The 72,089-nt window shown below is 39.0% G+C and overlaps 1 protein-coding gene across 2 annotated transcripts; it reads left to right on the top strand.

Moving 5' to 3' along the window:
• Positions 1–14,074: 14,074 nt before the first annotated feature.
• NUP160 (nucleoporin 160) lies at positions 14,075–70,305 on the top strand. 2 transcript variants are annotated; one of them, XM_077114655.1, is made up of 36 exons: positions 14,075–14,217; positions 14,471–14,582; positions 22,436–22,646; positions 23,185–23,407; positions 24,653–24,731; positions 25,199–25,313; positions 27,522–27,680; positions 28,243–28,320; positions 28,576–28,673; positions 29,419–29,503; positions 31,049–31,117; positions 33,439–33,522; positions 33,812–33,982; positions 34,707–34,806; positions 35,084–35,249; positions 35,808–35,935; positions 36,017–36,177; positions 43,229–43,362; positions 44,241–44,311; positions 45,029–45,188; positions 45,807–45,876; positions 46,434–46,532; positions 47,276–47,395; positions 57,156–57,251; positions 57,356–57,450; positions 57,542–57,638; positions 57,732–57,837; positions 61,540–61,700; positions 62,502–62,562; positions 63,212–63,322; positions 63,501–63,624; positions 64,261–64,362; positions 65,338–65,479; positions 66,822–66,947; positions 68,185–68,289; positions 69,289–70,305. In XM_077114655.1, exons 1-36 carry the CDS (start codon positions 14,118–14,120, stop codon positions 69,376–69,378), a joined length of 4,209 nt encoding a protein of 1,402 aa, XP_076970770.1. In that variant the 5' UTR covers positions 14,075–14,117; the 3' UTR covers positions 69,379–70,305. The 2 variants fall into 2 exon arrangements, with proteins under 2 accessions (XP_076970770.1, XP_076970771.1); XM_077114656.1 differs by lacking the exon at positions 14,075–14,217 and adding an exon at positions 20,931–21,164 and having other exon boundaries at positions 14,478–14,582; positions 69,289–70,302.
• The last annotated feature ends 1,784 nt before the right edge of the window (positions 70,306–72,089 follow it).

The raw sequence follows: 72,089 nt of genomic DNA, 5'->3' as shown, positions 1-72,089 counted from the left end.
ACCAGCTCTGCAAGAAATACTAAAGGGAGCACTAGAGTCAGATACGAAAAGACAGAAGAGAGAGGTATGGAGTAAAGTGTAGAAAGAAGGAAAATCAGATATGATATATATAATACAAAAGCCAAAATGGTAGAGGAAAATATTATCCAAACAGTAATAACACTAAAAGTTAATGGACTGAATTTCCCAATCAAAAGACATAGAATGGCAGAATGGATTACGACCCAGCAATACCACTGCTAGGTATCTACTCAAAGGTCTTAAGGGCAAAGACACAGACGGACATTTGCACACCAGTGTTTAGAGCAGCATTATCTACAATTGCAAAGAGATGGAAACAGCCAAAATGTCCATCAACAGACGAGAGGCTAAACAAACTGTGGCGTATACCTACAATGGAATATTATGCAGCTTTAAGACAGACTAAACTTATGAAGCATGTAATAACATGGATGGACCTAGAGAACATTATGCTGAGTGAGTCTAGCCCAAAACTAAAGGACAAATACTGTATGGTCCCACTGATGTGAACCGACATTCGAGAATCAGCTTGGAATATATCATTGGTAACAGAGACCAGCAGGAGTTAGAAACAGGGTAAGATATGGGTAATTGGAGCTGAAGGGATACAGACTGTGCAACAGGACTAGATACAAAAACTCAAAAATGGACAGCACAATAATACCTAAGTGTAATGTAACTAGGTTGGAACACTGAATGAAGCTGCACCTGAAATATGGTTTTTTGTTTGTTTGTTTGTGTGTTTGTATCTTTTGTTTTTGTTTTTTTCTTTTTCCTTTATATATATATATATATATTTTATTAGTATTATTATTTTAATTCTCTTCTCTATATTAACATTCTATATCTTTTTCTGCTGTTTTGCTAGTTCTTTTCCTAAATCGATGCAAATGTACTAAGAAATGATGATCATACATCTATGTGATGATACTAAGAATTACTGAGTGCATGTGTAGAATGGAATGATTTCTAAATGTTGTGTTAATTTCTTTTCTTTTTTTGATTAATAAAAAAAAATTTAAAAAAAAAACCTATTTTGTGCCCCTGCATATGATGATCATACATCTATGTGATGATACTAAGAATTACTGAGTGCATGTGTAGAATGGAATGATTTCTAAATGTTGTGTTAATTTCTTTTCTTTTTTTGATTAATAAAAAAAATTTTAAAAAAAACCCTATTTTGTGCCCCTGCATATGATTTATCCTTATTTATCATGAGCACTAGAGAAAAATGTGTAACCTTCTGCTTTGGGGTGCAATGACCTATATATGTCTGTTAGGTCTAATTCATTTATCAAGTTATTTAACTTCTCTATTTCCTTGTTGACCTTCTGTCTTGTTGTTCTATCTATAGAGGAGAGTGGTGTATTGAAGTCTACTATTACTGTTGAAACACCTATTGCTACCTTCAATTTTACCAGTGTTTGTCTCACATACTTTGGAACTCCTTGATTAGGAGCATACACATTTATGATTGTTATATCTTCTTGGTGAATTGACCCTTTAATTAGTATATAGTGTCCTTCTTTGTCTTTTATGATGCCTTTACATTTAAGTCTATTTTGTCCGACATTTGTATAGCTACTCCTGCTTTCTTTTGGTTGCAACTTGCGTGGAAAATCTTTTTCCATCCTTCCACTTTCAACCAATTGGTATCCTTGTGTCTAAGATGAGTCTCTTGTAAGCAGCAAATAGCTGGATTATGTTTCTTAATCCCTTCTGCCAATCTGTAGCTTTTAATTGGTAAGTTTACTCCATTAACATTAAAAATTATTACTGAAAAAGCATTTCTTGATTCCACCATCTTATCTTTTTTATTTTATTTGTCAGATCTATTTATTCTCTTCCCTCTTTCTCTTTGTATTATTTAAATTACCCTTAGTGGTACTCTTCAATTCTGTGCCCTCCTCTAGACCTCCATCTCCTGTCTTTTTCTTTCTGCTGGCAGAACTCCTATTTAGTATTTCTTGTAGGGCCAGTCTCTTGTTGACAAATTCTTTCAGAACTTCTTTGTCTCTGAAAACTTTAATCTCTCCCTCAATTTTGAAGGACAATTTGGCTGGGTACAGAATTCTTGGCTGAAAGTCTTTCTCTTTCAGGATCTTGAATATATCATACCACTGCCTTCTCGCCTCCAGCGTGCCAGTTGAGTAGTCTGAACTCAGTCTTATTTGATTTCCCTTGTATGTAGTAGATCGTTTTTCTCTTGCTGCTTTCAGGATTTTCTTCTTCTTTTCAACATTTGACAGACTGATTAGTATGTGCCTTGGGGAAGGCCTATTTGGATTTATTCTGTTTAGAGTTCTTTGGGCTTCTTCGACTTGTATATTTATGTCCTTTATGAGGGTTGGGAAGTTTTCCCCTATTATATCCTCAACTACTCTTCCTAGCCCTTTACTCCTCTCTTCTCCTTCTGGAACACCAATGATTCTTATATTTGTATGCTTTGTTTTGTCTTTCATTTCCCTGAGCTCCCATTCAATTTTTCATGTCTTTTTTTGTGTGTGTCATTTGCTGTTTTGAGTCCTCAAAGTCAATTATCCTGTCCTCTGTATCACTTATTCTTTCTTCTGTCTCTTAAGATCTGGTATTGTGTGCCTCCAGTATGTTTTTGTTGTTGTTGTTTTTGTTTTTAGTTGTTTTTTGTTTTGTTTTGTTTTTTTGGTCAACAGAGTCTTTAATCTCAGTGACTTCTGCTATTTTTCTATTTATTCTTTCAAATTCCTCTTTGTGCTCTTCTACTGTCTTCTTGATCTCCTTTATGTCATTTGCTAGCCTCCTTATTTTATGAAGTATAGTTGTATGAACATCTTTGATTAGTTGTTCCAATGTCTGCGTCTCCCCTGGTGTTTTAATTTGGTCATTAGGCAGGGCTGTATCTGTTTGCATTTTGATATGCTTAGTGACATTCTGCTGTCTTTATGTCATAAATATCTTGATTGATTTACTTTGGGGAGTTGATTTATTTCAGTAGTCTAAGGCCTTGTGTTAGCATGATGGTTGTACAGCAGGGAGCAGGGTATGAGGTGGGTCACTCAGTGCAGTGACTTGTTTCTGAGCAGGTGTGGGTGCAGGTTAGGGATGTTACACTGATGCTTGTGATTGTGGGTGCCCAGTGGCCAGGCAGGATGTAACTGTGCAGGTGTACCAGTCTGGGGGGTGTAACCCTTGTGTGTGCTGGTCTAAGGCATGGGGCCCTTTGTGTACATGCATACAGCTGCGACTACAGGTCGGCGTTATGCCTTCATGGGTTGGGGGCAGATGTGACCCAGCTGCATAGGTCGGCACTTTCTCAGAGCTGGGAAGTAAGGCTCAGGGCTGTGCGCATGTGCAGACTTGGACTGCTATAAAGTGCAGTTCCCAGAGTAGAATGACGTGATTTGGGGCCCGTGCACATGTGTGGGCCTGGGAGTGCTGCATACTGACGTGTAGAGCTCAAGTGGGGCAGGATGAGGCTGTGCAACACTATGGGCAGGGGGTGGGGGTAGCCTAGGTATGGAGGTTAGTGCCCACAACTTTTATGTGCTGGCAACAGCCTGCAGGGAACATGGAGGGGGAGGCAGTGCTCACGAGGGGTGCAGGAGTGGTGGGTTGGGCTGCACTTGGGGTGGGGAGGCAGGTATATGGACTGGGAGCTGGTGGGGTGGGGGTGCCTGGAGCTCAGAGAATGGGAGCAGGTGCTGGTGTTCAGGTATGTGGGGTGTAGGGTGAGTTGCAGGTCATAGGGCTGCACTGGTGAGGGTAGCACATCCAAGGAATTCCGCCTGGCTTACTTCCTAGTCCCGTGCACTCCCATGGGCTCTGCAGCTCCATGCCAGGCTCAGCTTTCTGCCTCTCAGTTCCTCAGCCTCTGCAACCAGGACTGCCCTATGTGGTGCAGAAGGCTCTCTCAGTTTAGCCGCACTCTCAAATCGCCACCTCAGTCAGCCTCCTGTCCCTTCTCTAACTTTTCAATGATGAAGGGCTAATCTCGAACTACTCTAGTGCGCCCTCTTCCCAGAAGTCCCTGTAAGGTTTATTTCTAAGTTCTGAAATGTTGTGTTATATGTGTATAACCTGGTAGTTTCCTGGAACTTTGGTTACCTATGTGACACCTAAGACTCAGAGTTAGAGTTCTACAGCTTTGAAAGTTAGTGTTGCTCCATACAGCAACTGTTAAAGAAGCCAAAAAAGAGATCAGACATCAATTAGAGATATGAATGAAGCTGATCTGTTTGGGACTAAGGTAAATCAGAATATAGGGTAAAGGATGATTGTATTAGTTAGGGTTCTCTAGAGAAACAGAATCAACAGGGAACACTTACAAATATAAAATTTATGAAAGTGTCTCACATGACCGTAGGAATGCAGAGTCCAAAATCCACAGGGCAGGCTGCGAAGCCGATGACTCCAATGGATGGCCTGGATGAACTCCACAGGAGAGGCTCACCAGCCAAAGCAGGAATGCCACCTGTCTCCTCTGAGTCCTCCTTAAAAGGCTTCCCATGATTGGATTTAGCATCACTAATTGCAGAAGACACTCCCCTTTGGCTGATTACAAATGGAATCAGCTGTGGATGTAGCTGACGTGATCATGACCTAATCCCATGAAATGTCCTCATTGCAACAGACAGGCCAGCGCTTGCCCAATCAGATGAACAGGTACCACAACTTGGCCAAGTTGACACCTGTCCCTAACCATGACAGTCCACCCCTTGTCAACTTGGCACATATATATATATATCACCTTAGACCGTACTTAATTTCCAAATGAAAACAAATAAGCACACATTTTTTCTTTTACCTGACAATACTCAACTGTCCTGCATATAACTGGAAACACATTAAATCTCTCCAGAATAGCGTGCAAATCCTTGGGCAACATTCATTCTTAAACTTGATATCTTACAACTTAAATAGTATAACACAAACAAAACAGCATTACAGTCCTCGTTTCTGTAACTGATCACGTGGTCGAAGTTCATATTTATCACTACCTTCTTCCACTACCCATTCCATGTTCCCTTTCCCCTCAGCAAGCACTTCAGCTGGCCGTGGTTCTTTGCCTAGTGGGGTGACCCAAACCTTCATTCCTGAAGTCTCAGAGCCATTAGTGGTCCTTCCTGGATTGTGTTGTTGCAGTTTTCCATTGATTTTAATCACAGGGCATGGTAGTACTAATAGACGCCCCAGGGGATCTCCTATATTCCAAGAAAACTCTTCTTTACCTCCATTATGTAGTTGCAGTCCTACTTCCTTCTGATAGTCAGGGTCAATTACCCCAGACAATAATGTAATCCCCTTCTTGGTGTGTTGATCCAGAGGCATAAGTAGCCCAAAGTGGCCAGGTGGCAATCTTAACTTCCAGTTCAGTGGTATCACTGTTGTTTCTCCTGGAGAAAGCACACCCTGTTTTGGAACTAAAACCTGTAGACCAGCAGAACTCAGGGTAGCAGGGGCAGGAAGCAAAAATTTTCCTAGTGGATCACTAGGAGTAATAGTGAGTGGCACCACACCCATTTCCACCCCTTGGTTCCTGGACCCATGGATCCTGGCTATGGGAGAAACAGCACCATACAGTGGACGCTGATTCAGAGCATACACACCTTCCTGGAGAACATTACCCCAGCCTTTCAAGTTTTTGCCACCTAGTTGGCACCGTAATTGAGTTTTCAAAAGGCCATTCCACCGTTCTATCAATCCAGCTGCTTCTGGATGATGGGGAACATGGTAAGACCAGAGAATTCCATGAGCATGTGCCCATTCCCGCACTTCATTTGCTGTGAAGTGTGTTCCTTGATCCTAAGCAATGCTATGTGGAATAGCATGACGATGGATAAGGCATTCTGTAAGCCCACTGATAGTAGTTTTTGCAGAAGCATTGCGTGCAGGGAAAGCAAACCCATATCCAGAGTATGTGTCTATTCCAGTTAGAACAAATCGCTGCCCCTTCCATGAAGGGAGTGGTCCAATCTAATCAACCTGCCACCATGTAGCTGGCTGGTCACCTCGGGGAATGGTGCCATATCGGGGGCTGAGTGTGGGTCTCTGCTGCTGGCAGATTGGGCACTCAGCAGTGGCTGTAGCCAGGTCAGCCTTGGTGAGTGGAAGTCCGTGTTGCTGAGCCCATGCATAATCTCCATCCCTACCACCATGACCACTTTGTTCATGAGCCCATTGGGCAATAACAGGAGTTGCTGGGGAAAGAGGCTGGCTGGTATCCATAGAACGGGTCATCTTATCCACTTGATTATTAAAATCTTCCTCTGCTGAAGTCACCCTCTGGTGTGCATTCACATGGGACACAAATATCTTCATGTTTTTAGCCCACTCAGAAAGGTCTATCCACATACTTCTTCCCCAGACCTCTTTGTCACCAATTTTCCATGGTCTTTCCAAGTCCCTGACCATCCAGCCAAACCATTAGCAACAGCCCATGAGTCAGTATACAAACGCACCTCTGGCCAGTTTTCCTTCCAAGCAAAATGAACAACCAGGTGCACTGCTCGAAGTTCTGCCCACTGGGAGGATTTCCCCTCACCACTGTCCTTCAAGGACACCCCAGAAAGGGGTTGTAATGCTGCAGCTGTCCACTTTCGGGTGGTACCTGCATATCATGCTGAACCGTCTGTAAACCAGGCCCGAGTTTTCTCTTCCTCAGTCAATTCACTGTAAGGAACTCCCCAAGAGGCCATAGCTCTGGTCTGGGAAAGAGAAGGTAATGTGGCAGCAGGAGTGGAAACCATGGGCATTTGTGCCACTTCTTCATGTAACTTACTTGTGCCTTCAGGACCTGCTCTGGCTCTATCTCGTATATACCATTTCCACTTTACAATAGAGTGATGCTGTGCACGCCCAACTTTATGGCTTGGTGGGTCAGACAACACCCAACTCATGATAGGCAACTCAGGTCTCATGGTAACTTGGTGGCCCATGGTTAAGCGTTCAGTCTCTACTAAGGCCCAATAGCAGGCCAAAAGCTGTTTCTCAAAAGGAGAGTAGTTATCTGCAGCAGATGGTAAGGTTTGCTCCAAAATCCTAAGGGTCTGCGTTGTGATTCTCCTATAGGGGCCTGCCAAAGGCTCCAGACAGCATCTCTATTTGCCACTGACACTTCCAGCACCATTGGATCTGCTGGATCATACGGCCCAAGTGGCAGAGCAGCTTGCACAGCAGCCTGGACCTGTCGCAGAGCCTCCTCTTGTTCAGGTCCCCACTCAAAATTAGCAGCTTTTCTGGTCACTCGATAAATGGGCCGGAGTAGCACACCCAAATGAGGAATGTGTTGTCGCCAAAATCCAACTAGGCGTTGTGCCTCTTTTTTGGATGTGGGAGGGGCCAGATGCAGCAATTTATCCTTCACCTTAGAAGGGATATCTCGACATGCCCCACACCACTGGACACCTAAAAATTTTACTGAGGTGGAAGGCCCCTGTATTTTTGTTGGATTTATCTCCCATCCTCTGACACGCAAATGCCTTACCAGTGAATCTAGAGTAGTTGCTACTTCTTGCTCACTAGGTCCAATCAACATGATATCATCAATATAATGGACCAGTGTGATGTCTTGTGGGAGGGAGAAACGATCAAGGTCTCTGCGAACAAGATTATGACATAGGGCTGGAGAGTTGATATACCCCTGAGGTAGGACAGTGAAAGTATATTGCTGACCTTGCCAGCTGAAAGCAAACTGTTTTTGGTGGTCCTTACTAATAGCTATTGAGAAAAAAGCATTTGCCAGATCAATAGCTGCATACCAGGTACCAGGGGATGTACTGATTTGCTCAAGCAATGATACTACATCTGGAACAGCAGCTGCAATTGGAGTTACCACCTGGTTGAGTTTACGATAATCCACTGTCATTCTCCAAGACCCATCTGTTTTCTGCACAGGCCAAATAGGAGAGTTGAATGGGGATGTGGTGGGAATCACCACCCCTGCATCTTTCAAGTCCTTAAGAGTGGCAGTAATCTCTGCAATCCCTCCAGGAATACGGTATTGCTTTTATTTACTATTTTGCTTGGTAGGGGCAGTTCTAGTGGCTTCCACTTGGCCTTTCCCACCATAATAGCCCTCACTGCACGAGTTAGAGAACCAACGTGGGGATTCTGCCAGTTGCTCAGTATGTCTATGCCAATTATACATTCTGGAACTGGGGAAATAACTACAGGATGGGTCCGGGGGCCCACTGGACCCACTGTGAGACGGACCTGAGCTAAAACTCCATTGATCACCTGGCCTCCATAAGCCCCCACTCTGACTGGTGGTCCAGAGTGACGTTTTGGGTCCCCTGGAATTAATGTCACTTCTGAACCAGTGTCTAATAATCCTCGAAATATCTGATCATTTCCTTTTCCCCAATGCACAGTTACCCTGGTAAAAGGCCGTCGGTCTCCTTGGGGAAGACTTAGAGGAAGGTTAACAGTATAAATTTGTGGCAGTGTAACAGGTTTCTCCCCCATAGGGACCTGGCCTCCCCTTCATTCAAGGGGCTCAGGGTCTGTAAACTGTTTCAAGTCTGGAAATTGGTTAAGGGGCCGTGACTCTGTGTTTTTGTAATTCAGGTTAGACTTCTGTTCCCTTGACCTAGAACTCTTTTGTTTATACAGCTCCAACAAGAATTTAGTAGACTGCCCTTCTATTGTATTTCTAGGCACCCCATGATTTACTAGCCAATGCCACAAATCTCTGCGTGTCATATAATTTTGATGCCTCCTTTGAGTTTGTTGTCTATTATAATACCCACGTCTACCCTGTCTTTGGTGATTAAGTGCTGCCACCTGGCTTCTGCCAACTCGGGATCCTGTCATCCCCATTGTGTTTAAGGATTCCAGCTCAGTGACAGCAGTTCCTACAGTAATATCTGACCTACAGAGAAGTGCAACCACAGAGCTCTTGAGGGATGATGGTGCTAGTCTCACAAATTTATTTCTCACTGTTCTGGTAAAAGGTGCATCCTCTGGACATTCCTGGGGTGTAAGAGCAGGCTTTGCATGATAAATCCACTCTAACATCCCAATCTCTCTAAGCCTCTGGATCCCCTCATCTACATTATACCAGGGCAGTTCTGGCATTTCAACCTCAGGTAATGTTGGCCACCTTTTGATCCATGTTTCAACCAACCACCCAAACAAGCTGTTAACACCTTTTCTAACTGCTCTAGCTATAACATTGAATGCAGAATCTCTGCTTAGTGGGCCCATATCAATAAATTCAGCCTGATCCAGCCTTATATTCCTCCCACCATTATCCCACACTCTTAAAATCCATTGCCACACATATTCCCCTGATTTCTGTCTATATAAATTGGAAAACTCACACAGTTCTTTTGGAGTATAATGTACCTCCTCATGTGTGATACTTTGTACCTCACCTTTAGGTGCCTGTTGGGACTTTAGTCTAGTTATAGGTCTAGAAGAAATGAGGGGTGGTGGGGGTGGGTCATGAAAAGAATTAGAAATATCTTCCAAGCCATTTGCTTCAGGGCTTTCATTTGCAGTTTCATCTGGTGAAACAGGATTAATAACTCTAGGGCTAATCCCTTCAGGAGGAGGTTGGGTAGCCAATTCCTCAAGGCAGGCTGGAGGTGGGGCGGCTATGTCCTCAGCGCAGACTATTACAGGGTTATCTAAAGAAGGCTCAGCATGGTCTAGGGTTTCAACCTCACCCCCAACATCATTATCAATCCATATGTCACCATCCCATTTTTCAGGGTCCCACTCCTTTCCAATCAGTGCCCTCACTTTAACAGCAGACACCATGCAAGACTGAGATTTCAGTTTACGTTGTAAAGTTGCTACTCTAACAATAAGATTCTGAGTCTGATTTTCAGAGATCTCAAGTCTACGGCTACAGGAAATAAAATTTTCCTTCAGGATACTCATAGAAACCTCTAAATCTTTCAGACGGCACTTAAGCTTCTTGTTTGAAGCCTTAAGCCCATCCCTTTCTTCCTTTAATGTAGACAGTGTATCTAACAACAACCAACCAACATCTCTATAACTCTTATTTCTACAAAACTCTGTAAAGGTGTCAAAAACATTATCCCCCAGAGTCTGGCTTCGTACAAGCGAAGCATTAGGAGAATCGAATGATGATATTTTGACTATCTCCTTTGCCAACTCAGTCCATGGATTGGGTGTGTCATTCTGATTACGGGAATCAGAGTCCTTAGTGTCTCTGAGCCCAGTCAGAGTAGAAAACCATTCATAAAAACCCATTTTTAAGATTCTGTTCCTTAAGAACCACTCCTGGTACCAAGATGTATTAGTTAGGGTTCTCTAGAGAAACAGAATCAACAGGGAACACTTGCAAATATAAAATTTATGAAAGTGTCTCACGTGACCGTAGGAATGCAGAGTCCAAAATCCACAGGGCAGGCTGCGAAGCCGATGACTCCAATGGATGGCCTGGATGAACTCCACAGGAGAGGCTCACCAGCCAAAGCAGGAATGCCACCTGTCTCCTCTGAGTCCTCCTTAAAAGGCTTCCCATGATTGGATTTAGCATCACTAATTGCAGAAGACACTCCCCTTTGGCTGATTACAAATGGAATCAGCTGTGGATGTAGCTGACGTGATCATGACCTAATCCTATGAAATGTCCTCATTGCAACAGGCAGGCCAGTGCTTGCCCAATCAGATGAACCACAACTTGGCCAAGTTGACACCTGTCCCTAACCATGACAATGATATTGCTATATTTTAAAACTCCACCTACTGTATCTGACCAAAGGAAGAGATGCTTATTTTGTCCACAACTTAAATTTTATGTAGCACACAATCTAACTTAACCTGTTTGGCCAGTTCATTTAAACAACCTAAACATATGGACCCTAGAAGTGGCAATGCAATCTTGTAATTCTGTATAGCTTAAAGTAGTACCCTAATACATTCCAGAGTATGTTGGGTAAATAGCCGAAAAGTAGTGGCAAAATCCCTAGAGGGACTGGAGAAAAAATATGGAACTGTTAAACTTCCTTATCTGGGAAACACCTGATACTATCTCAAATATTAGGGACTCCCAAGTCATAGGTCAAGCCCTTGATCTTGAGGCTTTTTCTTATGAAACTTTTATCTGTAATGAGAGGCTAAGCCTACCTATAAATATGCCTAAGAGTTTGTTCTAGATTGCTAAAGCTGCCGGAATGCAATATACCAGAAATAGACTGACTTCTAAGGGGATTTATTAAGTTACAAGTTCACAGTTCTAAGGCCTTAAAAATGTCCAACCTAAGGCATCCAGAGAAAGATACCTCAACTCTGAAGAAAGGTTGATATCTGTCCTGCATCAGTGGGAATGCATGTGGCAGGCATCCAAGGTCCTTGCTCTTGTTTCATTGCTTCCATCTTCTGATTCCAGCGGCTTTCTCTCCAAGCATCTGTGTGTCCCTCACTTAGCTTCTCTGGGGCAAAACTATGGGTTTCATGTCATAATTTAGTATCGTCTGGGGCCAAAGATTTCTTTTCTTCAAGTGTCTGAGTCCTGGTTTCATACGGCTTCTCTACACATCTCTGTTGGCACTTTTTCTAGTTTGCTAGCTGCCAGAATGCAATATACCAAAAACAGAATGGCTTTTAAAAAGGGGAATTTAATAAGCTGCTAGTTTACAGTTCTAAGTCCATGAAAATGTCCCAATTAAAGCAAGTCTATAAAAATGTGCAAATAATGGTACCAACAAGTGGTTACCTTCACTCAAGAAAGGCTGGTGAAGTTCAGGGTTTCTCTGTCAACTGGAAAGGCACGTGGCAAACATGGTGCCCTCTGCTAGCTTTCTCTTCAGCCTTCTTGTTTCATGAAGCTCCCCCCAGGGATATATTCCTTCTTCATCTCCAAATGGCAGCGTGAACTCTGGCTCTCATTATTTTCGTTGCTCTAAAAGGGAGTCTCTCCAAAATGTTTCCTCTTTTAAAAGATTTCAGTCAAGGCCCACCTGGAATGGGTGGAGTCACATCTCTCTCTAACCAAAAAATTAATACCCACAATTGGGTGAGTCACATCTCCATGAGAACAATAAAAAAGCTCCCAGCCAGCAATATTGAATGAGGATTAAAGGCTTTTCTGGGGTACACCACAGATTCAAACCAGCACATCTCTCTTCAATGCAAAGTAGTTAGAAACAGTCCTTGCCCAAATATCCCTGAAGATTGGGAAAAGGATCAAATGAGAGGGAGGATTTGTAACAGAGAAGATAGTATCTGCAAATCACTGTGACTACTGAATCACTATACTGATGTTTCTTGTTAGTTTCTAGTGTATTAGAAAAGCTAGAAGGGGATATCTGAAATTGTGGAACTGTAACCCACACCACACTTTGAAACTTACTCTAAACTTTGAAATTTATCACTTTTCTGTATATGTTATACTTCACAATAAAAAAAATGCAAGAAAAAAAAAAAAAACAGAGTTCTGGGTACTCCAAAATTAAGAGGTTAGGAGAAGAGGAGAAACTAGCAAAAAAAAAAGTCTAAAAAAGAAAAGTTGGTGAAGCAGGAGGAAACCAAGATAATGGGGTGTCCTAAAAGCCAAGTGAAGAAAGTATTTCCAGGAGGAAGGAGCAGTCAATTGGTCAAATACTGCAGGTGGTCAAGTAAAGTTTAGAAATGAGAATTCCATTATAGATATATAACGTGAATGTCTCTGATGATCTTCCAAAATGCAGTTTCAGAGAGCAGTAACAGCCAAAGCCTTAAAAAAGCAGGTTTAAGCGAGAACAGGAAGACAGGAATTGGATAGAACGCTCTTGAACTTTGCTGTAAATGCAGGGAGCAGCGGAGATGTGCAGTCGAAGCTGAAAAGAATGAGACGAATAAGGGCTTTCTTTATGGGGGGGGGGGGGGGAATAACGGCAAGTTTGCATGCATAAAGGACCAATCCAGTGAAAAGGGAAAAACCAAGCGGTAGGAGAGAGGAAGGACCGCAGGCACGTGGCGATGCAGTGAAAGGCAGCGAGAGTGTCTCACCAGATTCCACCTGCAGCAGCAGGACGGGCAAGGCAGCCCCACGAGCGCAGGTGCGGCCCGGTGGGGAGATGCGGCAGCGGGGAAGAACCCTCCGGGAATTCCCGTTTGCGTCCACCTTCTAAGCGAGGCCAGGGAAGAGGTGCTGGGGTTAGAGAGCTATGAAATACTCCTCCAGGACGCTGAGGAAATAGCGGACACGGAACACGAGGCGCCTCACGCAGTCAGAGCGAGGCACGTCCTAAGGGCGTCTACTTTTTCTCCAGCCCTGGTCAAAGGCAGATTTGGATTTCATCGAAGTTGTAGGTTTTCAACTAAAGCATCGTGAACAGAGCGAGCCAGGGGGTAACCTAATGGAATTTAAGCAGGCGCAAGAAACTTTCAGGGAAACGCAGGACGGTGAAAAGGAGGAGGCAGCCACGGAGGGCAGGCGGTTCAGGGGCTGCCTCGCTGAGTGATGGCGGATGCCACACAGAACGGCAGGCGAGGGTCGCGGAAACCTTAGCAAAGCCCGGCTTCGTGAAGAAAGAAACTCCCGCCTTGAAAACGCGCATGGTCCTCGGCACCCAGACGGCGCTCTGCCCAGAATCGGGCCCACGGCTTCGACAGCCGGGACGAGAGCCCGGCTCCTCTTTTGGGGGTTCCGTAACGAAACTTGAGCAGGTCGCGGCACCAACTTCTCATTTAACACATCGAGTGTCATTATTCAAGAAAAAACGAACACAGTCGCGTGAGAAAATCCAATACAACACAGAAGGTCCCTTGTCACCTCCAATACCGCCCTGACAGGCGAAGGGAGACTGACAGACCTACGGAGGCGGCGGCCGCCCGACCGGCTGAGGGCGCTAGACCCGCAGAGGGCGCCAGACCACGCACAGGACCGCGCCCGCGAGGCCCCGCCTCGCAGCGCGCTAAGGCCGCCGGGAAAAGGGCGAAGCCCGCCTGAGGCACCTTAGCCGGCCACTCGTTGGTTCCTGCAGACAGAGGCGCTTCCTCTCTGCCCACCTTGCAGTCTCCTGGCAACTCTGTGGAAGCCTTCAAGGAAGCGGCGGGCGGCCCTCGCCTCTGCCGGCAGCCCCGCTAGCCCCACCCCGGAAGTACGCAGACCACCTGGCCCTGCCGTGTCCCGTCGGGCCTCGCGGCGGCGCGGGAAGATGGCGGCGGCGGGAGCCCTGGAACGGAGCTTCGTGGAGATAGTGGGAGCTGAGCGCGAGAGGCAGAGGCATTTTCGGGAATTTACGGTCTGCAGCGTTGGTACGGAAGCGGTCCCAGAGAGCGCGCGGCCTTCCGACGGTTCCCCGGGTCTCTGTCCACCTCGCCGGGTTCATCTTCTCAGTCCACATTCTGCTGGCCCTTGGATCGGATCTTCCCCAGTGTCCGGCTTCTTCCTCCTTTTCCCTTCCCTTTGTGTGGATTGTCAGCCCGTCACTCTGTGCTCCCTCGGCGCACTTAGCCCCTGTCATCCCCCGAGAACCTCGTGTGCGCACTGACCACCCTCCTTTTCCAGGGACCGTAAATGCCGTGGCGGGAGCGGTGAAATTCAGCGAGAGCGCGGGAGGTTTCTACTATGTGGAAAGCGGCAAGTTATTCTCCATCACTAGAAACAGATTCATTCATTGGTAAGTGTTGTCTCGTCCACCCTTCTAGAAGGTACGGTTATTCGGAGTTTGGATTTTCCTGGCTCTTCCGTCATTCTGCGAAGCAGTAATCGACATCTGGCAAAGTAGAAAGACTGTTTGCAATTCATTTCCGAATCAGGAGAAAAATTAGAGTGGCCCAGAATTCTAGGCGTGAAATCCCATCCCCACCCCAGTCTAAAGCAGAGGGAATGGAGCTTAGGGATAAATCCCTGAAGACCAGGATTTAAGCATGAACTTACTGTGGTGGTGTTTTATTTCTTTTTATAATCGAGCAACGCTTTATTTTTTTTAATTTAGCTAACTATGTTTCTGTGCCTTCCACACTTTCACAAGGACTTTCTGCTTCTCAATAAGGAAAGCTTACTTGTTCCATTGTTTTCATAGCACTTGACAGCTTCCTTCATTTTTCGAACACTTGTTGAACTTCTATATGTCAGGCCATTCTAAGGATTTTGGATTTTATCCTAAGTACATCGAGCAGTCATTAAAAAAGTGTTTTTAAAGAGTTTTTAACACAATCAGATTTGCATTTTTAAGCAGTTGGTCTCAATGTCTGGAAAATGAACTTGGATTGAGTGGGACTGTTACACAAGAACACTTTCCTTTTACAATGGTCCAAGGAAGAGATGCTGTGGTTCAGATTGTGGTAGTGGCTAGAAAACAGAATAAATGGATTCCAGATACATTTAGAAGTTAGATTTACTCAGACTTGGTGACAAATTGAATATGGAGTTGGGAGGGGTAAGGGAAAAGGAGGGAACAGAGACAAAAACCCAGGTGTTCTGATGTGACTAACAGGAAGTGAGGGGTGGGAGTGTCATTTACTGAGATACAGAGACTTGTTTGGAGAGAAATTCTTTTGGACATACTAAAGTTGAGGTACCAGTGCTGCAGCCCTTGGAAATATCTGGTAGGTATTGGAATTTACAGACTTGAGACTCAGAAGAGAGACCTGTATTAGAAATATGAATTCGTTTATTTAAGAAATATTTTTGCGTGCCTGCTATGTTCCAGTCTACAGTTAGGAACTGGGAATATAGGGGTAACAGAACAGACAAAAATTCTCCACACTCATGGAGGGAGACAGGTAAAAAAACAACAACAACAAAAAAAGTAAATGAACTTGTCAGGTGACAGTAAATGGAATAGAGAACAAGGAAGCAAGTCAAGAGGAAAGGGAAATGCTTACAGGAATTACTGTTTTACATAGAATGGTAAGGCAGAACTCAGAAGTCGGTAGACTATTTGAGCAGAGAAAGTGAGGATACCAAGGGAGGAGCATTTCAGGTAGAGTATTCTCAGAAGAAACAAAAAAATGCAAAGAACTGTGAGAAGGGAGCTTGTCGTGTTCAGAAGAATAGCAGGGTGTCAGGAGTCTGAATGAATAGTAGAACAATGAGAGAGATATCCCAGGGCCAGATCAGAGCTTTGTCACTTATTTAAGTCTTAGGCTTTTTACTCTGGATGAGATGGGAAGAAGCCATTAGAGCATTTTAAGTAAAGAATGACATGATCTAAGTTGTGTTTTAAAACCTTGATCACTGTGGCCACTGTATTAGCAATAGAATGTAGTGGGGAAAGGATGGAAGTAGTGAGAAATGGTCTGATTGTGGATATGCTTTCCAGGTGAATTTATTACAATTTACTAATGAATCAGATGTAGAGTATATGGAAAGAGAAGAGTTAAGGGTGACCCCAAGATTTTTGGCTTGAACATTTGGAAGTTGTGAGATGCCATTAACTCAGATGGGAAATAGTGCAGAAAAACAGATATTTTTGGTTTTTTGAGCTTGATATGCAGGAATTCGGTTTTGGGTGAGTTTAGTTTGCTATGTCTTTCCAAGTGGAGATCTTCAGACAGTAGTCAGGCGCTCAGTGGACAGGATGGGTGGAAGATACAGTTTGGGGGATCGTTGGCATGAAATGGCATCTAAGCTTGTTGTATATTGAATGAGATCACCTGAGGTTTCTCATCCCAGCACGGTCAGCACTTGGGGCCAGGTCATTCCTTGTCAGAGGGGATGCCGCAGGATACTGAGCAGCCTCCCCAGCCTTTGACCGCTGCGGGCCGCCAAGCTTCTTCCTGCTTTCGCCCCCGGTGTAGCAGCATTGTCCCCAGATATTGCTAAATGTCCTTGGTGGGGAGGGAAGGGAGGAAAATTATCCCAGCTGAGTGTCACTTGTGTAGATGAGGGAAGAGAAGTATGAGGACTGAGCCCCAGGGCACTCCAGCATTCAGGAATGGGGAACTAGTGAAGAAGACTGAGGAGGAATAGCCAGTGAGGTGAAAGAGTGTTGTCTCATAATCTTAAGGAAAGTGTTTCAAGGAGGAGAGCAAAAAAATTGTCAAACACCACATTTGATTTGGGTAGGATGAGAAATGAAAATTGACCTTTGCCTTGTGGAAGTCATTGGTAGCCTTGGCAGAAACTGCTCCAGTAGACTGGTGGGGCAGATGCCTGAGCGGAGTGGGTTCAGAAGAGAAGTAGAGAAGAGGGTCGTGACTATTTGAATGAGTATTGCTCTAAAGAAAATGGAAAAATCCAATGGTAGCTGGAGGATGATGGGGGATTATAGAGAAAGTATAATAATTTATTTATATGCAGTGGGAATGATCTGGTAGATGCGGTCAAGGGCCACCATTGAAGAAGAGGAATTCAGGAAACTGCTTAAAAAATCATTAAGAATTATGGCAAGAGTAAGGTAGGAGAGAGTTACAGTAAATTAAGAGCAAAGTATTCAAGGAATAAAAGGGATCTGTAGATAACTGCAATGAGCAGAGGCAGTGGGAGGAATCTGATGGCATGAATGAGTTGTTTGGTCATGGAGGAAGGAACAGTTGTCTAGGAGTGGCAGTGGGGAACAAGCGAAATGTCTGTACCCTACTCTGAGGCCCCACTAGAAGGAGCATGTTAGAGAAGGCTGCTGCCATTAGAGAGGGCTGCAGAGGACAATGCCCACAGGGAAGTTCAAAACCCACCTTTAAACTTAAAGCAGAAAAGTGAGCAGAGAAGAGGTTCGGGATACAGGAAATTGTGCTAATGGTGTAATATGAGCAACCAGAGCAGAACAGCTCTGGGAAATCGTCTGAGCACAGGTGGTGCCCACAGCCTTGGGACAGTAAATGGTGAACAGAAAAGGTGACCCAGGCCGAAGGTTTGAATAGGGGTCAGGTCAAGGAAAGACGTGAGAATGGGTGGGGAGGTGGGAGGAAAACGGAGAGGGTAGTATCATGGGACTTCAAGACAAGAGTTTTTTAAGAAGGAAGGGATGGCAAGTTTGGAATGTTGCTAAGAGGTAAATAAGAGAAGGACTGAGAAGGCTTCATTGAAATTGGCGTAGGACCTAGGTAAGAAGCAGGTATGATGGGGGCAAAAGCCAGATTTAGTTGTGTGTGTATGTGTGTGTGTGAAAAAATTTTAGTTTTGCACCACCATCTTTGGGCAGCTGGCACCCACTGCCTTGCCTCTCTTCCCCCCTCCTTTTCCACCCTGAGGCCACCATGCCACCTGGGAGGGGCTCAGCCGCAGGGCTGAGAAGGCACGCGTGGTTCTCAAATATAGGCCTTCTGATGAATGTCTGTGTATTAAAGTAACAGATAATGTAGTTTGTTTGGTGTATAGTACAGACCAAACTCAAGATGTAAAGAAGATTGAGAAATTCCAGTCAAGACTTACGGTAGCCCAAGGAATCCTGCAGTGTTGTCATGGAAACCGACTGACTTTTGAAATGAAGACTGTCATATCTTAGAAAGTAAATAAATATGTTTTGAATTTGAGAAAGTTTTGGGACAGAAAATACTTTATGTAACTAAATGGGGTATTAAAAAAAAGATCTTTTTTTTTTTTACTTCGTTTTTCATGTTTACTTTAGAGAGCTAAGAATGTAAGTGCTTTCATTTAGGAAGCCTTTATTTTTTGAAATTGAACATGGAATGCATCTATTTTAAAAATTGTTTGCAGATTATTTGATGTTAGGCAAAACATAAATTATACAAACATACAATTATAGATACAAATTTATCAAAGAAATAATTATATGTTTTGCCTAACATCAAATAATCTGCAAACAATTTTTAAGGTAGATGCATTTCATGTTCAATTTCAAAAACTATTTCTTTGATAAATTTGTATCTATAATTTGAAAAAGATAGCAAGAGAAGTCAGTCTTCCTTCAATTAAGTTCATCTGTCTTTGAAAGAAAATTAAATTTAGCCATTTTACTGGATCGATAATTCTTTTGGCACATAAAAATTTGTGCTGTTGATGACCAATAAATAGATAATATGGTAACTGGAATTAACTATGCATAATAGTATACCTAATTAAATATAGTAGTCTCAATTATAGCTAAAGATAATTATGAAGTAGAAGTATTTCTTTACCTTAAACTTTTCAAATTTAAACTGTATTTTTTAATGTAAGGTGTTTACAATTTCCTTAGCTCATTGAGTTGTAATTTATTTGAATCCTGTTTTCAGTGATAAAAAATAACTGCAATTACTGTAAATGCATGAACTGAATGATAGTCACTAGTGACTGAAGTCACCATATTACAGAAATATTTACTACATTGTATCTTACTGGAGTTTCTCAGAAGGACTAAAGATTGTTTGAACTGTTAAATCTTTGCATACCTCTGTGACAACCCTGCCTATTTTCTCTTTACTTAACCAAGGTGTTAAGCATGACTGTCAAAAATTTTTTCTATTTTCCAGTAAACCAGAAATATTATATTAGTTGGTATTTGTCTTGTATTTGTAACCTGAGTTTTACCATCTAAATATGATTTTCACATGTTGATTCCTCAAGAGTAAAATGAAGCCACTATACTTTAAAATATATATATTTTTTAGAAATTTGTCATGTTGGGTAGCATTTTAGCTTGGAAGGTTCCATTAGCCGTTATGAATTTTGGAATGTTTCAAAGAGGTCAGCAAGTAAAATATTACATAGAATAAAAGAGAAATATTAGTTTTATTTAATCAGTTTTCACAGCTAAATATGTAATTCTATAAAATCTTTATAGATTGTACAGTTTATATGTAGTTCAAACTACTGAACAAAAAAGTAGGTCCCACAATTGCAAAAATATTGTATCAATGATCCAAGGTAGAGGCGAATTTATACACTGTCCAGTTCTCTGCATGGCCAAGGAGGTGGACAGTTCTAAGCATAAACTTCAAAACTGTACAAAAATAAGATTTTTGTTTTATTTCATTCTTCATACATTGAATATGATTGCAAGCTCGGAAGCCTAACACATAATCAGCGTCCAGAGTCAAGAATGAGATAAATAAGTAAGTTTGACTATGAAGGAGGATGGCGAGAATGTGATGGCTAGATAGGGGAGTACAGGGTTATAGAAGGCGGGAAGCCAGGCCAGAGCACATGTAAGTGTTCATGGAAGGCTCTGGAAGAAGGAAAGATGGATTCAGGAAATGGGATGGATGTAAGAAGATGTATTTTGAAAGTCAGTGACTGGTCTTTAATTGCTGGATGAAGACTTTGATATAAGTATGCAGGGACATTAGCAGTTAGGACGTTCCCAGTATATGATGCTTTCGGTGGTTCCAAAGCTACCACATGGCAGAGTTAAACCTGAAGAGCCTGCCCTGTATCTAGGACATTTACTTTTTTTTCTGAGTACATTATGTACTGTCTTTCCTTCTTTTTTTTTTTTTTTGTCCTCCATATACATGACAAAACCGTGAGTTACTCTGTCCACTTTTAAGGTCATTTTGTTAGAATTGATGGGCTTTTAAAATATCAACAGAGAATGCTTTTATTTTTTCATGTCACTGATTTCAGCTCTGTTGTATCAAATCTTCCTCTTCCAGTGCATGCCCCTTAATAAGGATTGATAAGTTTTTAGAACCCTTTTAGTGCTATGAAAAGGAAAACCCTGGATTAATTCATAGCATAGATGTTTTTATTTTCTCATTGTGGATTAGATAAAACTCAATCAGCTGAGTCAAAAAACACCCAAAAATTTTACATTAAACCAAAGATGGAGTAAGGGTTGAATTTTAGTAGAAGAAGAATTCATAGTGAGCTTACTTTTAAGGTAAGATATCTTGTATCATTACTTAAGCATTCACAGGAAGGGAAAGGGAAAATAAAAACTAGAGAGCTAGTTGAAAAAAGGAAGTTAATTAAATACAGAATGGAGGGAATTTGAAATGATGAGACTTTATGGTCAGAGCAATCTTAATAAAAGAGTGCATTTACTTGAGAGAAACGGCAGGGGATAAACTGGGAGCTAGAAATTAAGGAAAATAAGTTAGTTAATTAAAATTTTAACCTTGATTTTTGCTGCAACAACAAGTCCATTTCAGCATTCTGGAGTAAATGTGACCACAGCAAGAGGCAGAGAAGCCTCCTTTGACAGTCACTAAGTGTCATCTGGTGCTGCTGAGAAGAGGGCACAAGAGTAAAGCTGCAGTGGTCCGAGAAGGAATGACCAGTTAGACTGCAGAGATGGAAGGGAAGGAGCAGTGTCAGGATGAAGAGAGCATCAGGAGATGGCAGACCACAAATGCTGAGTGAAGGACATAGACAAGTAAATACGTGCCTGTGATTTTTGTAAGATAACAAATACTTGTAAGTCACAAATAAGAAATTTCTTATTAGAGTAACTGTACTAAGTAAAAACTAGAGGAGGTAGGACTGCTAAGGGTTTTAATTCTTCATTTTAATTCTTAAATCTGAATTCAGATGTCAGATTTAGTAGCCTTAGGCAAAAATGTTTTATTTCCTATAGGAAACATGTTGCAACTTAAGTTTGAGTAAAGCTTTTCTTTTTCACGTTTTCATGAATTTTATCGAAAAGCATTTATTGATATTTCAGCCATATCCCAGGCACTTTGCTGGGTCTGGGGATACTTAGTGCACCTAAAGATATGGCTATACTCATGGAGCTTTTTTTTCTTTTTTTTTTTTTTTGACATGACCAGGCACTGGGAATTGAACCCAGGTCTCCGGCATGGCAGGCGAGAACTCTGCCTACTGAGCCACAGTGGCCCACTCACTCATAGAACTTTACAGTCATTTATTAATGATTAGCTCCTTTTGAGAACTGAGTAATAGTAAAAGTCAGAATAGCTTCTCAGTATAGAAGTTAACTTTGATATGTTTAATGTGCAATGTTATTTATAGATTTTTAAAATATTTCTTTAAAAAGAATTACTGCTCCCCTAAATACAAAAATGTGCAAGAGGAAAAACATACCATTGCTGTTCTTTTATGCCTTTCAGGTTAAGAAGTAATAGGAAGGGGACATACCCACATTTATTAAGGTCAATTATGATTGACCATCTAATAATGTGGAGAATGTGTGGTGTGAATTTTCATTAGAGGAGAGTAATTGCATTGGATATTCTGAATAAATAGACTATCAAGTTTGGAGTTATCTTCATTTAACAGAACCATATATAAGATTTGAATTTTATGTTATGTTGTGTTTTATAAATCCAAATGTGATTTGGAATGTAAAAGTTGTTCTGAATTTGTTTATTCACATTTTTCAGATTGGAAGAGATCACTTGGAATCTGTTCTGCAAAATATATTTTTTATTTTAATGAGATTTTTATGGTATGTTTTATACATTCACATACCATGTAATCATCCAGAGTGTACAGTCAGTGGTTCACAGTATCACATAGCTGTGCATCCATCATCACAATCGACTTTTTATCTTTTTTTGTGAAAAATGACATATATAGCAAAAAAGCAAATGTCAAATGTTCTGCTGTATTTTAATTCAGTGTCAGAGAAAAGCATAAACTTTTTAAGCCTTTTTAAAGTATAAAAAATTTTCTCTTTTTTAATAGGAAGACCTCAGGAGATACTTTGGAGCTGATAGAGGAATCACTGGACATAAATCTGTTGAATAATGCAGTTCGACTCAAATTCCTAAATTGTAATGTCTTACCTGGAGGAGTGCATGTCTCTGAGACGCAGAATCATGTGATAATTTTGATATTGACCAATCAAACAGTGCACAGGTTACTTTTACTGCACCCTTCCCGGATGTATCGGAGTGTAAGTTGATTAAGTGTAATATCCTTTATTTCCCAGATTACTCTTGACTGTCACAAATTTAGTGCTGGGGCAGTAGCTTTTGGAATCAAAGGAAATTTGGATTCCTTGTAAGACCTCAGCAAGCACACTGTATTAGTCTCTATTTAAAATAATCAGACACACATTTTAAGTTGAAGAAAATAGGTTGGTTGTTATTTTTTTTGTATGCTGTATGGCGGGATCACATTTCATTCTTTTTCCATGTGAGTATCCATTATTGCAGCACCATTTGTTGAATTTTTTGTTTGTTTATTTTTGTTCATTTCTTTGTTTGGGAAGTACATGGGCCAGGAATCGAACCTGGGTCTCCCGCATGGCAAGTGAGAATTCTCCCACTGAACTACCCTTATATCCCCCAAAATAGTTTTTGTTAAAAAGAATAATGTTCTTTTTAAACTCAGTAATGATTTTTATTTGAAAAAGTTTTGTCGCAATTAAGAGGAATAAGCAAAACTTGGGTTGTTTTGGTTAACATACTTTTTTTTTAATGACTCCACAGGAATTGGTCATTGAAAGTCAGATGCAGTCAATATTTACTGATATTGGAAAAGTTGATTTCAGGGATCCTTGCAACTATCAGTTAATTCCAGCAGTTTCTGGACTATCACCTACTTCTACTGCCTCGGCAGCCTGGCTTAGCAGTGATGGGGAGGCTCTATTTGCTCTGCCGTCTGCTTCCGGGGGAATCTTCGTTCTTAAACTCCCTCCTCATGACGTACCTGGTAAGAATGAGAACTGAACGTGAGTTTAATTTTAATCGGTATTAAAGCAGCCCACAGTGTCCAACCCCATCATCCAATGCTGGGGTTGTTTATGTACCACCCCTGAAATGGTCATTCATTATGGCTTGCCTAATAAGAGGAAAAGATTTTATACAGTAGGTAAGGAACAGTAAAGCGTATTAGAATAAGGGGAAACAGTTAACTGTAAGACAACCTATTCTAAGTCCTGTAATAGAGATGAATTGACAGGTTGTCTACCCTCAGATTAAGGGACTGTAAAGTAATCAAAGCAAAGAAGCTCGATTGCTGGTACCCAGCTCCAGGTCACCACTGTCTCTTGTCTGGATGTCAGTCACTACCCGAGTGTCTCCCCAGACCTGCCCTTCCCCTTCTTAAGGAACTTGTCAGCCAGATGATGCATCATAACATACGCTGGGTCCTGCTAGTCCACTGCTCAGAGCCTGCCAGTGACGTCTCACCTCTCTCAGAGGAAAACCTAAGTCCTTACATTGCCATCCCGTACCCCCTGCTGCCTCTCTGACCTCATCTTCTCATTGTTTCTCCCTCTCCTACACTGTACCAGCCACATGGCCTTGCGATTCCTTGGACATGCCAGACCTACTTCTACCTCAGAGCCTTTGCCAGGGTTGGCCTTTCCCCAGCTACCTGCTTGGCTCATTCCCTTGACTCTTTAAGTCTGTACCCAATGTCACCTCGAGGAGACCTTTTCTCATCACCCTTTTCTCAGTCGCAGCCACCACCCTCCCCTGCCCCAAAGGCATTTTTTGTACTCCTTTCCTGTCTTATTATCTCTACTTGTTATTTAATCTGTTAACTCTCTCTCTTTCCTCCCTCTCCTCATCTCTGCTCACTGGAATGTGAGTTCCATAACGGGGGGGGGGTATTTGCTTTTTTTTTTCACTGCTGTATGTATCTCTAGCACCTAGGATAGTGCCTGGCTCATGAAAGGTACAAGGAGATTCATTTTAAAAGAATTAAGTGATTCTGCTGAGCAGCGATGTGGGTTATTGTCTGTTAATGGCAAGAAAGTCCCCTCACATATAAAAAGTTTTTATCAATCCGTGATAATTCAGAATATTTTAGGCTTGATATATGCAGGAAAGATATGTCCTAAAAGAAGTATAATATAGAAATGTAAGCGCCTGTCACCTGTTGGTTGCATCATTCTTGCCTAAGTGTGATCAAGAGATGTTTTGTATCACTGACCTCATTTTAATCTTGTAGGGATGGTGTCAGTTGTGGAACTGAAACAGAGTTCAGTAATGCAACGATTGTTTATAGGCTGGATGCCAACAGCCATCAGGTGAGTGGTGTCTGGCAGGTAAAACAATGTGCTGTAAAGAAGAAGAGTCTGTATAGCATCACATTCCATCTGAGGAAGGCCAGACTCTAGAGCTATTTCATTTGTGATTGGACACCCTGACAGCAGAAACTGGCTTACTGTTTATACTCTTTTAATATCCATTTCAATGCTCTGACCTGATTTATCACATCCAATTCTGAATAAAATTAATAAAGTAGAATGTTGTTGATGATTAGAATAAAATAGTACAAAAGGAAACTATTCCATTATTAGAACATTTTAAAACTTATTATTGTAATTCTTCACAAATAAAATTAGAATGTCATTATTTTATAGCAACATATAAGCTGTTGCTCCTTTGTTGATTGAGATGTGCTTTTATAGTTTTATTACATCCCTTGAATTGGAAATTCTAATCAGATTTTTTGCAACTTTAAAATTCTAAAACTTTGGCCTTGTGTTTCTAGGGGCGATCAGGGGCCTTCAGACCGTCCTCTCAGTCTTGCTGTTCATTGTGTTGAGCATGAAGCCTTCATCTTTGCACTGTGTGAGGATCACAAACTCCGGATGTGGTCTTACAAGGTAAATGCTGCATCCATAGTTACTGTATGTTAAAATTAGGTAGTGAATTGTGAGACCATTGAAACAAACCTCACTTCTCTGAAAGATACCAGATCTGTAGGTGTTCCAGTTTGCTAGCTGCCGGAACGCAGTCTACCAGAAGTGGAATGGCTTTTAAAAAGGGGGTTTATTAAGTTGCAAGTTTACAGTTCTAAGGCCAAGAAAATGTCTCAATTAGAACAAGTCCATAGAAATGTCCAATCAAAGGCATCCTGGGGAAAACAGCTTGGTTCAAGAAGGCCGATGAAGTTCAGGGTTTCTCTCTTATCTGGAAGGGCGCATCGCGAACACGGCGTCATCTGCTAGCTTTTCTCTCCTGGCTTCCTGTTTCATGAAGCTCCCCAGGAGGCATTTTCCTTCTTTATCTCCAAAGGTTGCTGGCTGGTAGACTCTGCTTCTCGTGGCTATATCGTTCTCTGTTCTCTCAGAATCACCTTCATTCTCCAAAATGTTTCCTTTTTTATAGGATTCCAGTAAACTAATCAAGACCCACCCGAATGGGTGGAAACACGTCTCCCTTAATCCAGTTAACAACTACTCTTGATTGAGTCACATCTCCAGGGGGGTGATCTAATTACAGTTTCAAGCATACATTACTGCATAGGGATTAGAAGAAGCAGCTGGCTTTACAAAATGGGGTTAGAATTAAAACATGGCTTTTCTAGGGTACATATATCCTTTCAAACTGGCACAGGAGGTTAGGAAATTATGGGTTATTTCCAGATTTAGATAGTTTCAGTTAGCTTTCTTTTTCATATGTTTCCCCCCTAACTTTTTGGCTTTTTATTTTGAAGGTTGGGAAACTGTATAAAAGTTGAGAGAGCAGTACAGTGAGTACAGCCTTTACTCAGGAAGAGCAGAAGTGTTGCTTTTTTCTTTTCTTTTTTTTTTAAGTGTGCTACAGAAAATTTAAATTTTGGACCAAATAAACATCTCTTCCTTTGGTCTCACAAGGAAGAGATAAAAATGACATATATAGCAAAAGAACAATATATATAAACTTCAAGATAAAGTTTTAAAATACAGTATCATCCTTTACCCTGTGTTCTGATTTATCTTAGTATTAACCAGGTCCATTTCATTTATATCTATTTGGAATCTGATCTTTTTTTCAGCTTCTTTTAAACAGTAGCTTTTGGGAGTAATGCTGACTTTCAGGGCTGCAGAACTCTAACTGTGAGTCTCAGGTGTCACACGGATATCCAGAGTTCTAGAGAATGACCAGGATATGTATAAATTGCTCAGCAACTCAGAATTTAGAAATAACAGTTACAACTCAGCAATAGATGTGACTGCTGTTAAGAGCTTACAATCTAGGAACCTTTACAGTGAGCTTTATTGAACATTCTGTACTCCTTAAAATTGATTACCCAATCTCTGCCCACTTCCTATCCCCTGATAACCTGTGCACTTGAATTCAGTTCTCAGCATTTGCTCATTATAGTTAGTTTATATTAGTGAGACCATCCATTATTTGTCCTTTTGTTTCGTTCAACGCTGTATCCGCAAGGTTCATTCACCTAATTGCATGCCACATGACTTCGTTCCCTCCCGCAGCTGCACGGTACTCCATAGTGTACACACCACAGCCCACCTTCCACTCATCAGTTCATGGACTTTTAGGCCGCCTCCATCCATTGTATCCATAGGAGCTGAGTGGAGCTGGAGGAGCACTTAACCAAAGGGTCATCATTTTATTCTAGGCCATGGCAGGAAAAGATGAACTTAGGTGCTCAGATTCCATTCTAGAAACATCTGCAAGAATAAGGCTGGGGAGGTTGTGATGTGATGGGAAAACAAAACAGCAGGTCGAGGAAGTTCGATGGTGCCTGGGCAGGAGGAACCAGAGTTAATGTGCAGTTCATGAAACAGAACATCTATTCCCTAGAATCAAATTTTAAGATTTTTGTTTAGTAACATATATACAAAACAAATGTTTTTTAAACTGCAAGTTGGTAAAACAGTTTTCAGGATTCTACATGAACAAAACAGCTGATGATTTTCTCCATGAAACTAAAGAGATATTTTTCATCTTACCCTTGAAAGAAACTGGGTTCTCCTGTAAAGTAAGCTAGGAATAATGGATATACATTCTTAATAAAGGAAGGGTGTGTTTTTCTAACCTATATATTCTTTGATGGCACTTACTAGAACTCTTGTCTTGGGCAGGATCAAATGTGCCTAATGGTAGCTGACATGCTCGAGTATATCCCTGTGAATAAAGACATGCGGCTCACTGCTGGCACTGGACACAAGTTACGACTAGCTTATTCCCCTTCCCTGGGGCTCTACCTCGGGATATATGTGCACGCGCCAAAACGTGGACAGGTAGGGAATGAATATGACGTGCATCTCGTTACCCTGTACATGCCTGTGTAGGGAAGTGGCCATAGATTTAGTACGTCTTTTAAAATTCTTTGTTCCAACCTAGATGTCTCATATGTTGGACAAGTTCTGAGATGTTCATGGGTTTTTTTGCTGAAATGTGCATTAGAAGATCTTAAAGTAGGGGTCAGGATGAAAGAGAGTAGAAGGTTATAATTAAGAAAAATTAAAACTAAACAAGAAAGCAGATTTGGAAGGCTAGACAAAAAAAAAAAGGTGGAGTTACTGGAAAGGATGTAGGTCTTATTAAGTGATTGAGAGAAAGTTAATATTTATAAATTTTTTGTTTTGGCAATAAAATACAAAACCTGAACTGTGTGTAGACTTTTATTCTTAATAAAGATTAACTAAGTGTATTATATGTATATTTTAAATTATCTCTGGTATTTTGTTAAAAATCTAAACTTAAAAATATAAAATTGGATTTTTGAATGCTAATAAGGTTGTTTAGAAAAAGCAGTATGTTTATTTCAAGTAGTGAATGATCATCTTGTGGTTTGGCCAGTTCTGTGTTTTCCAGTTGGTGAGCACTGAGAACAGCCGCTACAGCCTCGATCACATTTCCTCCCTCTTCACGTCTCAGGTTGGTCACTCATCTGGTGTCTGGCAGGTACAAGGATGAAGTGTTAGCTAGCCCCCCCATATTGAAATTGGATTGAAGTCTTAAAATGGAATATTTCATAATGTATGTAAGCAAAATTTCATTTGGGTTTTATCAGTTTCATGTGGTAATATCTTTTTATTTTATCCATTTCACCTCTCCTGCATATTTTAGTCCTCATAAAAATTACCTTTTTTTCTTACTTTACCTCCCCCTTTTCTTTTCATGTCCTCCTAGGAGACACTGACTGACTTTGCCTTAACTTCCACGGATATTTGGGCCCTGTGGCATGATGCTGAGAACCAGACAGTTGTGAAGTATATCAACTTTGAACAGTACGTCGCTTACCTGTGCTAGCCTACTCACTAAAACAGTTTCATGCTAAGAGGAGAGCTTATGTAAAACCTAAGCACAAATCACTTTTTTTCAATAGATAATGTTTATAGAACACCAATACATAAAACAAAACTAGTTATTTATGAGTATAAAATTACAATGTGGTTTATAATCTAATGTATATATTAGTTTTTAAAAATAGTTAAAAATACATTTAAAAATAAAATTTTGAATCAAATACTGTATAACCTCTAAAATACCTGCGGAGGATTCCTTGAAACACAGTTTAAGGATCCCTGGACTAATGGAACCTTAAAAGGTCCTTCAGAACCCTGCATTCTAGAATAGGCTCTAGGAGTGGTTGATGCTGGTTTGATCCTGAGCCCCAGCTCGGGTAATGTAAGTGATCCTTATAGATGGCATCAAAGCAAAACGGTAAAAAGACACAGGCAGGCTCCGAGATACCCTAAACCTGACTTTCCATAGCTGCAAAATGACAATAATATTTATATCTCGAAGAATTATTGTTAAGTCATATGTGGATAATGTCTAGAAGTGCACTTACCAGATTATCTGACAAATTGCAAATGCAGAGTAAAAGTTAGCAATTACTTATTGGTTTGTGTTCCAGGAAGGTTCCTGTTAGAACTTGGTAGGATCACTTCTATAAAACCAAACTCTGCTAATAAGTTTCATTTTCATTCATCATTTTAATATGGACTGATGGGTTTTTTTTCTCTGTAGTAATGTTGCAGGTCAGTGGAACCCAGTTTTTATGCAGCCTCTGCCAGAGGAAGAGGTCATCATCAGAGATGATCAAAACCCCAGAGTAAGGAGCGCTGAAAGGAAATCAAGTCTTGGGATTTGTACCGGCCTTTGGTTTAAGCAGAACTGCTTGTGTCTGTCAGCACTCTCAGCTGCAGCTGAGGGAACCCACCTCAGGCTGACTGAAAGGCCACTGTATGGGCATGTGCAGCTAAGTTCATTGTTATCTGGCTTTTCTCCATTCTGGTTTCCTCCTGCTAAACTTAGCAACCCCAGAGGAAAAAGTGCAGTTCATCTGTCCCAGATCCTGGCATTGATGCTCACTGCCTGGCTTGAGTCACGAGCCAATTTCTGATACAGTCATGCCAGTCCTGAGAGATGAGATGTTATCTGCCTGGACATTGGGACTTGCTGGTGTGAGAGGTGGGGAAGTCAGCTGAATGTGGGCAGAGGAGGAGGAAGAGTTCCCTCAAAAAACCGTACGGGTTTGTTAGTAAAGGAATTGGGGATGGATTCGGGCAGGCACAAGTGGTAGGTGTCTACTATCCCAGTCTCATTGGTAGATACACACAAACCAGAAATAAGATTATTACTGCTGGAGATATATGCAATGAAGAAAGTTATTTAAAAGGACAGTGTAATAGAGAGCAAAACAGGCCAATCTCTCTTTGTCAGGGATACCTTCTGAATAAATGGAAGAAAAAACCTTAAGTTGATGCCTTAGGGTTAAAATGAAATTCAAGGTTATAGGCTGTGGTTCTGAAACTGACTATTTGCAGGATTGAAACCCAGTGTATGTATCTGAATTGAATATTGCAAAATTTTTAATCCCAATTTTTTGGTTGTGGTTATTGATTGATACAGTTAGCAACTACTAGCAGTTGACTTTTATCTGAGAGCCAGAATCTTAAATGTTTAAGATTTAATAAGCAAGCTAAGGATTGCTTATTAAAATCCTTAGCTTTCTCCTTCACTTTGATCATTTATCATCTACCAGAACCTTACTAGAAGAAATGAAACCTTAATGAATGTGTCAGGTTTGCTACTTACTAGCAAATCTGCTTTATGAGACTCAGTTAAAATAATTAGGTATATGAGACTTCCATTTTATTCTCTACTTCATTTTCCCACTTGTGAGAGCTTATTGTGATTTTTTTTAACATTATTGTTTCCTTTCCTTTTATATATGAGCCATAGAATTACTACTTTTCTAGATGGTATAGAAACCAGTTTAGTTTAATTTTTCTCTTACCAATGAGTGTCAACTCTGTCAACAACAAACTGGATTGACTCACCTCCTCCATTCAAGGCTGGCTCTTGGCAGACTTTGCTTTTCAATGGGACCCCATGAAGCTTTCTGTGATGGGCATACCATTTCTACTCCAGTTTATTTAGACCAGTTTATCTGCTGTCATTGCAATCTTCACTCTGAGGATGAAAATATATAACCGTGCTACTACCTGCTATTACTCAAATGTAGAAGGGCAAAATTTCCATGCTCACATCATGGGAACTCAAACTTTGTTAATGTTTTGAATTCTTCCTTGAAATTTTTCCAAATTTTATCTTTTATAGAATGAAATTAATTTATGTTTTAATGTTCTAACAGGAGATGTATTTGCAGAGTCTTTTTACACCAGGACGATTCATAAATGCAGCTATATGTAAAGCTTTACAGGTCAGCAAGAAAATATTTAACTTTCATTTAAACTGTTAATTTTAGCACTATATAGTTTAATATTTACTATTAATTTTTGTTGTTTTCAATATACTAAACACTGAACATATTTTTGCAGTTATATATATGTGATTTGTAAAATACTGTTGTAATGGGGATTTTTTTACTTTTGGGGGGAGTTTGGGTGCATGGTCCAGAAATTGAATATTGTGATTATTTTTTTAAATGTTCCTTCTATTAAGACTCCTGACAGGGAGAAAGGATACTTTAGCAGTAACTAGAGAGCCTGCCAGTAGTAAGAAAGAGAAACTTGTGGCTTCACCGTTGTAAAAAGACACTACACTACACTGCATATAGTCTCTATTCTTGAAAAAAAGTTGAAGTATTTTTGTGTTGGTTTTGTTTTATGGTAACATGTATATAATATAAAATTTGCCATTTAAACCATTTTTAAATGAACCGCTCAGTGATATTAATTACATTTACAATGTTGTGCCACCATCACCACCACCCACTACCAAGTTTCCCGTCACCCCCAGAAGAAACTCTGTACCCATTAAGCAGTAACTCCCCAGTCCCTCTCCCTCCAGTTCTGGTAACTTCTTTTTTTTTTTTTTTTTTTATATGCAATTTTTTTTTAGATATATTCACACAGCATACAATCCATCCAAAATTTGCAGTCGAAGGCTCACAATATCATTAGTTCACCATGACATTCAGTTTTTTATTATCACATAATTATATATTCATCATCATGATCATTTTTAGAAAAGAATTTGCATCACTCCAGAAGAGAAATAAAGGAAAAAAACCCATACATTGCATATCCCTTACCCCCTTCCCCGGCCCATTGACTACTTCCTTGTAACTTCTAATCTACTTTCTATCTATGAATGTGCTATTCTAGATATTTCATATAAGTGGAATCATGCAACATTTGTCTTTTGAGTCTGGCTTATTTCACTTAGCATGATGTTTTTTAAGATTGATCCATATTGTAGCATTTATCAGCACTTCATTCCTTTATATAGCTGAATAGTGTTCATTGTATATGTGTATGGTGTGTGTGTGTATGTATATTTTGTTTATACAATTATCTGTCAGTTGACAGATGGATTATTTCTACCTTTTGGCTATTATGTTGGTTAGTTTTTATCCTTTTGTGTTAGTACAACAAAGGTCTCATTTGTTTTAATAGAATTCTAAAACTCTAAGCTTCACAGTCTCATGATTTAAGGATGCTTATTGCTTTACAGAAGTATTATTTACTTTAAAGTCACATAGGTTTCCTTAAACTGCCACTTAGCTTCATGGATTTAAAATAGAGTCATCACTCATAGAATTGAAATGTACCTTAGAATCTTCTGGTCACACCTTCCATACAGAACGGAAATACCTTCTGTGGCTTCTCTGATAGACAGTTACTCAGCCTCTGCTTGTGTGCCCCAATGGCAAGCTTCACCAGACCCTGTGTGAGCCAGTGCTCCCAGACTGTGTCATTGAAGAGTTCTTTGCAGAACTAAATTGAATTTAACCACCCTTTTGATGATTTCTTTTTTGGAACTCAGAAAGCATATATCTCTTCTAATGAGCAGCCTTTCAGATATTTAAGTCTTTCCATGTAGTTTTTCTCTATGCTATATATACCAGTTCTTTATCTTTCTGTTAGGCTACGTGATTTCTAAACCCTTGAGTTTTCTTTTCACCGCATTCTTGTATCTCTGGCTATTGGATGTTTTCTGTTTTTTTGCTGTTAAAACTTCAGTATGACAAATTTCTCCTCAGGTATTTATTCTTTCATCTCACCAGCCAGTCCTTCCTTATTAACAGTCAAGTATATGATGAGAATATTTCTCATACATATTTTGTACACTCTGCCTAATGAGATTTTAAGTAATCAGTAAGGCACTTATCACATGTTTTCCTTCAAGAGAATCATTCCCAGCAAGTGGCCCACCCCCATCATTACTCTTGCTTGCCTTTTTGTGCCAGTCTTAGCATGTGTGTGCTTCATCATCTTGTCATCTCATACCTTCTTCAGCTGAGTAATAGCAGTTTTTTTCCCTTTTGTTTTCTTGGTTTTTTGCACTGATCCAAATGTGTATTTTAAATTTCTTTATACTTTATTCTAATTGGTGGGAACTGTTTCAAATGTGCTATAATTTCGTTTACAGAAATTATCTGCACAGTTGTAAGGGTAAAAGTGTATTCCAGGCATGCCTGGTCTCTGTTGTATAGTTTTACAATACCCTGATGCCTTCTAAATTTTTCGTTCAGTTTTGGGTATGAAGTAATACTTTCAAAATGTCTCTTATTTTTAGATTTTCTCCCGAGGAACAGAGAGAAATTTGGATCTCTCCTGGTGTGAATTAAAGAAAGAAGTTACTTTAACTGTTGAAAGTGAGGTAGGATTTGGGTGGGAAAACAATGACAGTTCTTCCATCTTAGTGTAGGGCAAATTGGTACTGAGGGATTGTTTGGATTGTTCGTTTGACTTTGTTAGTAGGAAGTATAAATGTTTAAACCTTTTAATTAGAGACTTGGGTATATATTCATGTAGTATATGGCATGTAATGCATAAAGAATATTCATTTGGCTATAGCCTAGTAAAATTCTATTGCACTGTTTTGTTCTTTGGAGAGGAGAATCCCAAAAGATATCTAGAGTCTTAATTTCATTTTATTTCTTTGCCAGCTCCAAGGAAATGTAACAGAATATGAATTCTCACAAGAGGAGTTTCGAAATTTACAGCAGGAATTCTGGTGCAAATTCTATGCCTGTTGTCTTCAGTATCAAGAAGCCCTCTCCCGTCCTCTTGCCCTACATTTGAATCCACACACAAACATGGTCTGCCTTCTGAAAAAAGTAAGGGAGCGGAAGCATACAGAGCTCCTTCAGATAGTTCAGGATCTTTTAGAATTTTAGTCTTATTATGTTGTAGTTAAACTATAGGACTTGGGTTTTTTCCTGAAGTTATAGTTCATTTTTAGTCCTCTGTATTATTGACTATACTGTTTTTTGCATTTTATGCATTTACGTTTCATATTGAATTAATTTCAACCTGAAATTAAGTTATAAGAATAGCAAAACGTATTCACCCAGATTCACCATTTATTAACGTACATTTCCTTTTACTCCCTCTGTAATTAAATGTTTTTCTTCCTGGCCCATTTGAGAGTTATAGTCATCATGCTCCTTAAATATTTCACCATGTATTAAAAACAAGGGTATTCTCTTATGTAACCACAGGACAACTTTAAAATCAGGCAGTTTGATACTGATAAAATATTATACGGTCTGTATTCACATTTTGTTAATTGTATCCCCAGTTTGTTCTGGTCCAGGACCAATTCAAGATTGTGCATATATTTTGTTGTCAGGTTTCTTTAGCTTAGTTTTGAACTATTGTTGGCGTCTCTTTGTATTTCACGGCATTAACAGTTTTTGAAGGCTGCAGCCCTTTCATTTTGTAGAGCGTCCCTTTATTTGGGTTTGTCTAATGTTTCCTCACGATGAAGTTCAGGCCTCAGTTCTTTTACACCTTTAAAAATCAACTTACAAAGTGTAACTGGAAGGTCTCTCTTTCCAGGGGTGCCTGTCTTTCCTTGTGCCCTCTTCCTTGGCGGACCATTTGTATCTCCTACCTGATGAGAACCTTTTAACAGAGGATGAGACAACCATATCTGATGGTAATGGTCATAGTTATGTCCAGATTCAGTCCCTTCCTCCGTGAATCCTATACTGTGTTTCAGATAGATGCTAAAAACAGGGATTGCCACTGTGACCTTTTCTGGTTAATTTACCACATTGTAGGTAGGTATTTCAAGTAAAACTAAAGAAGCCTAAGCATCTCCAAGACTTCAGATAAACCTCTTGGCATTTGAATATTGATATTCTGTTTTAATAGAATATTAATCAGTTCTTCATTGGCTTGAGACTTGAATGTTAACTTTCCTTGACTTATAGATGTGGATGTTGCTCGGGATGTCATATGTCTTATAAAATGCCTTCGGCTGATTGGAGAATCAGTAACAATGGATATGTCAGTTATGATGGAAATGAGTTGTTACAACTTACAGTCTCCAGAAAAGGCTGCAGAACAGATTCTGGAAGATTTGATCACTCTTGATGTGTAAGGAGAATTTAGGGTAAAGTGCATTTCCTAATGAGAAATAGTGATTTTCAGGGCAGAGTTAGGTTGTTTGTATGCGCAGAAGGGTATGGCTGAAAGTGCAAGTGAGTTATCCTGATCCTGAGAGGCATTTCCGTTCTTAAACACAGTCGAGCACGTGACGTAAAGTCTGGGAGCAGACTATAAAGCAGCACAGCTAGAATGTGATATTGTGCACTTCAGATAATTACATGGTGTGTGAGTGTGTAATACATATCAATAAAAAAATAAATGATTAAAAAAAAGAAACAGAGTCCAGCTATTAACTGTTAACTGAGCTACTCATCCTAAAAAAGTGAGTTTTTCTCACATTTACTTTGTCATTTCCAAAAACTTAAGAGGAAATTCGCTTTGTGGAGTAGATGTATCTTGTATGCAGGAGCGCTTATCTCAGCTTTTAAAACTATAACTCCTTTATGGCTTATTTTTCTATTTCATAGAGCCTTTAGTTTACTGCACATATATAGCCTGTCTTATGTATTCTCAGTAGGAATGGGAGTTTTCTGATTGCTCTTATAGAGAAAATTTGATGGAGGATATTTGCAGTAAATTGCAAGAAATTAGGAACCCGATCCATGCCATTGGACTTCTTATACGGGAAATGGATTATGAGACAGAAGTGGAAATGGAAAAGGGATTCAACCCAGGTAAACGACAAAACAACAGTTGTGCCCCATTGATATAGAAAAAATATTGATAAATTTAACTCCACTTTTCTCTTTTAACAGTTCAGCCCCTGAATATTCGAATGAATCTTTCCCAGCTTAATGGTAGTGGAACAGCAGGACATGTTGTGTGTAGAGGCGTGTGTAAAATTGCCAGTACTCGCTTCCTGATCTGCCGAGACCTTTTGATCTTACAGCAACTATTAATGAGGCTAGGCGATGCAGTAAGTACTACTTAAGGGAAAACGTGTAAAATCTTAAGCCTGTTATTGCCCTAAAAGACACAGAATGTCTGCTCTGCAAGCGCAGAGACTTTTCTCTTTGTTCACTGCTCTCTCTCCCATGACCCGTTGTAACTGATGCTCCATAAGTATTTGTTGAATTAAGAGTGAGTACCCATTATCATCTAAAATTACAGATTAGAAACATATATGAAGCAGGTTGTTTTACTGTGTACCTTTTTCAGTATCGTGGTAGATTTCCCGGAGAGGTTCACCGAAGTCTAGTAGTGGTTGTACTTTAGTTATGATAGATGGTATCATTTTTTCAGTACAGAGGGTACTCTGCTTTTTTTCAGTACAGAGCTTACCTTTATCACAATTTTGAGATCATAAAGTTTGGCTTTGGGATCTTCCCAATTCCATTTCTCTGCTTCCTTTTCCGTTCTATTCTTCGTATGCCATCAGACACTTGTTGCCTTCATGTAGCCCTAGTCCACCATTCTGCTGAATTTTCCATGTTCAGAAATTACCGTCCTGCCCACAGTGAAAGGTCCTGTTTGTTTCTGAGTCAGTAATCTTATTGAAGCTTGGCAAGGAAAGAATCTGATGAAACCAGTTCTCCTTTTTTTTAATTTTTTTTTTTTATTATGTATTATAACATATATAGAAAGCGAAGAAATAAAAAAGCAATACTTTTCAAAGCACTCTTCAACAAGTGGTTACAGGACAGATCCCAGAGTTTGTCTTGGGCTACCATATGATCCTCTCATATTTTTCCTTGTAGCTCCTCCAGAATATAGGAGGCTAGAGAGCTTAAATATTTTTTCATCATCACAATTTTCTTTTTTGTGTGTAAAAAATAACATACTAAAAAGTTAAAAATTTCAAAGCACAGCGCCACAATTAGTTGTAAAACATATTTCAGAATTTGAGATGGGTTACAGTTCCACAATTTTAGGTTTTTACTTCTAGCTGCTCTAAAATACTGGAGACTAAAAGAGATAATTTAATGTTTCAGCATTCATATCCATATCTTCTATGTATAATTAAGTTATTATACATAAGAAGATACATATACATATATCTTCTTATGTATAAATAATCATTAAGTCCTATCTTCTATGTATAATTCCACTATCACCTTTGATCTTTCCATCCCTCTCTCATAGGGGTGTTTGGGCTGTGGCAGTTCTAAATTTTTGATGTTGAAAGGGGTAGGAAGATGGAACTTTCTGATGTTCTGGAAAGGCTGGGCTAGGTTTCAGGACTTATCTGGAGGTTGTAGGTTTCTGGAAAGTTACTCTAGTGCATGGAACCCTTGTGGAATCTTACCGATTGCCTTAGGTATTCTTTAGGATTGACTGGAATGGTCCTGGTTGGGGGTTGGCAGGTTATGACAGGTAGCAGGGTCTAACTGAAGCTTGCAAAAGAGCAACCTCCAGAGTAGCCTCTTGATTCTATTTGAACTCTCTCTGCCACTCATACTTTATTAATTACACTTCTTTTCCCCACTTTGGTCAGGATATAATTGTTGATCCCATGGTGCCAGGTCTGAATTCATCCCTGGAAGTCTTCTCTGATGTCACCAGGGAGACTTTCACCCCTGGATATCATGTCCCATGTAGGGGGGAGGGCAGTGATTTCACTTTTAGAGTTGGGCTTAGAGAGAGTGAGGCCACATCTGAGCAACAAGAGAGGTCCTCTAGAAGTAACTCTCAGGCATGTGTAACTCTTAGTTATGTAGGTAGTCTAAGCTTCTTTGCTACCTACATAAGCTTCACAAGAGTAAGCCTCATGATTGTGGGCATGGCCTATTTTTTGGGTATACCTAAGGTTTGGCACATTATCAGGGGATTCCCTGATGGTAAGGTTTAATAGTTCCATATTCTTTCTTTCCTCCCTCAGGGGACTTGGCCGATATTTTTTGATTATTTGCTTAATCAAACATCTCTAGGATGTTTCCAGGCATTACGATAATCTATACAGGATTAAAGGACCTCTTTCTTATTCTGTGCTTCCTGTGTTTCAGTTGTTCAAATGAACTGTACAGATAGGTTGAATTAGATTATGTAGTGCAGAAAATCTCAGTTCCAGATCAAATAAACCTTTCCTCCATTGGTCTCAAAGAGTATATGTGGTTCTAAAACATAAACACTGTCTTCCTTACCCCTGTGTTCTGAATTACTTTAACCCCAACCTGATCAGCTTCGTTCTTATTTCTAAATATCAGGTTACATATGTAAAATAGCCTCTCAAAATCCAGAAATAATAATCACCACTCCAGACTTAATGTGTCTACTCTAAAAGCTTACAGTCCAGACCCCTATTTTCTTATAAGCATTTTCTAAAGATGACCGTACCATTGTTGTTTTTGTTTCTGTCTTATTTTGTCTCACCAAATGTCCCACATGTTCATTCATATCATTGCATGCCTCACGACTTTGTACCTTTTTGTAGCAGCACAACCTTCATTCATAAGTAAACTCCATCGTTTGCCAATCTACTCCATCAGTGCATTCTTCAGCCACCTGTATTCATCAGGCATCATGTAGAGGGCCCCAAGTCCACAGTCCATCAACATTCTCAATTTTAGATAATTTCATTATTCCCAAGAGACCAAAAACCAATAAACACACCCTCAGCAATTAGGAAATCTAAATTTCCTCTTAACTCTTGTCCCTCACCCCATTATTTACCTCTGCTGTTGCTGTGGTAGTGCTGATGGTTTCCTTTTGAACATAACTCATAGCATGCAATAGCAGTTTACCCCCTGTACCCTGGACTTAAACACTCTTTATACAGGAATCATATCTTTGAAGTAATTCTTAAGAGAGCTCCTTATTTCTAGTGTGAATCCATGGGACACTTAGATCTATACAGCCCCTTTCAGTCTTGTTCATCTTGAATATGGTAATATTACTTCTAGACCCACTAGAGAATCACCTTTGCGCCTGTCTATTCCCTTACGTTGGAGTTCAACCTCATTAGCTAACGGTTCACCCATCTGTGGCTTCTATTTTCTCTCAGTCCCCTATATTCTGTATTATAAGCCTCTGATTATACCTTTATGCTGGTCATAAAAGTGGAATCATACATTATCTGTCCTTTTGTGTCTGGCTAATTTTGCTCAGCATTATGTCCTCAAGGCTCTTCCGTCTTGTCATGTGCTTCAGGACATCATTTTGTCTTACTGCTGCATAATATTCCATCACATGTATAGACCACATTTTGTTGATTCACTCATCTGTTGATGGGCATTTGATTTGTTTCCATCTTTTGGCAATTGAGAATAATGCTGCTATGAACATTGGTATGCAAATGTCTGTTTGTATCATGCTTTCAGCTCTTCTGGGTATATACCAAGTAGTGATACTTAGTTTCCTAAGGAACCACCAGTCTTCTATAGTGGCTGTACCAATGTACACTCCCACCAGCAGTGCATAAGTGTCCCAGTTTCTCCACATCCTCTCCAACATTTGTAGTTTCCTGTTTCTTTAATAGCATCTATTCTTACAGATGTGAGGTGGTATCTCATTGTAGTTTTGATCTGCATTTCACTTATAGCAAGTGAAAATGATCATCTCTTCGTGTGCTTTTGAGCCATCTGTATTTGCTCTTCAGAAAAATGCCTATTCATATCTTTAGCCCGTTTTATAATTGGGTTGTTTGTTCTTTCGTTGTTGAGTTGTATGATTTATTTGTATAAAACCAATTCATATTAATGTATAAATAACTGAAAGCCTTTAGGGGGATCTCAGAGATATTTACATTTTATAATCATAATTTATTAATTCAAGTACATTGCCAATCTTAGAATTTCAGGCAAAAAGAAGGGAAATATTTAGGAATATCATATGTTTAGGACCATCAAGGAGAAGCAGGTACTTTTCTGAAAATCTCTGGCTTAGGATTCCCATACTGAGCTCTTTTCCATCTTTGAGATTTTTTATTCAGGTTTTTTAAAATAAATTTTTTTTTCTTAAACACAGAAGTAATAGATGTTCACTTTATAAAATATATGTAAGCAGAAGAAAATAAAAGTTTGTTAATTTTCTACACTCTAGTTACTATTCCCTTTTTCCTATGCAAATAGTTTACATTTGTTTTCAATATTAAAATGTGCTACATAGTATTGTTTTGTAATCTGGTTGTTTTTATTCGTCTGCTTTACCAACATCATCAGCATTTTCCCACATCACTAAATATTCTTCCACAATATTATTTGTTTTTTGAATGCATAAGATATTTTTATTGTACTTGAATTTACCTAATTTCAACTTTCATCAATTTTTAGTTTTATGCTTTTTTCAACTTTTTATTGTGCTATCATGTACAACTTGGAATTTTCCATTTTAACTACTTTCAAGTTTATGATTCAGTGGTTTTAGTTACATTCATACTATTGTCCTACCATCACCAACATCCATTACCAAAACTTTTTCATCACCTCAGATAGAAACTTTGCACTCAGTAAGCAATAACTCCCTATACTTTTCATCCCATGACTCCCGGTAGCCTATAACCTACTGTCTGTCTCCAAATTTGCTTTTTCTAGGTATTTCGTATAAATGAGATCAAACAATATTTGTCTTTTTGTATCTGACTCATTTCATTCTACATGATGTTTTCAAGGTTCATCCATGTAGTTGCATGTATCAGAAATTCATCCCTTTTATGGCTGAATACTATTCCATCAAATATATATGTACCACCTTTTTTTAAACCCATTTTCCAATTAATAGCAGTTGGGTTACTTTCACCTTTGGCTATTGTGAATAATGCTACTGTGAACATTGGTGTACAAATATCTGTTCAAGTGTCTCCTTTCAGATCCTCTGGGTATATACCAGAAAGTGGGATTACCAGGTTGTATGGTAGTTCTATGTTCAGCTTTCTGAGGAACTGCCAGTGTGATTTCCGCAGTAGCTGCGTCATTTTATATGCCCACCAGCAAGGCACTGAACTTCCAAATTCTCCATATCCTCTCAAACACTTACTTTCCCATTTTTTAATGATAGCCATTCTTATGGGTGTGAAGTGGTATCTCATGGTTTGCTTTGCATTTTCATGGTGACCAGTGATGTTTAGTGTCTTTTCATGTGGTTATTAGCCATTTGCAGATCTTTTTTGGAGTATTGTCTAATTAAGTCCTTGCCCATTTTTTTAGTTGGGTTGTCTTTTTTGTTGTTAAATTGTAACACTTGTTTATATATTCTGTATAATAAACCCTTCAAAGATATGGTTAGCAATTATTTCTCTCATTCTGAGGTTGTCTTTTCAATTTCTTGGTAATATCCTTTGATGTACAAAAGCTTTTAATTTTTATCCTGTCTTATGTTCTAAAATCTTCTGTTGCTTCTGCTTTTGGTGTTACACTAAGAAATCACCACTGAATCCAAAATTATAAAGGTTTCTCCTGTATTTTCTTCTGAATTTTATGGTTTCAGCTCTTATATTTAGATCCTTGATCCATTTAGAGTTGATTTTTGCATATGGTATTAGCTAGGGATCCAACTTTATTCTCTTGCATGTGTCTATCTAGTCTTCACAGCATCATTTATTGAAGAGACCATTCTTTCCCTAATTGATCTATTTGGCACCCTTGTCAAAAATCCACTAGCCATAGATGTGTGGGTTTATTTTTGAACTTGTAATTGTAGTCCATTGGTCTCTAAGTCTGTATCTATGCCAGTATTATACTGCCTTGATTACTGTGCTTTTATTGTAAGTTTTGCAGTCAGGAAATGTGAGACCTCCGACTTTGTTCATCTTTTTCAATATTGATATAGCATTTTTATATATATATATATATATATTTTTACTTTGTAGTTTACAGAAAAATTATGCAGAAAATACAGTTTCTCTATATCCTCCCCCCCCCCACAGACACACACACATGCAGTTTTCCCTATCATTAACACTTTGCATTAGTGTGGTACCTTTGTACAATTGTTACAATATATTATAATTGTATTAAATATAGACTGTAGTTTACATTACAGTTCACTGTTCTACAGTCCTATGGGCTTTTGTGGTTTTTTTAAATTTTTTATTCTACTAACATACAACCTAAAATTTGTCCTTTAAGCATTTGCTTATGTATAATTCAGTGGTGTTAATTACATTCACATTGTTGTTGTGCCACCATCACTACCATCTGTTACCAAAACTTTCCCAACACCCAAAACAAACTCTGTACCAATTTAGCAGTAACTCCCATTCCCTATCCTTGTCCTGGCCCATGGTAACCTATAATTACTGTCTGTCTCTATGAATTCGCTTATTCTAATTGCTTCATATCAGTGAGATCATATAACTGTATTTTGTGCCTTGTTGTCTTATTCAACTTGATGTCTTCCAGGTTTATCTATGCTGTTACATTTATCAGAATTGTGCTCCTTTCAAAGGCTGAACAATATCCCATTGTGTATATATGCTTTATTTTGTTTAGCCATTCATCTGTTGGACACTTGGGTTGCATCCATCTTTTGGCAATTGTGAAAATAAGCATCATTTTTAATAGTTATTCAGTACAGTTATAATTTATTCAACCAACCCCCTCTTTAGCCATCCAGGTTATTGCTTGTTTTTCCTTAATAGCTTTTGCTTTATGCACCTCTTTGATGGTATCTTTAGGATGAATTATAAGATCTAGAATTGATTGGTTTGCGCATTTTTAAGACTTTTGAGAGTATTGCCAAATTTGTCTCTAAAGGTCATACCTATTTTTACCCAATACCAGCAGCCTGAGAATGGCCTGAGATGTCCCTATTCCTCCTCATCGTTTCTGAACTCTCCGATTTAATGAAAGTTAAGCTTTTTATTAAGCTTTTTCACAATCAGCTCCCATGACTTGGTGAACTGTTTTTTATTTTTGGACTGTTAAGTGTTTGGGAAGATATTTTGCTATCTCAGAATGTATTTGTTGTGTTGCTTATATAATAGCCTACCTATTATAACTGGGTTTATTTTATCTCAACCTGAACCTTAACAGTTACTGTTACTAATTGCTGCTGTTTATGATCCTACCCCCCACCCACCACCCCCTGTGTAGGTGGTCTTGGGTTCTGGTCAGCTCTTTCAAGCTCAACAAGATCTACTACATCGAACGGCTCCTTTACTGTTATCTTATTACCTCATTAAATGGGCAAGTCAGTGCGTGGCGACTGATGTTCCAGTTGACACACTGTGAGTTTTGTTATTCTCGTTATTTTTTAAATAAATTGTGAGTTTAATTTCTTCAATATTATAAAGAAAAAAGTTTCCTAAAAACTTTAGGAAGTTTTTAAAATGGAAAATTAGGCATTCTAATATTTCTTGATCTGCTTTGTGTGAAACCATAGTGTGAAGCATAGCTGGCTGTTTTTTACTGCTTGTATGAGCATCATTTGTAATCATTACAATTCACGACTATCAGTAAAGACAACAGACATTGAAAAAAAAAAAGTAAAAAAATTTATACCGTGACATGATTTGCCTTTTCAGTGATCTTTAAGATGTTCCATTTTCTAAAGGTTGAAGGCAGCTTTTAAGAATGAAAATAAATATGTATATGTATATTTAATGTATATAGTGTGTACTTATGTGTATGTGAATATACATATATATATGTATAAAATGTACAGATACAGTGATGTTGAAGTCAAAATAATAATAAAATGAGGCCAGAGGGAAAGGTAGACCACACGCTAAAACTCTGTGCTAGTTGTTAAAAGTATTAAACGTAGGCTAAGCTTCTTGTAACTAAAGGAAGAAAGAAAATCCAATAATTACAGGAGTCAGATTTTCAGTAAGATCAATCATTCTGTTTGCTCTAGCAAGGTAAAGCTTTTCATGGCATGAAGATGCAAGAGAAATTTCTGCTTTGGTTCTTCATTGAAGGATCACTGAGCAGTATGATGGAAAACAGTATCAATCATAGCATGTTTTCCAGTACTCTTTGTGCTTTCAGTGGACCTTTATGTCCTATTTCTTAATTAAATTGGGTGCTCTTAACAAGATACTTCTTAGATTAACATTTGGGCATCTGAGAGTTGATTAAAGTGTCTTTCTCTCTTTTCCTACAGGGAGTCTAATCTCCAACATTTATCAGTACTAGAGCTGACTGACTCTGGTGCTTTAATGGCAAATAAATTTGGTAAGTACGAGATTGTTAAGCATTTGTTTTTAAATTTGTGATTTGTTGCATAATCATTCAAGTGGTCTGACACCACCTGTTCTGTGGGAAAGTTGTCTAAGCTGTTTGTTTTCACTCGGAGAGAATGTAAGCAAGTTGTGGCTTGAGACCCCTGGTTGTGGCAAGGGGACCCTGAAGCTGGAGTCCCAGAAGAGGCGTGAAGTAAAGGTGTTACACATGACATGCTGCTGCTTTTCCAGTGTGCATTGATGTGGTGATTAATATAACAAAATCACTTTATAGCTTTACTGTTTATAGTGACTTTGTGATCTTGCTTTTTCTTAGTCAACAGATATTTGTAGGCGCATGCTCTCATTCTTAAAACATTATAAACCATAATTGTAGATTTATTTGTGTGATTTGGGTTAAAACTTTGATTCCTTGGGTTTAAATCTGTTGTATTGTAGAGACATTTTAGGGAAGGTGTTTCAGTGTGGTAAGATTAGTGGAAAGAAGTGACTATCGTGCTGCTTTAAGTCGCTTTCTTACTGCATTTTCATAGCACTTCACAGAAAGTGCTTATGTTTATACTGCCTTTGATTACCCCCATGCTACATTTCATATTTTGAAATAATAAATGTTCCTTGTTATGGACACAAAATTAATTGATAGACTGTCTTATTGAAAATTGATGTTCCTATCACAAGTTTGTGATTATTGTAACTTTATCTTTTTAAGTATCTACCCCTCAGACAATTGTGGAGTTATTCTTCCAAGAAGTTGCAAGAAAACACATTATATCTCATCTGTTCTCTCAACCAAAGGCGCCTCTGAGCCAGACTGGGTTGAATTGGCCTGAGATGGTTAATGCGATTATCAATTATTTCTTGCAGCTTTTGTATCCTTTTATTTAAAAGCCTATTGAAAGGTTTCTTCTACCTAAATAGTCAGAGGCTCTTATTCTACTTATGTAATGAAGATTTTTTATGATATTGGGTACTTATCCCCCCCAACAAAGATACTTATTTTCACATATGATCCCAATTTTAATTTAATTTTGTTTTGTTTTCTTTTGTTTTGCTCAGGAGTTGAGACAGATTTTATTGGTGTACACACATTCAACACCTGAATCCCTTTCAGGCATCATGCATTCATTTAGCAAGCATTTCTTGAGTGGGCCTCTATTACAGGCACTGTGGTAGGTGGGTCTGCGCTGGCTCTGACAGGACGGATCTGCAGTCTATCAGCTAGAGCTGGAGAAGACCACCCAGAGAGAATGTGTACCCTTGCCCTGTAGTTAACGGAATTCTGAGCCACATGACTAGTCTCCTAGTATATATAACCTTTTCACTGTATTTGTCTAGTATTGTCATAATGTGGTGTGGAAAGAATGCATGCTCTACCACCTTCTCTTGACCTTCTTAAAAAAGTTAAGATATTTCATGATTATTCTGGGTTTCATTATACTTTTAAGTTTTGCCAAAAGAAGTTTAAAATATCCTTATCCAATGACTAGATGGCCTAGCAATCCTGGCTGTCTCTTTCTAGAATGTTTGATGGGAAATTGTCAGTACGTACAGTTGCAGGTGAGTTCTGTTGAACACTTCAAGTTTAGTCTTTCTTGTGAAGAATGGGATTTCTGGATTTTTTTTTTCTTTGTAAATGCGGCCTGCATTTTAATTGGGCTGACAATGGTCTGTTTATAGGCTAGAAGCCACAATAATTTTAACTTGATTGTTCTAAGACATATTCTGGAGAGATCTTCTTTGCTTCTTTCTTGACAGGATCATTCCTAATGGAGTATTTTTTAGAGAACCTTTTTTTTCATTGTCTTCATATAAATCCTTTACTAGAATCTGTCACTGAACCAATAAATTCTAAAAGTTAGGAAATTACTGAGGTGGGGGAAGGGGGAACTAGCCTGTTTGTGTTTGTGCTTCTGGACTCCTGTTTGCTTTCTTAGGATGTCTAACCTAACCTAAGGATAAGTCAGTGTGGTTGGGGTTTAATCTTCAGATGATGTTAAGGAAATAGAATATATTGATGAACACGATCTTCTTTTTCTGTGAAGAAGGACTTGGAAATGGTCCCTATTTCAGTAGTGTCTATGTCCTAATCAGAAAGCACCTTTTATGTTTTTAAGGATTATATTCAACTTCTACATCCTTGGTGTCAAGTCAATGTTGGTTCCGGTCGATTTATGCTGGGACGATGTTACCTGATCACAGGAGAGGGACAGAAGGTAAACTGTATTTGAGTGATTAGTAAACACAGTGCTAGGAGGACACTTAATTCCATCTGTCCAGGTTGGAGTGGTTGGGAGGCACAGAACCCTCCAGTGTAAGGAAGACCATGCCACTGCCTGCAGAGGGCGCGCTATGAGCAAGAGGAGTATTCAGCTTTGGGCCCTTCAGCAGGTTAGTTAGGACGTGAGAAAATGTGGAAAGGAAACACTAAAACCCTCCTGCTCCCCAGGCAGGTGTTTGTAGGGATGCATTTTTGTAAATCATAGGAATTTTCTAATTACATTTGTTTTCAATGCTTCTATTTTTTTATGCTGCTTTTATTTTTTCCATTGTAATAATTTACATTCTTTGTTTTTCCTAACATTCTGTTATGTAATTTTTCAAACATACAGAAAGGTTTAAAGATTTGTACTACTAGCAGTCATATATACGCATCGCTAAAATTCTGCAGTTGGAACATGTTGCTAAAGTTGCATTATTTCACATCTGTCTATCCATCAGTTCATCTTATTGAGGTTTGCTTTTTAACTTACAACATTTATGTAAAAAAGAAAGTGAGATAAGTTAAAAACATTAATATATCAGATAAAATGTAGATGTACCAGAAAGTACAAGTGTAGTTGACTGACTTAAATGATTTTGTATTTTGGCTTTCCTTAGCACATAAATCCCTGAGCTGTAGCACTTAGAAGTGTATCAGTCCATTTATTAGTCACTTTCTATTCTTTTATCTCCCTAGGCTCTGGAATGTTTCCGCCAGGCGGCGTCTGAAGTGGGCAAGGAAGAATTCTTGGATCGCTTGATTCACTCAGAGGATGGGGAGATTGTGTCCGCCCCCCGACTACAGTATTATGATAAGGTACTTTATGCCATTGTTTAGCCCTTCATATTACCATATATTTTTTTAAATGCCCTGTGAATACATTACTTTGATGTTTTTGGAAGAAAAATATTAAAATGTTATTTTTCCTGAACTTCAAAGTGAAAAGAAAAATGAAATTGCCTAAAGAAATGGAAGAAACATATTTTTAGCAAAATTTAAGTTTAATATTTTTTAACATAAATGAAATTCCCATTCGTGGATATCATTTTATTAGCCCAGTCGTTATTATAATTTTGTTACTTCTTTTTATTCTTGTAGACATACAAAGAATTATTTGATAATGCTGCAGTTAACCTTAGTTTATGATTTGGCCCTGAGATGCCTCTCCTGAGCATTTTTGCCTACCACTCAGTTATAACCGTAGTGTCTGGCTTTACTATCTCTCATCCTCAGAACCTGGAGTGGTCTTCGTCCAGCTAGCCAGGTTGCTTAGCCCCCTGTCATTCAGGTTTCGGCTGGTGGTTCACCTCCCCAAGAGTGTTCCTCCCTACCTGGCTTATCTAGAATCGCTTTTGCACTCATGTGCCCCTTCTCTCTCCCTCTTTTCTTTCTCCTTTTCCTGCCCAGCATCCCTCAGGTTGAGGTGTGGACAGACCTTGCCTTCCTTTATTTTATTTCATAACATTTAACACTTCTTGGTGCTATATTTTAGATATTTATCTGGATTTCCGGCCAAAAGTAAATGCACAAGGGCAGGCTGAAATTGTGTGCAAAATGTTTGTATTTTTTCTGAAAGGCGCAATAGCATTCATCAGAAGGAATTCAGTGGTAAAAAAAACATTAAGAAAACCTCTGCTCCCCACCTGTGGACCCAAAGTGGGACTGCAGAAGAAAATGTTAAAATTCACATTCACAGAAAATATGCAGTGAGATCGAGTCTGGTGCCCTCCTTGGTCCTTTTATCAGGTTGTCATTTCTCCGTCAGTCCCAGAGGCACCCTGGGAGGAGTAAGAGTCTCTCGGCTAGGGGCGGAACCCATTAGTGCATTCTTTTTTTTTTTTTTTTTTTAATTACCGGAAAAAAAAGAAATTAACACAACATTTAGAAATCATACCATTCTACATATGCAATCAGTAATTCTTAACATCATCACATAGATGCATGATCATCATTTCTTAGTACATTTGCATCGGTTTAGAGGAACTAGCAAAACAACAGAAAAAGATATAGAATGTTAATATAGAGAAAAGAAATAAAAGTAATAATAATAGTAAAACAAAACAAAACAAAAAAAAACCCTATAGCTCAGATGCAGCTTCATTCAGTGTTTTAACATGATTACTTTACACTTAGGTATTATTGTGCTGTCCATTTTTGAGTTTTTGTATCTAATCCTGTTGCACAGTCTGTATCCCTTCAGCTCCAATTACCCATTATCTTACCCTGTTTCTGACTCCTGCTGGACTCTGTTACCTATGACATATTCCAAGTTTATTCTCGAATGTCCGTTCACATCATTGGGACCATACAGTATTTGTCCTTTAGTTTTTGGCTAGACTCACTCAGCATAATGTTCTCTAGGTCCATCCATGTTATTACATGCTTCATAAGTTTATCTTGTCTTAAAGCTGCATAATATTCCATCGTATGTATATACCACAGTTTGTTTAGCCATTCTTCTGTTGATGGACATTTTGGCTGTTTCCATCTCTTTGCAATTGTAAATAACGCTGCTATAAACATTGGTGTGCAAATGTCCGTTTGTGTCTTTGCCCTTAAGTCCTTTGAGTAGATACCTAGCAATGGTATTGCTGGGTCATATGGCAATTCTATATTCAGCTTTTTGAGGAACCGCCAAACTGCCTTCCACAGTGGTTGCACCATTTGACATTCCCAGCAACAGTGGATAAGTGTGCCTCTTTCTCCGCATCCTCTCCAGCACTTGTCATTTTCTGTTTTGTTGATAATGGCCATTCTGGTGGGTGTGAGATGATATCTCATTGTGGTTTTGATTTGCATTTCTCTAATGGCCAGGGACATTGAGCATCTCTTCATGTGCCTCTTGGCCATCCATATTTCCTCTTCTGGTAAGTATCTGTTCAAGTCTTTTTCCCATTTTGTAATTGGGTTGGCTGTCTTTTTGTTGTTGAGTTGAACAATCTTTTTATAAATTCTGGATACTAGACCTTTATCTGATATGTCATTTCCAAATATTGTCTCCCATTGTGTAGGCTGTCTTTCTACTTTCTTGATGAAGTTCTTTGATGCACAAAAGTGTTTAATTCTGAGGCGCTCCCATTTATTTATTTCCTTCTTCAGTGCTCTTGCTTTAGGTTTAAGGTCCATAAAACCACCTCCAATTGTAAGATTCATAAGATATCTCCCTACATTTTCCTCTAACTGTTTTATGGTCTTAGACCTAATGTTTAGATCTTTGATCTATTTTGAGTTAACTTTTGTATAAGGTGTGAGATACGGGTCTTCTTTCATTCTTTTGCATATGGATATCCAGTTCTCTAGGCACCATTTATTGAAGAGACTGTTCTGTCCCAGGTGAGTTGGCTTGACTGCCTTATCAAAGATCAAATGTCCATAGATGAGAGGGTCTATTTCTGAGCACTCTATTCGATTCCGTTGGTCGATATATCTACCTTTATGCCAATACCATGCTGTTTTGACCACTGTGGCTTCATAATATGCCTTAAAGTCCGGCAGCGCGAGACCTCCAGCTTCGTTTTTTTTCCTCAAGATGTTTTTAGCAATTCAGGGCACCCTGCCCTTCCAGATAAATTTGCTTATTGGTTTTTCTAATTCTGAAAAATAAGTTGTTGGGATTTTGATTGGTATTGCATTGAATCTGTAGATCAGTTTAGGTAGGATTGACATCTTAATTATATTTAGTCTTCTAATCCATGAACACGGTATGCCCTTCCATCTATTTAGGTCTTCTGTGATTTCTTTAAACAGTTTTTTGTAGTTTTCTTTATATAGGTTTTTTGTCTCTTTAGTTAAATTTATTCCTAGGTATTTTATTCTTTTAGTTGCGATTGTAAATGGGATTCGTTTCTTGATTTCCCCCTCAGCTTGTTCATTACTAGTGTATAGAAATGCTACAGATTTTTGAATGTTGATCTTGTAACCTGCTACTTTGCTGTACTCATTTATTAGCTCTAGTAGTTTTGTTGTGGGTTTTTCTGGGTTTTCGACGTATAGTATCATATCGTCTGCAAACAGTGATAGTTTTACTTCTTCCTTTCCAATTTTGATGCCTTGTATTTCTTTTTCTTGTCTAATTGCTTTGGCTAGAACCTCCAACACAATGTTGAATAATAGTGGTGATAGTGGACATCCTTGTCTTGTTCCTGATCTTAGGGGGAAAGTTTTCAATTTTTCCCCGTTGAGGGTGGTATTAGCTGTGGGTTTTTCATATATTCCCTCTATCATTTTAAGGAAGTTCCCTTGTATTCCTATCCTTTGAAGTGTTTTCAACAGGAAAGGATGTTGAATCTTGTCAAATGCCTTCTCTGCATCAATTGAGATGATCATGTGATTTTTCTGCTTTGATTTGTTGATATGGTGTATTACATTAATTGATTTTCTTAAGTTGAACCATCGTTGCATACCTGGGATGAATCCTACTTGATCATGATGTATAATTCTTTTAATGTGTTGTTGGATACGATTTGCTAGAATTTTATTGAGGATTTTTGCATCTATATTCATTAGAGAGATTGGGTGTAGTTTTCTTTTTTTGTAACATCTTTGCCTGGTTTTGGTATGAGGGTGATGTTGGCTTCATAGAATGAATTAGGTAGTTTTCCCTCCACTTCGATTTTTTTGAAGAGTTTGAGGAGAGTTGGTACTAATTCTTTCTGGAATGTTTGATAGAATTCAGATGTGAAGCCATCTGGTCCTGGACTTTTCTTTTTAGGAAGCTTTTGAATGACTAATTCAATTTCTTTCCTTGTGATTGGTTTGTTGAGGTCATCTATGTCTTCTTGAGTCAAAGTTGGTTGTTCATGTCTTTCCAGGAACCCGTCCATTTCCTCTAAATTGTTGTATTTATTAGTGTAAAGTTGTTCATAGTATCCTGTTATTACCTCCTTTATTTCTTTGAAGTCAGTAGTTTTGTCTCCTCTTCCATTTCTGATCTTATTTATTTGCATCCTCTCTCTTCTTCTTTTTGTCAATCTTGCTAAGGGCCCATCAATCTTATTGATTTTCTCATAGAACCAACTTCTGGTCTTATTGATTTTCTCTATTGTTTTATGTTTCAATTTCATTTATTTCTGCTCTAATCTTTGTTATTTCTTTCCTTTTGCTTGCTTTGGGATTAGTTTGCTGTTCTTTCTCCAGTTCTTCCAAGTGGACAGTTAATTCCTGCATTTTTGCCTTTCTTCTTTTCTGATATAGGCATTTAGGGCAATAAATTTCCCTCTTAGCACTGCCTTTGCTGCGTCCCATAGGTCTTGATATGTTGTGTTTTCGTTTTCATTCGTCTCGAGGTATTTACTAATTTCTCTTGCAATTTCTTCTTTGACCCACTCGTTGTTTAAGAGTGTGTTGTTGAGCCTCCACGTGTTTGTGAATTTTCTGGCCCTCCGCCTATTATTGATTTCCAACTTCATTCCTTTATGATCCGAGAAAGTGTTGTGTATGATTTCAATCTTTTTAAATTTGTTAAGACTTGCTTTGTGACCCAGCATATGGTCTATCTTTGAGAATGATCCATGAGCACTTGAGAAAAAGGTGTATCCTGCTGTTGTGGGATGTAATGTCCTATAAATGTCTGTTAAGTCTAGCTCATTTATAGTAATATTCAGATTCTCTATTTCTTTATTGATCCTCTGTCTAGATGTTCTGTCCATTGATGAGGGTGGGGAATTGAAGTCTCCAACTATTATGGTATATGTGTCTATTTCCCTTTTCAGTGTTTGCAGTGTATTCCTCACGTATTTTGGGGCATTCTGGTTCGGTGCATAAATATTTATGATTGTTATGTCTTCTTGTTTAATTGTTCCTTTTATTAGTAGATAGTGTCCTTCTTTTAACTGTTTTACATTTGAAGTCTAATTTGTTGGATATTAGTATAGCCACTCCTGCTCTTTTCTGGTTGTTATTTGCATGAAATATCTTTTCCCAACCTTTCACTTTCAACCTATGTTTATCTTTGGGTCTAAGATGTATTTCCTATAGACAGCATATAGAAGGATCCTGTTTTTTAATCCATTCTGCCGGTCTGTGTCTTTTGATTGGGGAATTCAGTCCATTAACATTTAGTGTTATTACTGTTTGGATAATATTTTCCTCTACCATTTTGCCTTTTGTATTATATATATTATATCTGACTTTTCTTCTTTCTACACTCTTCTCCATACCTCTCTCTTCAGTCTTTTCGTATCTGACTCTAGTGCTCCCTTTAGTATTTCTTGCAGACCTGGTGTCTTCCATTAGTGCACTCTTACCTGTCCATTCATTTCAGTATGTCACGTTTGACTGATTAAGTGGATTTACACATTGTATTACTTAGGCTTAATGAAATGCACCTTGGCAATATGAACACTTGGCCTAAAAAGGTTCCCTAAAGAAGCTAGATTGAAGACGCTACTAACAATGAAAGTACATGCAAACAAGTAAAAGATAGAGCCTACTTGTCTCCATTTGATAGAGGCTGTTCATCAGCCTCATTACAAGGTAGAAACAGTGACAGTCTGTAATCGGATCTGACAAAAATCAGCCAAAGACAATTGAACTTTTAAAATCTAAGGCAGTATACACTGAATCATGAAGTGTTAATTGACGATAATACAAGTCCATCAAAATTATCAAGGCATTAAACATTCTAATCATGTGTGGTGGAGTGTAAAATGGTTACATTTCTTTGGGAAATTGTCAGTATCTTCTGCATCCAAACATATGTAAACCGTGTAACCCTGTAATTCCATTTCTAAATGTATTCAGAAGGACATGTATTTAACAAAAGACGTATACAGTTTTATGCAAAGCAGGATATTCATAAAAGTCAGCAGTCCTAGAAATAACTCAAGCATCCAATAACAGTAGAATGACTCAGTGTATTGTGGTGTGTTCTTTTAATGGAATACAAGGCAGCAATGGAATGAACAATTACTATTTTTACTATTTCTAACAACATAGGTCAGTACTGTATAATTATAAACCAAACTAACCTGTGTTCTTGGAGGTAATTATTTGGTCAGTAGTGACTACAAGGAGTCACAAGGGGCTTTGGGGAAACTCAGACTATGATTCTTAACCAGGGTGTTGGTTGTGTGCACTAATGCACATGAGCTTGCTTAGGATTTTTTTTTATGAGTTTCCCTTGATTTATTCTACTCAAAAATTGTATTTACCTTCTATTTCCTCCCCAGAATTTTTCTTTTATTAGAGCAGTTGTGGGTTTACAGAATCATGCCAAAAGTACAGAGTTCTCATATACCACCCCCTTACACAGTTTCCCCTTTACTAGCGTTTTGCATTGTTGTACCTGTGTTGTATTTCTTTAACCAATATTATTATAACTGTATTATTATCTATAGTCTGTTGTGCTCCCATTACCACTGTCCATTATTTAAACTCTTCCATCACCTTACAGAAACTCTGCACCAATTAAACATTAACTCTATTCCCAACCCCATCCCTGCCTCTGTTAACCTGTATTCTAATTTATGACTCTAAGACACATAACAGTGAGATCATACACTATTTGCTTCTTTGCTTCTTTGCTTCTGGCTTATTTTATTCAGCATGTCTTCAAGGTTCATCCACCTTGTAACACATATCAGAAATTCATTCCTTTTTATGGCTGAATAATATTCCATTGTATGGATATACCACATTTTGTTTACCATTGATCCCTTAATGGGCACTTGGGTTGCTTGCACCGTTTTGGCAATTGTGAATCATGCTACAGTGAAAATCTGTGTCCAAATGTTCAAATCCCTGCTTACAATGTTTTTAATCTTCCCAGAATTTGATCATAATATAATTTTTTTTGCTTTTAATTAACCTGATACTTCTCTCTGCAATGAAGATAGCTCCATTATTTGACCATAATTTAACATCTAGATTGTACGTTTCTAGATGATAATTTTTTTAAAAAATATTTTTGAGAAATCCACACACATACAGTCCAACCACATTATGCTGTGACTCACAATATCATCACATAGGTATGTATTCTTCACCATGATCATTCTTAGAACATTTACATCACTCCAGAAAAAAGAAACAAAAAGGAAAAAAAAGATCTCATAGATCCCATACATCCCACACCCCTCACCCCTCCCTCTCATTGACCCATGGTATTTCAGTCTATCCAATTTTTGCCCTTTATGTCCCCCTATTATTTATTTATTTATTATCTTTTTTTTTTGTAACTCATCTGTCGATACCCTGGATAAAAAGGAGCATCAGACACAAAGTTTTCACAGTCACACAGTCACATTGTAAAAGCTATATAGATATAGTCGTTTTGAAGAATGGAACATAGTTCAACACTTTCAGGTACTTCCCATCTAGCTAACCCAGTATACCACAAGCTAAAAAGGGATATCTATACAATGCATAAGAATAACCTCCAGGATCACTTCTCGACTCTGTTTGAAATTTCTCAGCCACTGACACCTTATTTTGACTTAATTCTCTCTTCCCTCTTTTGGTCAAGAAGGTTTTCTCAATCCCTTGATGCCGGGTACAGGCTCATCCCAGGATTTCTGTCCCATGTTGCCAGGGAGATTTACATCCCTGGGAATAATGTAGTGGGGGAGGGCAGTGAGTTCACCTGCCGAGTTGACTTACAGAAAGAGGCCACATCTGCCCATCAGGAGGCTCTCTGGGGGGTGCATGGATGGATCAGTGGTAGAATGGCTCTCCTTCTATGTGGGAGACCCCGGTTCAATTCTTGGACCATGCACCCCTGCCCAGCCCCCCAAAAAAGGCTCTCTGGGAATGACTCTCAGGCATAATTATCAGTAGTCTTAGCCTCTCCTTTGCGGGTATAAGTTTCATAAGGGCACGCCTCGAGACTGAGGACTCGGCCTATTGATTGGTTTTCCCCACTGCTTACAAGAATATCAGGAATTCCCCAGATGGAGAAGTTGAGTATTTCCTCCTTTCTCACCCAGACCCCCACGGAGACTTTGCAAATACGCTTTTATTCTCTACCCACATTACTCTGGGATATATCAGGGCATTACACTAACCAGGACAAACCAACAAGATCTCACACCCTAGTCAAGATTCCATGTCCTTATGGTGTTCAAGTAAACTGACCATACAAGTTAAACTAGATAATGTGCTACCAAAAATATAAATTTTGCACCGAATAAATGTCTCTTCCTTTGATCTTGCATAGAGGTTGAAGTTTGAAAATATGGGCCATATCATCTTTTACCCAGTATTCTGATGTACTTTTGTCCTGTCCAGATCAGATTCATATCAGTAGGTGAAGTCTGATCACTTTTTCAGCTTTATAAGTATTGTGCACATTTTTTAATTAAAATATGTAATCTTAAAAAAACAACACTGAGAGTGGGCCACTGTGGCTCAGCAGGCAGAATTCTCTGCCATACCGGAGACCCGGGTTCGTTTCCTGGTGCCTGCCAATGTAAAGAAAAAAAAAAAACCACAACATCCAGAACGAAAATGGTTTTTGTACTTTAATAAAGTAAGTTAAATAATTTTAAAACTGTTTATCTTTACCTCACCTTTTATAAATTTATATTTATATAACACATTTATAACAAATGTGTTAGACAAATTTGTCTATAATATAAATAAATATAGGTACACATATTGGAGAATGTACACAAACGTTGATAATATAGTGGATAATCAAAGAATTTGAAGACCACTATTCTATGTTGGGTTAGAAATGTGTGTTACCATTGAGGGTATTAGGGTTTTATAAGACTATGGCTTTAACTGATTACTAGGCTATGAATTCATACCTAAAAACTTAGTAGGTATTTTAGGTCCAGTTTTTTTACCAATAGGACTGGTACTTTGGCAGCAGGTTGTATTAAGTTTTTTATTCAATAAATATTTATTGAGAGCCTGTTGGGTATTAGGCATTGAGGGTAGAACTGTAGAAAAAAAGACCAGTTCCCTGCCTCATGGTGTTTATATTCAGGTAGGAAAGAGACTACCTACATGACATGTACAAATATGTCAGGTAGTAGTAAGTGCTGTGAGTAAAATTAAAGTAGATCAAGGAGATGCACTAGGGAATAGTCACCTTGTTAGGAGGTTATCTTAGAAAACCATACAGAGCATGGGATAAGTAGGTCGGTTCTAGAGTCAGTTTGCTAAGACTTGAATCCCATCTCTCCCAGCTGTGGCCTGGAGCAAGTTACTAAACCTTTCTCATCTCAGAGTCTTCGTCTGTAAAATCCTCCTCTGCTGTGAGGGTGCTAATAGCTACATGGTATGCCTGGCACTTAGTAGGCCTTCCGTAATCAAAGAGCACTTTTTCAGACTCCAGGTTTCTTATTGAACTATACTGACATGGACACATTCATATCTCGGGGGAGGGGTGGGCTGGGGGCGGCTATTTGATTAATCTGTAACACATGTCAAAGAGAAAAGGACTGTTAAAAGCCATGTGTTTAATCCCTTTGTATTCATTAACTGATTTTTAGTAGTTCTTAACAAGTTTTGTAGAGAAGATGTTAGGATTATCTCCTAAATTCACCTATTATTTTTCTAATTAATTTAAATTCATTTGAAACGTACTACCATTGTAACTTTAGTGGAAATTTCTGCTCTTTCTCCTTAGGTTTTGCGTCTGTTGGATGTTGTTGGTTTGCCTGAATTGGTTATTCAGTTGGCCACATCAGCAATAACTGAAGCAGGTGATGATTGGAAAAGTCAGGTAAGAGCTAACTGTAATGAAGTTGTTTTCTTGGAGGTTTGCTTGGATGTGGTGTTTTGATTTCTCTCCCCGCCCCCCTTCCCCCACCCCCCTTTTGCTTTCAGGCCACCTTAAGGACGTGCATTTTCAAGCATCATCTGGACATGGGTCACAACAGCCAAGCATACGAGGCCTTGACGCAGATCCCTGACCCCAGCAGGTAGCCTCACATGGGTTTTCCCTTAGGGGCCCATCTTCCAGCTCTTCCGACCCACAAGACACTTACATCCCTTTCCCTTCCCTCCTGCCAGGCAGCTGGATTGTCTGCGGCAGCTGGTGGTGGTTCTTTGTGAGCGCTCACAGCTGCAGGATCTTGTAGAGTTCCCCTATGTGAATCTGCATAACGAGGTAATTTTAGTTATCCATTGACGACTGCAAACAACTGTGGTGGTTGCCACAATTGCTGCTAATTTTGATATCTGATTGTGTCCCCTTCATTAGGTTGTGGGAATAATTGAATCACGTGCTAGAGCTGTGGATCTCATGACTCACAATTACTACGAGCTTCTCTATGCCTTTCACATTTATCGCCACAATTACCGAAAGGGTGAGCTATTGAAGCAGCCAGTCTTTGTTGGAGGCAACTTTATGGGTTTAATCCTACTTTATAAAAATACTGTATGTTTGACTTAGGTAATTTTTACTTATTTTTCATCGCGGTAGGTGTTTTTTACAAGCATTTGGAGAAGCTGTGTTTAAGTAAAAGATTAACTTCACCCCTTTGATAATTTCCTGTTGACCATGAAGATAGGCAAATTTAGAACATCCTAAAATGTTTTGTAGACATTCTTTGTGCGACTTTTATCCAACTGTCAAGGGAACATTAGCTTTTCATTAGAGGCACTGTGAATTTTCATGTTAGTTGTGAGTTTGTCTTCTGTTTTGCCATTGGCCTCCTCACTTTCCTTATTTTAGTTCTTTGAGCAAAATTCGAACTGCTTAAATGGATTTGTATCTTCTGAATACAGTAAATGATGGTGTTTCTTATTAGCTATGATTGGCTTTCTAAAATGTTTTCAGTTTCATGCAAAATCCTTAGGGAGAGAAGTACATTTTACATTTATAAATTATCAAATAGTATCTTGATGATATTAATTCTTTTTTTTTTCTGTTTTTTCAACTTTTTAAAAAATTTCAAGTCTACAGAAAGTTGAAAGGATGCTATTATGAACACTTGTATACCCTTCACCCAAATTCATCAGTTAATTTTTTGCCACACCATTTTCTTTTCTTCTCTCTCCTTCCTTCTCCTTTTCCCTCCTTCCTTCCCTTCTCCCTCCTTCCCTTTATTTATGCTTGTTGATCTTCCTGAGAGTAAGTTGCAGGCTTCTTAACATAAATATTTTAGCATGCACCTCCTAAGGACATTCTCTTATACAGCCTCAGTATATTTATCAAATTAAGGAAATGAAGCTAATTAGCTTAGTGGGTTGAATTTAAATGTAGTACTGTTACCTAATGTGCTGTTCGTTTTCAAATTTTGCCAGTTGCCATGATGCTTTTGTAGAACACATTCCTCCTATACGGCCCGCGCCTCCTGGTCCACAGAATAACCTATTGCATTCGCTTGTCATGTCTCATTAGTCTCCTTTAATCTGAAACACTTCTTTTGTTCTGTTTTTTTTTTTTTTTATGAAGTATATATATACAAAAAGCAATAAATTTCCAAGTACATTTTAACAAGTAGTTATAGAACAGATTTTAAAGTTTGGTGTGGGTTACAGTTCCATGATTTTTTCATTTTTTCTTCAGTTGCTCCAAGACACTGGAGATGAACAGAAATAATATAATGATTCGCCAGTCATACTCATTTGTTAAATACCATCTTCTCTGTTATACTCCTCCTTTGCTTTAAATAACATATAGTCATAAAAACAATAAATTTCAAAGTACATCACAACAATTGGTTGTAGAACAGATTTCAGAGTTTGGTATGGGTTATATCCCACAATTTTAAGTTTTTATTTCTAGCTGCCCTAAGGTACTGGAGACTAAAAGAAATATGTATATGATTCAGCACACGTACACATTTGTTAAAAATTGAACTTCTCTGTATAACTCCAGCATCACTTGTGATCTTTCTATTCCACTCTTTAGGAGTGTTTGCACTATTCCTGTTCTAACATTTTCGTGTTGGAAAGGGCTGTCAGTAATATGGGGGTGGAACTAGCTGATGTTCTGGAAAGGCTGGCCCCTCAGCATCTCAGGAGTTAGCTGGTCCGGGGACCCATCTGGAGGTTGTAGGTTTTGAAGAGTTACCCTAGAGCACAAAACCTTTGTAGAATCTTACATAGTGCCCTAGTTATTTCTTAGGATTGACAGGAATGGTTTTATTTGGGGTTTGGCAAGTTAAGTTAGGCAGCAATGTCTAACTGAAGCATGTGTACGAGTGACCTCCGAGCAGCCTCTCGACTCTATGTGAACTCTCTCAGCCACTGATACCATATTTTACACTTCTTTTCCCCCTTTGGGTCAGAATGGAATTGTTGATCCCATGGTACCAGGTCTGGATTCATCCCTGGGAGTCCCTTCCCATGTCTCCAGGGAGACTTTCACCCCTGGATATCATGTCCCTCGTAGTGGAGAGGGCAGTGATTTCACTTGCAGAGTTGGGCTTAAAGAGACTGAAGCAACATCTGAGCAACAAGAGAGGTCCTTAGCCTATAGGTAGGCTAAGCTTCTCCACTACATACATAAGCTTCACACGAGCAAGCCTCGAGATCAAGGGCTTGGCCTTTGATTGGGGTGTCTCTAATGTTTGACACAGTATCCAGGGTCTCCCCAGTGTTAAAGTTTAATAGTTCCGTATTTTTTTCCTGTCCCTCAAGGGACTTTGCCAATCCTTTTTGATTATCTGCTTAACATATTTTAGGATGTATCCAGGCATTACATTAAGGCATACAGGATTAAAGGCCTTCATTCTTACTCTGTGCTCCCTCTGTTTAGGTTGTTTAAATGAGCTATCTAGACAGGTTGAATTAGAGTATGTGCTATAGAAAATTTAGGTTCTGGACAAAATAAACCTTTCTTCCTTTGGTCTCAAAAAGTAGGTGAGGTACTAAAATAGACAGTGTCTTCCTTACCCCATATTCTGAATTACCTTAATGTTGACCTAGTTGGCTTCATCCTTATCTCTGTATACCAGGTTATACGTGTATAAAACAGTCTCTCAAAATCCAGAAATAATGATTGCCACTCCGGACTAAATGCAACCGTGGAAGACTTCTTTTCAACTTACTTTGTCTTTGATGACATAAGCCAGTCACTTTTGTAGAATGTACCTTAATTTGAATTTATACGATAACTAATGAAGTCTTTATCAGGATAGCTAAAAACAAAGTGATTACTATTCTGTGTTAACTTCACATTTTACAAAATGCTGTTGTGTTTCCCCTTTTGGAACAGGTAACATTTTTATTCCATTTTCACTCAGAAGTTTTCACAAGGGTTTTTACTGACTTTCTTCAGAAGAATAGATAGAGGTAATGTGTAGGCATGCTTTAATATTCCTAATGGTAAAACAGGTTTGCATATTCTTTACTCTTGAATCATACAGGAAGGGAAATGTAAACTATTAAGGATTTCTCATTTGTTTGCTTTCTCAATTTTGTATCAATCAACCTGATTAGGACCAGATTCACTAGGTCATGTTTAGGTCTTTCTAGAGCTAGCTTTTCTTCTAACACGATATCTTACATATTGCAGACACTCTAAAAACATATATTGTAGTGAAAAATAAATTATTTTATTTGAAAATTAAAAGAAGCTTTTTTTTTTTACATGGGCAGGCACCAGGAATCAAACCCAGGTCTCCGGCACGGCCTGGCAGGCGAGAACTCTGCCTGCTGAGCCACCAGGCCCACCCTAAAAGAGACTTAAATGCTAGTTTTTGGAGTCTCATGCTGTCCCAGAACAGTGTGTTTTTCAGTGATCTCATTTAACCTGTGCATCTAAAGTTATAAAAATAGGAATCTCTGTTCTTCACAGCATTCACATTTCCTGGTCCCGGAACCCTGATGGTGATGGCTGGCGATGTGGCTGAGACCACATTTCTAAGCCAAAGATGGGTTCTGCCACTTGACGCAGGAATACAGTACCTAAAAGTGAAAAGGAATAATTTATATGACTTTGTGTTAGTTAAACTCAATTTTGTTTTCAGTTTTAATCTTTGATAAGCATAATAAGTTCTCCCTGTGTATCTCTAAAGAAACACATTTGCCATTCTAATGACTCTATTATTACCTCATAGCTGGCACAGTGATGTTTGAGTATGGAATGCGTCTTGGCAGAGAGGTTCGAACTCTCCGGGGACTTGAGAAGCAGGGCAACTGTTACCTGGCTACTATTAATTGTTTAAGACTTATTCGTCCAGAGTATGCATGGATTGTGCAGCCAGCATCTGGTGCAGTGGTACGAAAACTTTCCATTGAGAAATTTGGGGGTCATTTTGTGTATTTGATTTGGTCTTTTTAAAACTGTTACCTCATTTTGCTTCATTGCATTTCAATTTTCTAGTGTGATATTTGTGAACTTGATTTTTGAGGCAATTCACTTGTTGTATACCATTATCCCTTTAGTTCCCAAGTTCAGAATTCTAGGAAGAAGTGTTGCAGAGTGGTTTTTGGGTTTAGATAGACTTGACTAACTTTGGGCAGGTTACTTAAAAATCTTTTGCATCTGGTTATTCTCTTAGATGAAATAGGGGTGATGATCAAAAGAAATACTTCACAGTACTGTTTTGAAGATGAAACGAGGTAATTCATGTAAATGGTTCACAACAGTGTCAGTGCCTGGCACACAGAAACTGCTCATTAAATGATAGCGACTTTTATTTCCACCATGTTTGTTAATTTGACCCCGTTCCTCCTGTAAGTCTGATGGGGTTGCATATGCCCATTTATATTCTGTTGTATTTATTAGCCCATGGCCTCAGATAATTGATGGAGAATATAACTCTGAAACCAAGGAAAGTCAGCTAGTTTATACTGAGATAAATCCATATCCTTAGACTGAGTGACATGTTATAGCTAAGAGCCAACTAGGCCGAAGACTTCACTGTGTGTGAATACTATAGTACCTTTTTTGAAGATCTGTGCTAGTTGAAATAAAAATAATTTGTATTGAGAGAATTTTAGCTGAAAGTTCTGAGTAAATTAACTTTATGTCAGATCCGTATTCTTTATCTTCACGACCCCATCCCTTTCCGTCTAGTGTGATCGCCCTGGAGCGTCCCCGAAGAGGACTCGCGATGGAGAGTGCACAGCCACCCCAAGTGAGCTAGGGCCTTACGCTGATTTTTTTGTTGAACCACTAGCATACTGTAAAAATTCTCTAACGTGCTTTATTTTTAGTTCTGTTTGAAACTGAATCTGCCAAAGGTTGTCTGCTAGCCCTTTGAAAACTATGTCATGTTCTGAGACATGAGAATGCTTTTAAAAGAGAATGCATTGATTGCTGATGTTTGTTGTATTTAAATCTGCTTAGTACCAAATCATTTTATCATTTGATATTACCAGAGAGGCATGACATCCTCTGTAAAGAGTCTGGGCTCTAGAGCTGGACACACCTGTTTCTAATTCTGTCTCTCTCGTCATGAGCAACTTCCTTTATTATAATACAGTTGATAGAATCAAATAAAATTACATGTAAGGCACCTTGCAAGCCCCTCCTGAACTGCAGCTGTTGTTAAAGTACTTTGCATTTCACTCAGATGTGTGCGGTCTGGGAGTTGTATGCATGAAGTAATGCTTGACTTTTTAGTTAGCTTTCAATAAGCCTCCCTGTTTTCTCCCATTCTTTGGGCCTCTGTAAATTAAATGGAATACTACCTAATGTCTAGTGGAAATTGACAGGTTGAGTTAGTCTAAATAGGCATTTCCTTTTTATTTTGGAAATTGCAAGTGTTTCTCTTTGATTTATAGCAAATCGGCAAATTGAAATCCTGGAACTGGAAGATCTGGAGAAAGAGTGTTCCTTGGCTCGCATTCGCCTCACTTTGGCTCAACATGATCCATCAGCAGTTGCAGTTGCAGGTAGGAAATTCAGCAGTTAAAGCGTCTTTGTCTCTACCAAAGTGCAATTTTAGGGTCAGGCCATGGACTGTGCTAAATGGGTCTAAAGCCTGTCATTGTTAGTGTGAAGTCATCGACAAGACAATCTTTGTACACACTTGTGTGTGGCTGTACCAAGTAGCCTCTCCCGGTTCCGCAGGAAGTTCATCAGCAGAGGAGATGGTCACTCTCCTGGTTCAAGCTGGCCTATTTGACACCGCCATATCACTCTGCCAGACCTTTAAGCTTCCTTTATCACCAGTCTTTGAGGGACTTGCTTTCAAGTAAGTATAAAATTATCTTTTTATAGTCTTAATTTTCTAACACTACACTCTTTGTTACCGTGAAGCCAATTGCCCACAGCCATTTGGGGTTTAAACAAGTGTTTTGTTTAGCCCATGTACAGTTTTAAATTCTTATTTTATTAGTGGCTTGTGATTAAAGTTAAGGAGTTTTTTTTTTAATCTAGATGTATAGCTTCTCTTGAGAAATCAGAAAATCTAGGCATCCTTGGGCACACACTCCCACATGGTGGGAGAGAGCCAGGGCTAACCAGTGTTGTCCGTTTTAGTCAAGGAGTGCTCTCGTCAATACTTGAGGCTATCGGTCAGCCCTGTAAGCATCATTATAAAGTATTTCTTAAGTTACCTTTAGCCAATTGTTAGTTAAGTAGTCTGTAAATTGGAAACATTTTTGAACTTTCAGAATTTTTCCTCATTAATTTTTTTCTTAGAAGTTAATTAGCCCATAACACTCACTGATGAGCCCTGGGATGGGAGAGCCAATATCCCAGTAGTGAATTCAGAAAAAGACTAGAACTGGAGTTGTCATCTTGTCTCTACTTGTAGTAGCAGAATAGTATGGTGTCTTTATGTGCTTTCCACCTGAGCTTACTGTGTTTGGAACCATTTTCATTGCAGATGCATCAAGCTGCAGCTTGGAGGAGAGGCCACCCACGCAGAAGCCTGGGCCTGGTTAGCTGCCAATCAGCTCTCATCGGTCATCACCACCAAGGAGTCCAGGTACAGCCTGGTGTTCAGCCAGGGTGGGTGACCCGTCTGAAAGCCATAGCTCCCTCTCTTTGATTAAATTGTCATTTCCCTTTTTTCTTTCCTTTTTTCTCCCCCCACTATGTTTTTGTAGAAGTTAGAGAGTTTAATAATGAGGGTGATAACCAAGTTATTAATCATCCAAACCAGGAAACCTTTAACTGTGGCATGTCTCCCAGTCTCCTTTTCCATATCTCCCTCCTCAAAGACTTATCATATCAAGCAAAGGTGCTCTTAGCCTTGGTTTCAGAGTGGGGTATGTTTCTGTTGAGCTGACACTCATGTTATCACATTGTCCTCGTAGAGCTCATCTCTGGCTACTGCTGAGCAGTCTGTCACCTGCCGACTCCTCTCCTCTGTCGCATCCCCTTCACATCTCCTCTCCAGCACTTCCTTAGTGTTCTACTCTGTCTACCTGTGTTTGTACTTTCATTTCTTCTTCAGATTCATTCTCTAACAGTCCTCTCCGTGAACTCCCCTCCATGAATTACATATACCATTTGTGTTACTCCTCTTGGCCCTTTGGAAGAATTTGGAAGTCCTCTAATGTTAGTGCTCATCCACGTCAGAATCACTTACTACAGTCCGGATTGTGGGACGTCACCATAATCTTTTAAATCACAACTTCTACATGATTCTAACACGCAGTCAGGTTTAGGAACCAGTAATCTGAGCCAGTTTCCTTGTTTAAAAATTGAGAAACAAAGTAAATTGTATAGTCACACAAATATGTGGTTTATGATTCAGAATTATAAGATGCCAAATCATCTAGTTTCTAGTACTACCACCCAAGTTACGTTGATCCTGATACTATTAATTACCATTTAGCTATATTACTAATTCAGCTATGAGCTTCTGAAGTTATTTCCTTGTGAATATATGTTTTAAATGGTACTGTGAATATCATTTAAGACACGGAAATCATTAGCCCTTTTTGCTTTTATCAAGTGCTACGGATGAAGCATGGCGACTGTTATCAACTTACTTGGAAAGGTACAAAGTCCAGAATAGCTTGTATCACCACTGTGTAATCAACAAGCTCTTGTCTCATGGAGTGCCTCTGCCTAATTGGCTTATAAATAGTTACAAGGTAAATAATCCCTTCACTTGTAAAGAGTAAGTAGCTGATCTTTATCACTCACAATATTGAAGAGATTCAAAAGAAAACTAACAATTTATGGGAACATGCAGACTTACATACTTTGGGCAGCGTCTCAGTCTTAGCTAAAAACACTAGGAAAAATTTAACTTCAGTTCTACACGTTAATGTTGGGTATTTAGATGTCAAGCTCTCCAGGTTTGTAATTAAGCTAATGCCTACTTATGTGCTCAGTGGACAATGAGTGTGTACTTAGGACAATAATTGTACATGTCACAGTATTTACTAGTATTACCCAAAGAACTCACAGGAGTGGGTATAGTAATTTTCAAGTATTACAACAGTGTTTCAAGTCAGTTTTTGTTAAAATAGTGTTCTTGGACCACCTGTATCAGAAATTTTTCAAATGGTGGGCTTCTGCAAATAAAGATTCCTGGGTCTCACCACAGACTTTCAGGATCAGACTTTCTGGGGCTGCCAGAATCTACATTTTAACACACTTCTTAATTTGCTTTTGAGGCACGCTTCAGTTTGAGAACTACTTTAGGAAGCATTTTGAAAATATAAATGTGTAAGCCCTCCTACCACTGACCAGATGAATTCACATTTGGGGGAGAGATGTTATTAAATAAAAAGCTTTATAAGTGATTCTGATACATGCCTTTATTAAGAACTCTTGGAAAAGGACTTGGTAAGAAGAGAAGTTTTAGAAAAGAAAAATATATGATACTGCAGTGGTAAGCATGAGTTGAGTAAGGAGAGAAAGAGTCCAAAATTCAGAATCAGGGAAATTGATAGAAGTAGAGAAGACAGCTAAGATGGTAAAGGTAAGATTGTGATCAAATCACATTTTGATCAAAATATAGAAAGCATAATTAACATAATAAGAGTCCTTCCAAACAGATTTTACTCACTTTTCTGTCACCTCAGTTAAATACAAATATAATTCAGACATTTAAAATTGGTGAGTCTTTGAACTTCTTTTGTATTTTGACATTTGTATAAGCTTGAGAATTAGTGTGAATACATTGTCTCTTTAGTACTTAGTATTGCTGAGAAGGTTTGCTGGCTTTTATTAACAGGGAAACTAAAGTAATCACAAATTAAGAGGGAAAATCCAGTTGACATTAGGTCTCACAAAGCTCCTAGAAATAACTAGATTCGTGGAAATCCAACCCTAATCTTAACATACAGACGAGTAAACCAAGGTGCTTACTTATTTTATTTATATTGAGAAATATAAATGCCTGTAGATCAGGCACTTAACATCCGTTGGTCAGTACCCAAGAAGGTGCAGATAAGGAGATGTTCTCAATCACCCCACTTTTTACAGAAGGCTGATGCTGCTGAGCTGCTCCGTCTGTACTTGAACTATGACCTTTTAGAGGAAGCCGTGGATTTGGTTTCAGAATATGTGGATGCCGTATTGGGAAAAGGACATCAATACTTTGGAATTGAAGTAGGCATTTCTTTTTAACTCTGTATTATCCCACTGAGAAAGGAGAGGATCTGAGAGCAAATTGGAACTGTAAATTAGTGATTAGAACCTTTGCTATTTGTAGTTACACAGCTACAGATCAGGGACTGGCATTGACACTCTCAGCTAATTGCCTGTTTCTACAGTGGTTATATGTTTTATTTTTCTCCATCAAAGGAATGTGTCTTTAGATACTATTTGAAGAAGTAAATAAGAATAAAATGGTATGTAGTGAATATTTTCTGTGTGTCAGGACTCTGCTGAATCTCTACAAGCAGTTTCTCATTTAGTCCCTGTAGCAGCCGTATGAGGTACTGCTTTTAATCTTTCTTTTCTACCCCTGAGGAAACTGAGGCTCAGAGGTTCAGTAAGTTACTAAAGCTCACACGCATAAGTAGAATGCCCAAGTCTAAAATCCAGGTCTAGCTAACTACAGAGCAAAGCTCTTAACTTCTCAGGAAAATATTTAGAACTTTGATAGTTGAGCTTTCTTTTACCCTTTTTTTTTTTGCATGAGCAGGCACCGGGAATCAAACCCAGGTCTCCTGCATGGCAAGCGAGAGAAAACTCTGCCTGCTGAGCCACCATGGCCTGTCCTTACCAAATATTTTTTTTTCAGATAATTTGAATCTAAATTTCAGACTGGAAATACTATCACTCATCAGTAATTTAGAGGACAGTTTTGTTGAATGTCTTTTTTCCTAAAGAAGTGGATTTGATTTTATTTTATTTCAATATGTATTTTTTATTGATCTGTATTGTATATTTACATACCACGTAATCATCCTGAGTATAAAATCAATGGATCACAATATCGTCATATTACCTGGGCATTTATCCTCATTAACTTCTTTCCTTTTTAATGAAAAATAACATATATACAAAAAACCAACAGATTTGTTGAATGTATTTATCATTAATAGATCTTAGTGCCCCTTTGAGATAAGGAGGTGACATGAATTTAGAAATAGTGATTTAACTAAGAAAAGAACGAATTTTCCAGCTCAAAAGAGAAAGAATAGAGGCAGGGGAGAGAGGGTGGCGTTCAATTGTGTGTGGTGGGGGAGGGGAGAAGGAATTGCACTGTTTCTTGTGGAGGGAAAAAAAGAAATAAGAAAGTAAAAGCATTTTATGTTCTAGAAGCCTGTGACAGCAGCTACCCAGAAGAAGTAATACGGTTTTCAGGGTTTTATCAAACGGTAGACGTTTCTCCTTTCAGTTTCCTCTGTCTGCAACAGCCCCAATGGTGTGGCTTCCATACTCTTCTATTGATCAGCTTCTCCACGCACTGGGAGAGAACAGGGCCAACAGTCACAACATCGCAGTAAGCAAACCCTCTCATGGATCAGCGTACACCTTATGTCTTGCCCTTCAATTCTCAGGCATTCAGGGGAGGGCAAAAAACATTCACTGCCCTTAACATGCTGCCCAAATCCCTTTGTAAATAAGGCAAAGAATCTAAGCAACTTTGTCCGTTTATTCAATAAACTTAATGGGAAACTGTGTAGGCATTAGTTGTGCATAGACCCTTGCAGTCCTTCTTCAAAGGAATTTACAGTTCTTTTGGGGCAGACCTGACAAAGCAAATGGTACTCAAATATAAATGATAAATTATCACTATCCTGAGTGAACTCAGCATGTATAGCTACATTTTCCAGGACTCATATATAGCTACTGTTTATCTTAACAGCAAAACAAGGCTAGTATTTATTCCCTGTGCTCCAGAGAGTCACTGTGGTGATGGCTTGTGTACCACGTAGAGCTGGGTCAGGTATCTGCTGAGCCTGTTAATAGAACTCATAAAATAGGATTCTACACTAGGCTGTTGATTCCGAGTACAAACTCCTATTATTTTTGCACATTTGTCTTCCTAAATTGTTTTCCAGAGTATTAGGCAAGAGAAAGAAAGGAATATAGCCGTGCAAATGAGTTTCTTATATGGTGGGTCTATCAATCAAGATAAATGAAATGTTCTCAAATAATTAAAACTTTCTAGAATATTACTCCTGTATTTTACTTGGCAGCTAATGTTTAATTATGGGAAAAGAGCTAATAATGCTTTTATTAAAAATGCTGGTATGATCTGCATATTCTAAAAAATTTATTAGGAATTAGGCAGAATTGTAGTATGGTAAATAACAGAAAAGTCCAGTTTTATCCTGAGAATCATGGCACAGACTCCTTTACTTAATTGTGATTAAATGAAGCAAAGTGCTTGATGTGTTTATTTAGTAGAGGCTAGATGGGAATCTCAAAGTGATTAATGATATTCCTCTTTTTCAGTCCTTGAGCTTTTCTGTGATGATTCTTTTTTCTGTTACAGCTCTCCCAGAAAATACTTGACAAATTGGATGACTACCAGCAAAAAGTTGATAAGGCAACACGGGATTTATTATATCGTCGGAACTTGTGATCTGAATTGTTACCTAACTAGCCTTTTAACTGCTTGGTGCCTCTTAGGGTTTAAGACTTTACCCTACAGGAACCCTGTACTCAAGGCCAGTTTTTTTATAACTGTAAATTGTGTGCACAACATTCAAGTCTGCATTGTGCACACAGTAGGAGGGCGCCTGGGATAGAGGACGGAGGGCCCTGTGCTTGCTGGTGGTGCTAACACACAGTTTCTGATTTTCAGCCTTGGGCTCAAACAGCTGCTTTTGTATATGATTCAGAAGCTTTTTTAGAGTTTATATTTTTTTAAATTACCGAAGGCATCCTTTATCTGCAAATTAAAACCACCGTCATTTTCCCAAATTGGCTAATGGTTGTTGGTTTGTTGTAGCTAACCACCAAAAGCAGTCACTGCAAATCCTTTCATTCATCCCTATCACTTTTTGTATTGCAATGGAGTTATTTTGGTCCAGAACTGACATGTATTTTCTGTATTGCAAACAGGGGCAGATGATTTTGTGTACTCTTTTCATTATTTATTGTGGAGTTTTTGTATGACCTTCAATAAAGTATTAAATAATTTGCCTAAATTAAGCCTAAAATGATGACCAGCGGTTTGAAGAGGATATCTTATTTTAAATTTGTTTCTAAGGCTAAAGTTGATTAACTCTTAGCTAAGAAAACATTGGAAATTAATCATCTATAAAAGCAACCGATTTTCAAAGTCAATTCTGTTAACGTCTGTGATTTATGACATCAAGCTGGACTTGATCATATTGTGATTCTGATAATGTACTGAACCAGAGTATAAGCTTTCTGGTCAGATATTTTGAGGAAAGCAGAAAATAAAGTCTTCTTGGATTTTGTTCTGTATGTTAAAATTTATCTTTTATAAGGGTGCAAGGATAGTTTAGTGGTGGAATTCTTGTTACCATGCGGAAGACCTGGGTTTGATTCCTGGCCTGTGCATTCCCCCTGCCACCACCCCCTGCTCCCCCCAATCAAATTGTGCTGCATTAATGAGACAGTCACATGGAAAAGAATGAAATGTGACCCCCCACCATACAACATACAAAAAAAAATTATCTTTTAAGATAATGGTCTGTATAGTAATTGCTTATATGTCCTTTGACCTTTCTTGAGTTTGATCATATTATGAATACCATATTTGCATTATATGTTTTAAATAACAATGTAGCTTTCCACCACCTAGAGAGGGTTCCACGCAGCATTGTTCTCAGTTCCCAGCGTAGCTTAAAGGGAAAGTTAAACAATGTCCGTGGCCCTTCATGTCCTGCAGATGAAGGAGGGGGTGTCCTCAAATTCCTTGCACAGGAACCCACTTAGGTGGCACCAACCTTGGCTTCCAAATGGAATAGTGTATCTACAAAAGGAAAAGTGACGCATCTACACCAGTCAGAAGAGGACCTGGGAGAAGCTTCTGCCGGCGCTCGTGCCATGTTGCCATTGAAAACCCCTGTGATGTCAGTGTCACATCCTCCTGGGATGCTGGCCAGTGGTTTGTGCTCAAGTTTGGTTCTGTCACTGGAGCTACTCCAGTTGCTGAGCTCCTCACTCCTGGAACCTTCCCCAGTCAGATTCAGTAGATTTCGGGACCTGCGTCCTCTAGTGGTGACCTCTCACCAAGATATCCGATGTTAACCTGTCCCCCACTGCTCTGTGTGGCACAGATTCTCTGCCACGCTGTGTGGACATTGCCATCCCATGCAACAAGGGTGCTCAGTCAGTGGGTCTGATGTGGTGGATGCTGGCCTGGGAAGTTCTGCTCACGCGTGGCACCATTTCCCGTGAGCACCTGTGAAAAGTCATGCCTGATCGCTACTTCTACAGAGATCATGAAAAGATTGGAAAGGAAGAGCAGGCCGCTTCTAGAAAAGGCTGTGACCGTGGAGCAGTTTTCAGGGCAAATGGGCGGCTCCAGCTCCTTAATTTACTGCTACTCAACCCGAGGTCACTGATTGGTCTGAAGGCCTGCAGGTCCGCTCTGTGCCTATTCAGCAGTTCCCTACTGAAGACTGGAGCGCTCAGCCTGCAACGAAAGACTGGTCTGCAGCTCCCACTGCTCCAGTCACCGTATGGGTAGGAACAACCACTGAGTGGTCATAAGCTGTTCTTCCACAGGCTCTTAAATGAAAGTGGAAATAAGAATGCTGGAGAACAAGCAAGTATCTACAAGTCTAAAAGAAAAAGAGAGTGAGTTTCCGCGTGGTACTTGTTGGTAGAAAGTGGGGAGTATGGTTCTTTTTCATTTTAGCTCTGCCATGATTAGTGCGAGGCATTTTGTACAATTAGGGACTGGGAGAGTCCAACTCTGCAGACCTGTGACTTTCAACTACAGTAAGAAATGTGTTTTATATCATGGCCTAAATACACCGATAACCAAAAGAAAAGTTTCACAAAATATACTTTCATTTTATTGTGAGTGACTAATGGGTCATAACCCACAGTCTGAATAACATCAAACTCTTTGGCAGCCACCTTTTTGAGGGCAAGAAGTAAGAGTGTGGGCGTTTCAGAACCCTATCTATTTCTGTTGCTGAGCAGAGTGACAGTTTCCATGGCGGCCATTCACAGCACACTGGCCCCCTTTTGCTGTCCTCACTACCTCAGTTCAAGGCCTACCTCGAAGCTCTGCTGGGGCCAAACCAGCTCTTGTATCCAGTTTCTTCTACCTTCTGCACTTTGCTCCCAGCCAGAGCAGAAGTTGCCTGT

The sequence above is a fragment of the Tamandua tetradactyla genome, chromosome 8 (assembly GCF_023851605.1).
Source record: "Tamandua tetradactyla isolate mTamTet1 chromosome 8, mTamTet1.pri, whole genome shotgun sequence".
NCBI lineage: Eukaryota > Metazoa > Chordata > Mammalia > Pilosa > Myrmecophagidae > Tamandua > Tamandua tetradactyla.
Note: the sequence above shows the minus strand (reverse complement) of the source record. Positions and strands in the feature narration are given on the sequence as shown.

What these genes read in the sequence shown, in the direction of transcription:
- NUP160 (XM_077114655.1), top strand. Translation starts at nt 14,118, where the DNA reads ATGGCGGCGGCGGGAGCCCTGGAACGGAGCTTCGTGGAGATAGTGGGA. An exon ending in CCTCCCTCTTCACGTCTCAG is followed by an intron (nt 28,321 to 28,575) that starts GTTGGTCACTCA and finishes ATGTCCTCCTAG; the next exon opens with GAGACACTGACTGACTTTGC. An exon ending in GTCAGTACGTACAGTTGCAG is followed by an intron (nt 45,877 to 46,433) that starts GTGAGTTCTGTT and finishes TATGTTTTTAAG; the next exon opens with GATTATATTCAACTTCTACA.